A 72,089-nucleotide genomic window follows, 5' to 3' on the forward strand; every position below is an offset into this window, starting at 1 on the left:
CTGAAGTTTGATTCACATTGTACCCTTGAGTCTGTATCCTGCCCAAACCTTGCACTGTACACAGTCTTTTGGAAAAGGGACTTAGTCTTGAGTTTTGTGACTTTGGGAGAAGAAAAAAACCACAGAAAGATGTGCGATATGTAAGTGGTGACTTAGGCTTGTCGTTAGAAATGAGGCTGTATTGCAATTCAGTTCAGCAAGTACCATAGGATTTGAGGGCTGAAAAGAACCTTAGAGGTAATCTGGCTCAACCCTTTCATTTCACAGATGAGCAAACTCAGGTCTCAAGAATGCTAACATTTCCGTGTACCTCAAGAGCATCTGGAAAGTTTGGGTGGATTTAAGCCCTTATCCAAGGTCACGCTGCTGGTTAATAGGAGCACTAAACCTAAAATCTCGTTCTTTGATATTTAGGTCAGGAATCTTTCTATAGCAGTAGTATAACTTTAACTGGGATCCTCAGGCCCCCCAGGATTTTGTGGATACACTCTCAGGAGTCTGCTAGGTTGCTATAAGAAAATGTTATTTGTTTGAATTCCAATAATAATCTGAAGACTTAATATAAGCATATTCTGAGTCATTTGAATAGCATCCTTATAATTGAATGAAGAAAAATGCCATCTAGTGCCAGTGCTTGTGTTTATGTTTGTGTTTATGATCACGTTCATGCCAAGCAGTACGACTTAAAGTATTTGGAACTAATGAGAGGAAAACGGGGTGGTTTCGATGTAGAAATGATGTCTTCTCACCGGGTAAAGGCCACATGATGTCTCAGCACATTCCAAGAAAGAAGGTTCCTGAGAAATTTCATGAGTTGAAAAGTGAGGGGAGGAAGAAAAAGGGATAAGAGAACTGAATCACCCCACAACATGGAGTAGTCTAAACGAGAGAGAGAGAGAGAGAGAGAGAGAGAGAGAGAGAGAGAGAGAGAGAGAGAGAGAGAGAGAGGGCATGAGTACCATGTTCACACTTTAAAAGTTGACTTAATTTTACGGAAAAAAGGGGAAAAGTTCAACTCTTACATAGAATTGATGGTGGAATTTGAGTTTAACTGGTTTGGTAGGTTTTTTTGTTTTTTTTCTAAACAGTTTTATTTACATATAATTGCTAGTATGAGTTGAATTGTGTCTCCACAAATTCATATATTGAAGTTCTAACTTCCAGGACCTCAGAATGTGACTTTATTTGGAAATAAGGTCATTGCAGATGTAATTAGTGAAGATTAGTCATGCTGGAGTAGGGTGGGCCCCTAATCCAAAATGACTGAGTCCTTATAAAATGGGAAAATTTGGACATACATGCACATGGGCAGAGCACTAAGTGAAAACAAAGGCAGAGGTCTGGGTAATGCTTCTACAAGCCAAGGAACACCAATGTTTGTCAGCAAACCACCAGAAGGTAGCGGAAAGTCACAAAACAGATTCCCCCTCGCAGTCCTAAGAACCTACACTGTGATCATGAACGTCTAGCTTTCAGAACTATGGAAAAATAAATTTCTGTTGTTTAAAGCACTCGGTTTGTGGTACCAATACTTTGTTATAGCAGCCCCAGCAAACTGATACAATTGCCATAGAATAAATTGCACATGTTTATAGTATCCAATTTTGACCTCTGTATACACCCATGAAACCATCATCACAATCAAGATAATGAAAAAATTCATCACCCTCAGCGGGTTCTTTGTGCTTTCTTGTATTCTGTTCCTTCCTACCCTCTGTGCTCTCCTCCTTGCTGCCCATCCCTAGGTTCAGTAAACTCACCTGCTTTCTCTAGATTAATTTGTACTTTCTAGAATTTCTTTCAGTCAGCATATGAGGTCCTTCCGTGTTGTTGTGTGTTTTAATAGTTTGTTATTTGCTGCTGAGTAGAACTCCATTGTGGATATACCACAATATGTTTATTCATTCACCTGTTGATGGGCATTTAAATTGTTTCCAGTTTTTGCCTATTACATATAAACTACACTGAGTAATTGTGTTCAGGTCTTTATCTGGATGTATGCTTTTATTTCTCCTGGGTAAATACCCAAGCATGAAATGACTACATCATACGGTAGGTGGGTTGGTTTTTTTTTTTTTTTTTGCTTTTTAAAAAGTGCCAAACTGTTTTCCAAAGTGGTGGTACCATTTTTTATTCCCAGCAGCAGTGTGTAAGAGTGACAATAAGCCTGCACATTAACGACTCTTGAAGGTGAATGTTTTCAGGGAGGCAGGGAATTTTAGATGCTCTCAGAAACCACCCTGCCTATTGCCTTACACCGGACTTGACTCACACACTTAGATTTACTGGCCTGTTTGGTTTGGCCAGCTGCTCCTTTTCCCTTCACCCTCATTCCTGGGCAGAAAAAAAGTTACCAGCAGATTCTGGGACAAATAACTAAATGCCCTCTGGGGCAGTTTCTTTTGAAATCTGAAAGGAGTTTGGGATTGGAAGACAGGAAGCAATTTTCTCTGGAATTTTCCTTATCATAGTTAAGATTTTGTTTTACTAAGAAGAAGGAGGAGGAGGAGAAGGAGAAGAAGAAAAATATAGCAGCTAACTCTTATTAAGCATATATTATGTGCTAGGCGTGGTGCAATTTTTGCATGGATTCCACGAAGTTCTTACAACAATCCCATGAGATGGGTAGGTATGATTATCACTCTTGTTTTTTTCAGATAGGGTAATTGAGATCTTAACGAGGGTAGATAATATGCCCCAGATATCAGAACTCATGCTCTTAGCTATGCTATAGTATATAATCTCAGATTCCATCTGTGATACAGTACTATAATCTGAAAGACCTGCACCATGTTGGTCATATTGACATAGATACACATTTTGGGAAAAATTTTTTTAATTAAAAAAAAAAAGATTGATGTAGCATTCTAGGAACTGTCCCCAAATATCTTAATACTTTTGGAAAGGAGAAATCTGAGGAATACTAATCACATTTTATTAGAATAATGGAGACATTCACAAAATAATAAGATTTGATAGTCTACAGCAGGACATTTGAAAACTTTTGAAATGTAAAAGGAAACAATATTTTAATTTGTAAAACTGGAGCTTTTTAAAAAGTGTGCAGGAAGGGCCAGCCAAAGGCCACCTAGGTGATTCTTTTCTTTTTTTTTAAATGTAGATTTTATTTATTTATTTATTTTTGGCTGCGTTGGGTCTTCGTTGCTGTGCGTGGGCTTTCTCTAGTTGCGGCGAGCGGGGGCTGCTCTTCGTTGCAGTGCGCCGGCTTCTCATTGCGGTGGCTTTTCTTGTTGCAGAGCATGGGCTCTAGGCGCGTGGGCTTCCATAGTTGTGGCTCAAGGGCTTCAGTAGTTGTGGCTCCCGGGCTCTAGAGCACAGGCTCAGTAGTTGTGGCGTACGGGCTTAGTTGCTCCGTGGCATGTGGGATCATCCTGGACCAGGGCTCAAACCCGCATCCCCTGCATTGGCAGGCGGATTCTTAACCACTGTGCCACCAGGGAAGTCCCACCTAGGTGATTCTTAAGGACTGGGCAATTGAATGGGATCTGGTTTGCCAAGGTCACTTTCTGGAACATCACTTGGTGAGCCTATCATGAGAATTGGATTCTAAACTCAGCTTTACCACTAATAGTTTCACTTCTCTGAACCCCAAGTTCTTTGTATGTAAGAGTACTGATAGAATCAGAACTGATAGGCAGCTGATAGAATCTGTAGTTGTCACATTTTCTTCCTCCCAGAATTCTTTGGTTAAATAAAATCATAAGGAAACACTACATCAAGACATAAAAGCAAATTTGTCTGGGTTTTTGGTTGCCACCACCAAATCTACTGTAGGTAGTTCAGGTAGGAAGAGCTTAATAAAAGATACAAGTAAGCCTACAGGGTCTCTGGAAGGCTGGACAGCTGGGCATGCCTATTGCCCATCCAGGAACAAAGCAGCTAGAGAATTTTCCACCATGCCCCTATTCTGGTGGAAGCCAAATTGTCACTTGCCCATCACTTGATACCTACCACACTATAGACTGGAATCCAGAAACTCTACACAGCTCTGCTTAATGGTGCTGCCATTGTCCTTGCCAGAAGATCTGAACCCCCAGCCTATGGCTGCCTTTTCACGTAGCCCACTTGTACCTGTGTGTTGCTTGACTGAACCTAGGCACTGTGCAGGACAGGAGGCCAGCTAGAAAGGGGTTGCAATACGTGCTGGGTGGGTCAGCTCACAACACATGCCATCGGTGCGCATTGAAGGTGAGCAGGAGCCCCTCTTTGACCGTTACCTGTCACTGTTCCTTGATGCTGATGGGACCCTGTTGGCTGGTCACTCGCTAATCAGGCTCCCAGGGCTCTGTAGACCAAAGGTAGAAAACCACCAAACTAGATTATTTCTAAGATTCTCTCTAGTGTTAAAATTTCTTGATTCTATGCATTTCTAAGGTTAAATTAGAGAAGTTTAAAGAATTATTTCCTGTACGATTCAGCCAATTCCAATATATTCTCTATAATTAGAGTAGTTAAGGATATTATACTCAAGGAGTATGGCTTCACCTACATTTACATTTTGCTTGATTCCCTCAGTTAGGTATATTGGTACAAGAACATCCAATTCACACAAAAGGAGAGAAAAGGGAGGGCAAGGGAAAGGAAGGAGGGACATTTGAAAAAGACATTGCACGGGATTTTTTTTTTTCAGAAGGGCATATTTAGGGCCTTTCGAGGGAAGCATTTTTAAGTTTGCAAATACTTGCAGATGCAGGTATAGGAAAACTGCTTACAGTGTTTGGCACAGGTTCAGATCTACAAGTTCCCAGCGCAAAGTTTCAAAAATCAGAAGAAAGAACAAGCAAATTTAATCTACCTTAAATATACAAAGATCCGTTTACAGTATCTTTTACTCCCTAACATCTGTCAGTTACCAGAAAATAACTATTCTGGTTATTATCTGGACACCCCAAAGACAACAGAAATCAGTGAGGTACCACATTATTACACATGGCATATCCATCAACTGTATGATAACCTGGAACGTACTATGTCCTTGTGCCTAAGAGCTTGGCTTCTGGATTCAGTCCCTTTAGAAGCTTTAATCAACTTATCCATAGGATGGGAATAATAATAGTAACGGTGTCATGTTGCAAGTATTAAATGGGCTAATTATTAGCACATTGCCTGAGACATGAGAAATGTTTTCTAGAACAGTCTTTGGAGCACCTACCTTGACCTTTGCTCCTTTGGAAGCCCAGTTGGTGTTGGCAGTCGAGCAGTGATTTGGGGAGGCTGCTGCCCAGGAGAGGAAATGTGGCTCCACCAATTGATCTAGCAGAGAGAGATGTGATATTCATAAATGGTTAATTGACCCCCAAGTCCTCTACCATCATCAAGTTGTAGACACAGAGCTCTCCCTTGCTTGGAACCTTCTTTATTTCTTTAAGATTTCCATTAGTGTTTATTTACAGACTGATTTCATCTATATACGATTCAGTAAACACTGATGAACATTGACTAGAGGCAAAACACCATGGTCCATGAACTGGGAGGCTAGACAAACATGGACACAAATTCAGCAAATATATTTTGAGTTTCTATGATGTTTAGGGGCTATCTTTGGCTCTGAGCTTTAGCTAGGCCCTAGGGGATCAGATGTAGGCTGTGGTGGGCACATGGGAGAATGATGCTGAAGAAGCAGATGTTAGGATTGACTCTGCCCCTACATATGTGGGAAAACCACAGGTAGGGTGACCAACTGTCCCAGTTTGCCTGCAACTGAGGGGTTTGCTGGTGCACAAAATTTTTCTTTTTCAAACAGAGACTGAGTGATTTCCCAAGATGCAATATTTTGGTGCCCAAAACCAGAAAGGTCAGTCTAGACCAGAGTGAGCTGGTCATACTAACAGGTTTTATATCCACTATTAGGCAGCCTCTCTACCTTGGAGGACTTTAACTCCCTGCATCTAAAATGAGAAACTCTGTGCTGGGAGGTAGCTGTGATGTTGTCCAAAGTGGTCTGGAGTGGGGTTTAAGAGGGCAGATGTGACTCTGGCCCTAGCTCTTGGTATTGTGATAACCCTTGACAAATTAATTACCTCTCCAAACCTCAGCTCCCTCATCTAGAGAAGCAGGTATTGTATAGATACCTACCCTCTGTGTGTTTGAATAGGTTAAATGAGATAGTACACATGCCTAGCACAGAGAAGAAATGCAGTATTTAAAAAATTTTCTGTCTTCAATTAAGAAAACATACTACCCTGGCTTAAAAATAAGAAATTTCATATACATGTGCTGGTCTGCATTAAGCTTCGTCATTTGTGCTTCATGTATTGCCCTGGAAATTCTCTTTAAATGTTATCATTGGTTGAACTCCAAGTGCAGGTGTGAACTTTTTATGTCTTGGGTATCTTTTAAAAGCTTCTAGAACTTAGCATGGTCAAATTTTGGGAACACAAAGTGCTGCGGTTACTTTGTCAGGCCCCGGAGATAACATATGCAGCAAATATTTATTTTTTATATGTTTTTTAAAATGCAGGTCTACCATGATGAATGTTATTTTTATATAGATCATAGGAGCCAGCTCAGATCATATCCTTTTGAAACCTCCCCCCTTACCTAAGTTATTGCCTCTTAATCCCTTTATCTGCGTGATTTCCTTGCCATGTGCAAATTTAAGGGAAAGGAAAGGTGACAGAGACAGGACAGATATATACATTTTGCCATGTAAAGTAGGCAGAAATCTTTCTGTGCCATGAGTCTGAGAAAACACAGTTGAAATGTCAAAAAAAGAAACAACAGGCCCAAAACGGAGTTGCCTGTGCTAAGTCCCAAGTCAGCAAACCAAGACTTCATACCCAACCTAATTGCAGTTTCAGCCTCTCCCAGGAATGTGACCTTTAATCAGTCAATCTGGAATTATCTGGTCAGTATTAATGAGGTAATCTGCCTGAAAGCCCCCTGGCTTTCCCCAAAGGAAGGTGACCTTGCCTGAAACAATCCTTTCTTCACTAGAATAGCTTCCTTGCCCTGCCTCCTTCTGCCTATAAAAGTTTTCATTTTGTACAGCTCCTTAGAGCTCCTTTCTATCTGCTAAGATGGGATGCTGCCCGATTCATGAATCATGAAATTCAGCAAATTAGATCTTCAAATTTATTCCGTTGAATTTTGTTTTTTAACAGACTTGGTGACAGTGGTGGAGTCGAAGGAGACTTCCAGCGGCTTCAGGGACAATGAGAAACAGAGGCATAGTAACCGCAAACTCTTCTGAGTTCTGTCTTTCTCACCGTTTCTGAGGGCTGTGGGTAAGTTCTTCTTGGTTCTGAGCTCTGTTCTCTTTGTGTCAAGCTCCTGATCTAATTGGCTTTGCAGTACAGGGCAGGTCAGCATGAGTGAGCAGATGGTCCCATCCAGAACCCAACACCCTAGCCTTTGGTTCAGTCCACAGTTTTCCATTTGATTGGAAAACCTCAGCCTTTGGTTCTGTCCCTAGATTCCACATTGGGAACTGCTGGCAGTTTAGTCTGGAGTTCCTCATTTGTCTGGAGTCAGCCTGCCGTTCCCTTTCTTTGGGATCTGCTGGTTCAGTTCTTTCCCCAGCCCCCAGTTCCATGGGAAGTGCTGTTGGTGTACACAGGGCCTTCTATTGGCCATTCCACAGTAACATCTCAGTGATAATGCGCACATGAAGTAGAGGCTATTGCTAACGGGCATCTCAGAAGCCAGAAAGCCACAGAAATGTACACGAGTCAAGCAAGTAAAAGGTGTTCGAGTGCGCGCCCCTAACACACCCACGTTAGGTTAAGCTGGTCATGGAATGGGTTAGGTTGACATTGACCTGCCAATCTCGAGAAAATTTCTGTGCAATGAGGTACACTGCAAAACATTACAGTTTCCCAACCCAGAGGCACATCCCTTTTAGGTATTAGTTTGGCTCCAAGAGACCCAAAGTTTTAGCTAAAATAAATAAATAAATTAACGATAATAAAATGGAATGCTTAAATTCCAAAGAGTTGGGCATGCCATCTCTGGCACAGGTGCTTATTTTATGTCTAAGAACTATGGTTCCGGAAGCTATAAATATCTACAAAAATGGCAAAATCTTACTAAAGGCAATCTAGTATTACCATGGCCATTATGGGGAATGTTCCAATTAGACAAGATTGTTTATTTAAGAAGTACAGTTGAAAGCAAGCATTCCTGAATTAAACAACCAGAATGGGACACCTATTTTAGTTGGTGTGCAGAAACATCCAAAAGGCTTCAAGATTCCAAAATAGCCTCAATGAAAAATTTGTTGCAAAAGACTAATGGAAAATTAAAGACCCAAGAGGTGCCTAAAACTGATGCTGAAAACTCGGCCTCTGTGCCCTGTGCTAAATCAAATCTCAGAGACAGAGTTTTGGGAAAAGTAGAAGAGAAGAGCTTTAATGCTTTGCCAGGCAAAGGGGGACACAGCGGGCTCCTGCCCTCGAAAACTGAGGGTCCCAACCTGGGAGGATTTGGTGGGAAGTTTTTATAGCAATGGCTCAAGGGTGGGGTTGCTGATAAGATTAGGGTGTGTGCAGGGCCTGCACTCCTTTAGCCTGGTCTCAGGTAATCTCTTGATGAGCTTCTCTAGTTCCTTTAATATGGCCTCAGGTGATCTTCTCTGGAATTAAGAATGCTGACATCTTCCATTCTTGGGAGTTTTAGTTCTATAAAGAGCTTAAAGATATTGTTATGTGTATCCCTTGAGAACCAGGACCCTGCCCCAAGGCTGCACTATTGTTTCTTGACTGCTCCTCCCTTGTCTCTGCATCCCCTCCCTTCCCTGATTCAACTGTTTGAATCTGCCCTTTGGAACTCAGGGAAGGTCATGGAGGCTGGAGTCTGTTCCCTACAAACAAGAAACAGGGGACACAGAAAGGCTTCTATGCCCAGGAGCCCCACAGGGTCCTGCTCAGTTTCAAAACAAAAACAATAAAACTGACATAACTCCTACTGTTCCCCTCTATCCTTTACCAGGGTGCTTATATTCTACTAATCCTCCACCTAAACTGCCTTTCAACTGCAAAGAGACTATTAAACAGTTGCCTTTTAAAATAACACCACCTGAGGTTTCAGGAGATCCTCTTTAGGTATATTTCACTCCTCTTTTACACACCGAACTAAAGGCAGTAGTTAAAGAATTTTCTAAACCTAGGGAGGATTCCCAAAAGTTTTCTGAAGAGTTTAGAGTTTTTATCAGGGTGTATGACCCTGGGTTGTCAGATCTTTGTCAGCTTGTGCACATGTTGGTAGGACCTGATGAAGCCAAAAAATGGATGTGCGAAGCATAATGACATAACCCTGAGGAGGAGATCTTCAGTGTTCAACATGGTCCCCTCATGGACCAAAAAATAAAGCTCAAGAAATAGCAACCAATCTTTTAAAAGCCATTCCTAAAGCCTTCCCTACCCACATTGGTTGGTCTATTATTCAAACATGTAAACATAAGAAAGATGAATCTGTTGCAGATTTTAAAGTCTGTCTGGAAGATCTTTTCCTAAGACATTCCAGGTTTCATTCAATAAACGAGGTCACTCAATGTGCTCTAGGTGCCCTGTTTGTAAAGAAATTATCTCCTGAGTTGGGGCTTCCCTGGTGGCACAGTGGTTGAGAGTCCGCCTGCCGATGCAGGGGACATGGGTTCATGCCCCGGTCCGGGAGGATCCCACATGCCATGGAGCGGCTGGGCCCGTGAACCATGGTGGCTGAGCCTGCATGTCTGGAGCCTGTGCTCCGCAACGGGAGAGGCCACAACAGCGAGAGGCCCGCGTACCGCAAAAAAAAAGAGAGAGAAATTCTCTCCTGAGATAGATGGACTAATAAAAGGGCAGAAAATAGGACGGAAGGCTGCTGGTTTGACTGAATTCATGACCATTGCTGAGCACTTAGCAAATATTTTGGAACAAGACCGCAAGCAAAAATCTGCTAAGCTATTGGCCTTACAGCTACAACAGCTCTAAGTCCTGGCACCCAAAACAACACCTGGGCCTTCTACATCACACCCGCATAAGCAACATCAAAATGCTGGCCCAGGGACTGATGTCTCTCTTGTAATCAGCTGGGGCGCTGGGAAGAAAAGTTCTCAAAGGCTCTATGAAAAGTCTTCAGCATCATCTCAAATGCTCCCATTTGTCCCCCTAAAGGAGGGCCCCCATGTGGGCCCCTTCAAGAGCTGATGGGCCTCTGAGGGACGCTCTGGTAAACGCTACCAGTAATACTTTTAAACAGCCAAGGGAAAACTGAAATTAAAATTAAAAAAAAATCTTGCCAAGTTCTGGTGGATATCATAGCTATACTCTGTACTTTGAACGCTATTCATAGCAAGCATGTTGTATCCTGGAAAAACTGGCAGAAGTCAGTAAAGGGTGAGAATTCTTACCAGAGTCTGCTCTCCTGAATCTCTGTCTGTAATACCAGGTAGACAGAGGAAAAGAAAATATCTTTTGCATCCTTTTGGGGGACACCTCTTGAAGGGGAATTACTCAATATTGACAAAATTATTTAATTATTTACTGTTTGTCCAGGCTAAAAAGTAACAAGATATTTGAAAGGATTTTTTTGTTTTGTTTTAAGTAGCTCTGTCATCAGAAGTTGGCCAAATGTGAAGCTGATATTCAGAGCCTGATAGACAAAAAAATTTTTTAAAGCCTTCTCCCCTAAGCTAAAAGAAAACTATGTACCCAGATGGAAAGAAAAACCTTCTGAAGCTTTTGTGAAAAGATTTACTGAAACATTTCAAAGGCAAACAACTTGTAGGTGTAAAAATTCTGGTCCTAGAGAACAAAAGTCCTTATTGGAGGATCCTGCATTCTTTCTCTGTGCCTTTGAGATGTAAATGTTCTACCTGGTCTTTGCCTAGAACTCTTATCTTCTTATCTAGGCCATCTCCTTGAAATGAAAACTTCAGGGAGGTAATTCTTATCAGAAGGAAAAAAGTAAAGGGAGAAAGGTTATTTTGAAACTTAGGCAAATGGAAAGTCTTAAGTGTCTTCTTCACTACTATTAATAAAAAGCTTTAGGGAATTCCCTGGCGGTCCAGTGGTTAGGACTCAGCACTTTTACTGCCAAGGCCTGGGCTGGGGAACTAAGATCCCACAAGCCATGTGATGCGGCCCAAAAAAAAAAATTAAAAAAGATCATGCTTTCTCAGTCTTTCTTCCTAGCTGAGTTTTCTGCAGTCCTCTGTTAAATACAGATGTTCTTAAGGTTCTATCTTTGACCCTCTTTTTAAATATTAAAAAAAAAAAAAAAAAAAGCTTTAGCTACCTGAGCAGGTAACTTTAAATTTTTCCAGCTGCCAGAAACGTAATTTGGATCCAACCATGTTTATAACTAGTGAATTTTGTATTATTGTGTCTGATTCATGGCTAAAATTTTTAAATAGAAGTTAAAAGGTGTCTGTTTGTGTCTGTCTATATGTTTATGTGTATCTGTGTATATGTGTTGTAGATATATGGTGTTTTCTACCTCTGGATGATATTACTATAAATGATTTGTAGAAGAGCTCTATTTGATTGGCTTGAAGAGAATTAAGTGCTTATATAAATTAAAGATTCCTAAAGCTCTTGGAAATATAAAAACATAACTCAAATTCAAGTTCTCATAATATAGGATTAATCTTTAGTAAATAAAAGCTAGTTTAAGGTTTTTGGTTTAATTAAAACAGGCATATCTTTAGAGTTATCAGCATTAAATATAATCCTTTCATTCTATCTGGGTTTACTAATTAAGTTCATGTTATCTCCTACAAAATTTGTTGGCCAGAAAAATAACTTAGGATGATGATTACCTTTGTATAATGTCTAATGAAGTTTTTGCAGGTAATCGAAACATGATTATTAAGAACAAGCGGTTTAAAGATGTAATAGATGTAAATGGAATAAGAGTTTCTAGGTGAACTTTTCGCCAAAGTCTTTTGGTTACTTGTAACCTTGAGGTTTTGCTAGGTTAATTTAAATGATGAGTTAAGTCAAATTTACTGAATATTTAGATTATCTCCAAATAAAAAACTGAAACATTACTAAAAACAGGTTTATACATTTTTGGCTTCCTTTAGCAGAGGAACTAAAGATATTTTGGTCTAATGGTAAACATGTTTTGTGTCACATTGGAAATGTACTATGAGGAAAATATACTTTTAAGAATTATGAAATGTATTCATAAATTTGTCAGTAACAGACTGTTCACAACTGTTTAATGCTATTAGGAAGAAAAAGGGCAACATCTCTGTATGCATGCAAAGTAGGATTGTGTTTTTGGTAAGAGAAGGAATGAGAAACAGAGATGCATTTTTTTGAGGGAAAAGAAAGTAATTTTGTCCTGATGTGAGACTGGGTATTTCAGAGTAGGAAAGAGGAAAAACAGAACAGAATCTGAATGTTAAAAAGAAAGTTGTAGAAGGTTTATGGAAAAGGAGTCTTTAGAAAGAAACTTTAATGTGTGGACAAGCTGGCTAAGACTGCAAAGGATCCAATTACATTTTTAAAAAAGTGAATGCCTAGATGGCTGATGTATAACAGATCAATGCCTTTTAGGTTACCTAACTGTGCCCCTACCTCTTCACAGACAGACTGAGACATCTCACTAGTCCACTCCCTTGAATTTACATCGTTGAGTTAGGAAGAACCTACCAGGATGCTTTCATAAATCAGGATTTGCTTTGGCAGGCCTCTAATTCTCTGGTTAGGAGTAAATGTAAATGAGGCTATGATCAGGAACCTCTCCTTAACTCTTGAAAGTACTGCGGAATCCATTGCTAAAACAATAGCTACCCCCCAAAATCCTAAGAATCTCTGGCCAAAGTCATTCTTGGTAATAGGACAGCCCTTGACTGTCTTTTAGGTGAGTAAGGAGGTGTCTGTGCTGTGGCCAACACCACCTGCTGTACCTGGATCAACACTTCTGGGGAAGTTGAAACTCAGTTACGTTAGATCACTGAGCAAGCCACTTGCCTTAAAAAGGTGACTCCTTCAACAGGGTCTTTCTCTGACTTACTTGATTTTGATTGGCTTGGGCCTTGGGGATCGTTGCTCTGAAGTACACCCCAGATATTGGAAATTATCCTGCTTATAATAATCATAGTAGTTCCCCTGGTACACTGTAGTCTCTCAAAATCTTTAAATGAATGTTTGCAGGTATTAATCACCAAGAAAATGATCTTAAGACTGGAACATCAAAAAAGGAACAAAGAGAATGATGAATTAAAAAAAAAAAAAGAATGAACCTAAAGTTATGACTTGTGAATACCTCAGAGATTTACCAAAAATGTCATGACCTATGAGTACCACATGGTATATTAGCAAAAATTGGGAGAACACAGAGTGGTAGCTGAGAGTGGTGCTAATATCTTCAATTTGGATCACATCTGTCAGTGAAGCTGTGAGCTTGATCAAAAGGGGGGAAATTGGTAAAAAAAAAAAAAAAGGAACAGCAGGCCCAAAATGGAGTCACTTGTGCTAAGACCCACGTCAGCAAGCCAAGACTTCATACCTAACCTAATTGCAGTTTTGGCCTCTCCCAGGAATGTGATCTTTAACCAGTCAACCTGGAATTACCTGGTCAGTACTAGTGAGATAATGTGCCTGATAAGACGTCTGCCTTTCCCAAAAGGAGGGTGACCTTGCCTAAAACAATCTGGTTTTTGCTAGAATAGATTCCTTGCCCTGCTTCCTTCTGCCTATAAAAGTTTTCCACTTTGTGCAGCTTCTTGGAGCTCCTTTCTATCTGTTAAGATGGGATGCTGCCTGATTCATGAATCATGAAATTAAGCAAATTAGATCTTCAGATTTACTCAGTTGAATTTGGTTTTTTTGACAAAGCTAACAGTGTGGGTTCTGGAGTTCATAAGCAGCAACAAGCCAGCACATACAACCCCACATTAGACAAATGGAGATAAACTTCTTTGTAATTTCTAATTCCGTGTTAACCTAATAGTTTAGTCATTCTTATCATTTAGGAAACCCTAAAGAGCTTTCTCTTAAAGTACCAGCTAGGAGAGAAAACGTCACCCATCAGCAGCTAGCTTGACTCTTCCTATATTAATTCCCCATTTCTCTTTATCCAGCCTCCCTCCATCTCTTTCGCATTAGGCAGTTTCTGCCACTGCTTTTATGCCCGAAGTTCGGCGTATTGACATATGGTGTTGTGCAACGGCTGTGTTGGTCTTCACGTTAGGTGTCTTCTCCTGATGATTAATCAGATGTTTCAGATGCACTTACGACTAAAGGCACCATAGATTCTGAGAGATGGCTCAACACCAGGTTTTTGGGATTATTCCCTAAAGCAAGCTGGAGAAATCTAAAATTGTATAACTAGAACCATCCTCTTCTGATGCTTGAAGGATGTTCCTGAGTTTGTGTCCATAGATTATAAGAGGTCATTCCCAGTGTTTTATTTTTATAATAAGATCTGAGAAGGGGGAAGAGTTCAATAGAATGTTTATAATTGCTAACAGATGTTTATAATTGCTTAATGTGACCTCAGGCTGCATGAAAAGAAGTATTGTGTTTAAAGCAAGGGAGGAGAAGTTGTAGCAGCTGTCTTCAGCTTAAATTATTCATTTACTCAACTAAAAAGAGTGACACCTACTCTGTGAAAGACACTGGGCTGTGAAAGATACAAATATAACAAGTAGCATACTGAGACAGATATAAACGGTATTAAATGAGAGTTCTGTGAGGGGGCTGCTGCTTTTCTGATTAGGCTCATGGGGCTGTCAGAACTTTTACTACAGCAAACCTGTAGAGCAAAGGTGTCTCCAGGAGGCTGGCTGCTAAGTGAGTAAGATGACCTGGTGGGCCTGCGTCAAACTGGCGAGCACATGCCCTGTTTAAAGTGGGCAGCTGCCATTCAATAATGTTAGATTGTCATCTTGTGAGAATATGGGTCTGGTTTTGCCAAGAGAAACTGGTGATCCACAATTTTATGTGAAACATTTCATTTAAAAATATTGTCAAGATGGTAGCTGATTCAAGCGATTAAGAGCTCCATAGAACTCTTACATGCCCTTGGGCTACATTCTACTCTTGGGCTTCTGATTTGTACATTCTGCTCTCATCATCAGAGTCCCCCCAGTCGAGGTATATTTGCCAATAGTTAGAGGGGTTCTTTAACTTGAGACTTCAAGTAAATACCTAATTGGATACTGCAGTAAGAATGACTCAGTTTACTTAATGTAATCAGTAGGTGAAGACAAATGAGTGACATATGCATGTTTTATATAATTTTGGTGGGGAAGTCGGTTCTTCACTCACAGTGGAAAGTTTTAGTATATTCAACAGCCTGTGACCTGAGAGCATTTCACATTTCCACTGGGACAGGTGAGAGGAATAAAAACTCCTGGACTCCATTTGCTAATTTGAGGATGATGAAAGCTATTTCTCTGAGGTTTCTCAGTGTGGATTTATGATGACCTCAGGCCAGATTCTCTGTTGATGCTTTGAGCCTCTGTCCAGAGCATCATATACATTTCAAAGGAGCTTGCCTTCTCTGTGTCCTGGTGAAAGAAATGCAGGTGCTCAATTAATGGGTCACTGGCTCTTGAGTAACTTCTGGAGTTGCCTGGATGGAACCTCTACTCCTCATGGACTATAAACAAATTCCATCTCTTTACCTGCTGCCTGTATCATGACAAAGATAGAGCCAGGGTTTGAACCCGGCTGTGTCTTAGTCTCATAGCAACTCCACTGCCAGCTATGAAATATCCACGTGGCCTGTTTAGGTCTCAGAAAAATTACTGTTATATTTACTTTTACCCATAGTTAATTTGAGTTTGGATATTTTTAGCAAATACATTTAAACTGGGAAATTAACACTTGAGAGGCAAAGAGTTAATACAAACCCAGTTTTCTATTAACTTTAAAATTGAACAGGAGGACGGTTGATATCTGTGTGTTTAGGCAGATTAACTGACATGACTAAGTAGAAATCCTCCTCTTTCTTCTGGAGATATGGAAGGGAAGCCCCTGCTGTTACTTTATGAAGATCTAAATTGAGGCTCGAATAAAGAGTCCATCCAGGTTCCTGGGCTCCTGGAATTTTTAGGAAGTTATTTAGATATGATCTCATCAAAATGGCTATGTTGAAATGTGTGTGACCCCAATAAAAGCTAGTACTCTCTGTAGTCCAGTGCTCGTCAGTGCTGCCTTAGAAGAAAAACACAGTCCATAAATCAAAAGTACTTTAGACATTTTGAATCTTTTCTGAAACCTCTTGAATAATGTCAAGGCAGATACAGTCTGAAACTCCCATCTTTTTTCATTAAAATTATCTTTTCCTAATTTTCTCAAATATCTCTCAGAGCAGTAGCTAAACTTGAAATTTTCTTTCCCTCCCCACTGTCAGCACTCCAAACTTTTTCTTTTAGTTTAAGCAGGTTCTTGTTTTTAATATCTTATCCTTTTCATTCTACCACTTGCCATGTTTTTTTGTTGTTGTCGTTTATTTTATCTAGCCGTTAACCATCTCTGTCTAGCCATTGCCCAGAGTCTCCATCACAAAATCCCAGGAACCAAGCTATTAAAGACACAATTCTTACTAGATGACTACTGAGGAAGGTAAGGCTGGGAATATTCACCCATTAATAATTTTTGCTCTGCTCTGTCACATATAAAAAATACTATATGTGGGCTTCCCTGGTGGCACAGTTGTTGAGAGTCCGCCTGCCGATGCAGGGGACACGGGTTCGTGCCCCGGTCCGGGAAGATCCCACATGCCACGGAGCGGCTGGGCCCGTGAGCCATGGCCGCTGAGCCTGCGCGTCCGGAGCCTGTGCTCCGCAACGGGAGAGGCCCCAACAGTGAGAGGCCCGCGTACCACAAAAAAACCCAAAAAACAAAAAAACCTTATATGTAATTACTAAGGATTATACATAACAGATATGCTTGGACATACTTTATCCCAGAGCCCCCTTTTGCTCCCTCACTGTGGACCAGACTGAAGAACAGCATGAGAATCAGGAATGGTGAGAGATTCAAGTATGTGGTGGGAGATGAGGTCGGGTTCATGGGTGGACTGAGCATCAGCCCTTGGTTGAAACTCAGCATAATAAATATGACAGTTTTTTGGGTGGTTTTCTCAAAATTACATTTGGTGACTTCTGTTTTGAGCAGCATCACAATAACCCTGTGCCAGAATAACTGCGGCAGAATGTTTACTCTGGCTTTGAGTAATATAATATTACGGATATTCTTGCCTCTCTCTTTTCTACCTGTATCGCTTTTTCCAAATTTCTAGATACCAGATCAAGTGTTAGGTTGAAATCATGGCATGTCAGGCTTGGAAAGATAAAGGTTATGGAGCTTGGTGGTTCCCAAATCTTATACCTGTCTCCTTTGTCAAATTGCACATTCTGTATTCCACCGCTCAGAGGTTCTGATTTATTAGTTTGCCGTGGAGCTCTAAAATATGTATTTAAAAAAAAATGTCTCCTGAAGTGTTTTTGTTAACCATTCTGGTTTGGGAAATCCTGATCAGATTCACCTCCTTCCACCCCGCCTGATGCCTGGATTCCCTCTAACAGCATACCTCTTGATAGTCAGCCTGGGGATGACGTTGATGATGGTGAAGGAAGCCCATAGGTACCAAGTGCTTTCTAACTGCTAGGCACTGGACTAAGGCTTTATCTCATTTGTCCCAGACACTACATATAACAATCTCAGGAGCTAGGTAAGATTATTATACACACATTTTACCCCACGTCTTTGAATTGGCTATGATCTCACTTTCTTCTAGGTTTTTACTCATGTACTGTTGCCCTTGCAAGGCACTCCCTGCCTAATTATACTTGTCTCCTTTGAGCTTCTTTACTATCTTTACTTTCTTCTATTCGTCTATATTTTATTGGGAAAACAGGACAGTTTAACAAATTAAAGGTATGGATTCTGGAGCCAGCTCCACCATGCTCTGATAGTGTCGTTCTGGGTTAAGCTAACCTTCCTTTGCTTTCTTAAGATGGAGATTTAAAATACATCTCTTCACAGAGTCCATGTGAGGGTTAGTATATTAATGCATGTTAAACATTCGTAATAGACCCAGGAATGGAATAAATGCTCTATAAATATCACCCATTTTTATCTGATTATACCAAATTTTAATTGTCCATTTACTTGTCTTTCTCACCTACTAGGCAGTAAACATCTTGAAGGAAGAGAGTATATCTTGTTCAATCCTGTATCTCAAGTGTCTACTGCAAGACCTAGTAGATAATAAATGTTCAAAAATTGGTAATTTTAAATGTAATTCTAATCTGTAAGAAGGTTCAGAATAAAACATTATAAAGACTTCCAGCCTACACAGTGATTTCTCTGAACATTTACAACCCTTCTAAATCATACCACTCCACTGCCAATTAATAATAATTTTTTTATTGTTATCAAACCACATGGCCCTATAAGTTTGCTCACTGCTTTGTCTATCAGACAAACCTGGGCTTGAATATCCTTGCTTGCTTCTCTTGTTCTCTTGATTTGGCATTGGGCAAGTCATTGTACTGCTTAGATCTTCATTTCTCTCATCTATAAACCTGAGGTGAAATATCTTCCCTGCAGTGCAGTTGTAGGGTTAACAGTGTTGTGTGATGGACACGTTATATAGTGCCTGTGATGGAAAAGATGCTCAGGAAGAGGTAGGTAGGCTTATTGTTGCATGGAGGAGGTTCAACACGAATGCTTGTTGATATGGTCTTGGCCTACGTTCAGTATTCTTCATTCATGTAGCCTGAAACCTTTTGGAGTCAGATTTCTTTAAGTACTGTGATGGTTGAATTATGTCCCCACCAAAAGATATCCTGACCCCCAGAACCTCAGAATGTAATCCTTTTGGAAACAGGGTCATTTTAGATATAATTAGTTGAGGTGGGGTCAAAGTAGAGTACGATGAGTCCTTAATCCAATATGATTGATGCCTTATAAGAAGACGAGAAAGAGACCCAGGGAAAAGAATGCCAGGTGATGATGGAGGCAGAGGTGGGAGTGATGCACCTGCAAACAGAGGAACTCCAAGGATTGACTCTCACCACCACAAGCTAGGAGGAGGTAAGAAAGGATTCTACCCAGAGTCTCAGAGAGAGCACAACCCTGCTGACACCTTGACTTTGGACTTCTAGCCCATAGAACTGTGAGAGAATACTTTTAAGCTCTTTAAAGCCACCCAGTTTGTGGTACTTTGTTATAGCAGCTGTAGGAAACTGATACAAGTACTATGCTGAACTTAATGACCATGACTTCCTAAAGCTACTCTGGGAAAAAGGGAGCAGTTGTGATACTTGCTCATAAGAAGGAGCAAATTGAGGTTTTCCAACCTAAAAATGATTATGACTATAGAATGATAGGCTTCTGGAAAATGAGGGAGAAACAAATCCTTAATATATCACTCTCCTTAAAGTGTTTAAAAAAATATTTTTTTCCCTTGAACTTCCAAACTTTTGTTAATAAGTTTGGGTCCCTAAAGGACCAGAAAGCTTTCAGTTGTACTTGTTCAGAACGGTAAGAAAATCCTTTTTGCATTTACTATTTATGAGCTGTGGCTTCATATTGTCTTGTGGTCAGGTGATGCTTGCTTTTAAGAACCCTCACATGAGACCAGATTCATTATTTTTTAATGTAAAGAGGATGATGGCAAACTGTACAGTGTTATATACAACCAGGCTGTCACTCTTGCCCTAGAATTTGTATTAACATTGTTCATTTAGAAACTAGTAAACCACGTGCCATATTTATAAACATCATATTTGACATAAAAGTAATATTTGTTGGAAATTGAATTTAAGTGTTTAATTGCAGTACATGAATCATGGGACAATCTTCAATTCTGAACAATTCCATGGTACTAAAACTTGGGAGCACATTTTTTCCATGTAAAGTACACATCTAATAAGAAAATCCCTTCACTTTGCTCTCATATTTCTCTTTCAGCAGGGGGGCAGCTGCCATTTCAGTTACTAAGTTCATTCGACTTCTAAGTACAAGGAAAATGAAATCAAAATACTCAGATCAGTTGGGGTAAAAAATCAAATACTAATGTTATGGTTAACCCAAAGTGTTCTAGAAGAAAATTTAATTTGTACTTATTTCTAAAAAGCTTTTCTTCTGGGGAGAAAAAGTTTTGCATTGCCAGTCTGAAGTAATGTAACTGGGAATCCAATCCTGTCTTGGAGAAGCTGCTTTTCTCTGTCCTTTGTATATATTCAATTCTCATGTATCTGTCCTGGCCTCAGCTTTAACAAATGTCATAAGCTATGGGAAGATGACATTTCTCTCTTTTGAAGGAAGCAGTTTCACATTTCCTGGGGTGAATTTTTGGCCCAGGTTACTACTGTACAGTTGGGATTTTTTAGTATTTTTTACAGATTAGCATTTTTTCCCCAGAATTTTCCTAAAATATCAGGATTTTCATAGAATTATTTTTCTTCTCTTGAAGTCCATCTTCCATTGCTCCTGCTCTTAGCTATATCTGTCGCCTAAAACACCTAATAAAGCATTTTCATTCATTTTTTCATTCAACTACGGCCCACCAGTGGAGTTGAGAAACTAAGGCTTGCTGCCTGTGTTTGTGCTACTCAAGAGCTAAGAGTGTTTTTTATCTTTTTTAATGGTTGAAAAAAAATAGCAGCAGAAGAATGATATTTTGTGACACAGGAAAATTACACACAATTCAAATTTCAGTGTCCAAATACATTTTTATTGGGACACAGCCTTGCTCATCTGTTTACATATTATCTATGGTGTCTTGGCTTAGAAAAGCCCCATGGTCATTCTAGTACCTCAGTGTTTTGCTTCCTTCTCACAGTTCCAAATCTGCCAGCACTGCCCATAGACCACATGTCCCTGTCATGCCCCACAGCCTTGCATGTATTTTTCTCTGCCCTTCCTACTCACTTCCGTGGGACACTCCAGTAGGGCTCTGCATGGCTAGATCCCAAATTTCTTCCTTTTAAGATGGCTCTGCACCATAATCTAGCCCCACGCACCCCTACTTCCAGTTCATCTGCCAGTATGGTATCTGTCTTAGCTCAGGTTGCTTTAACAAAATACCATAGTCTGGGTGGCTTAAATACAAATATTTATTTCTCACAGTTCTAGAGACTGGGAAGTTCAACATCAAGGTACCAACAAATTTAGTGTTAGTTGAGAGCCCACTTCCTGGTTCACTGATGACTACCTTCTCTCTCTGTTCTTGGTGGAAAGAGGTGAGAGAGCTCTCTGGGCTTTCTTTTATAAAGGTATTCATCCCATTCATAAGGCTCCACCCTCGTGATCTAATTACTCCCAAAGGCCCCTACCTACTAATACCATCATAACAGGGTTTAGGATTTCAACAGCCAAATTTTGGGGAAACACAATTATTCAGTCCATAACAGAATCCCATGTACTCTTTTGTCTGGAAGGGGAGTTCAGACAGAGGAAAGACAAAAGTCATGAATTCTTTTAAAGATTCTTAAGCTGGGTCTCGCTCTTGTTGCATTTATTTAGTTTTTGTTTTTTAAACTTAAATATTAGGAATCTACTTTCATACTTGTTAAATTTCTCCTGATTGGTTTTAGCCCAGCATTGCTGTCTGTGAAGCTGGTTTTGAAACTTCATTTTTTTGGCCACTATACTGCTGTGTTTCCCAGATTTGTGTTGTTCTCAAGTTTTTTATTGTAGATGCATGTTCTACATTTTAATCACATGTATTGAGTAAGATATTTGAGGATTGGACCCCAAACAGAACTTTGTGGCACTCTTCTGGAAACTCCTTTCCGATTCAGTATTGATCTCTTAAGCAGCACTCATTGGTTCAAATAATTTCCAATCCCCCTTATAACTGTGATTATGGAAGACTCTGTGAAGTACTTTGCTAAAATGGATATGAACTGTATCTAAACCCTTCCCCTGATCCAGTAGCTTAGAGCTTCTCATCATGCTATCTATAAGTGTGTCGGGGTCAAAGGAGAAATTTTTGCAGTCAGAGAAACCTGAGTTCAAAAACTATGTCTGTCCCTTCACCTAGGAAAATGCTTTTCTAACCCTCAGTGTGGTGGTAAGGATTCAAGAATTGGAGGGTGAACTACTAAAACAATTAGAACACAGCATTACATGTAGGAACTTCCCCTTAAGTGGTAGCTTTAATTATTATCACTAATAAGATTATCAAGAAAGGAATGAGATTATTTTAGGATAACTTGTTCTCAGTAAATTCACAATAGTACCTAGTGAAGAAGAAATTTGTTTCTAAATGTCCATGTATCATTTTTTGATCACTGATTCTTGTAGTTTGCATAGATGTGATGTTATGTATACTGTTCTAGGGTTTCTACGGTCTACTCTTGGCTGAAATTTGTCATCCTGTACAGCTGATTTCAATTCTTTGTCAAATCTCCTATTTATTTAAATTCTTAAATATTACGATAGTCTTTTCATTTCCAGACACCCTAGTATATAATTTGCTTGAACATGTGGATATGAACACATGGAAGCAGGCACGTATTTCTGTATCATCTTTCCTCTGCAAGGCTTCTCTTCAGCTGAGAAACTTGATTTGGGGTTAAAAGCTCAGGATCAGGGATAAAAACATCTAGATACTGGTGCATAATCTGTTCCTTAACTAGCTGTATGACCTATGATATGCTGTTGGACCTCTCTTGGCATTATTCTCTGTAAATAATGGTTTCTATCAGATGCTTTCCATGAGTTCCTTCTTGTTCTAGAATACCATGATCATAAGCAATATGTTAAGCATATACAAGAAATCCCCAGAGGAGTTTGCAGGGAGGGAAGATGATGGAATCACTCAGTAACTACACAAGTTTCATGAGATGACAGCAAAAATAAAGGCAGCTCATAAATTCTGCAGAAATTCAGAGGAGGGAAGGAATGGTGGGTGTAAGGCTTTTGGGGGTAGACTTCATGGATGGAGACTAAACAAAAGGGAGAAAAGAGATTGTCAATGGTTGATGTCAGAAATGCTTTTTATTTTTGTTTTATTTTGCTGATGTTTTAATCTTCTCCAAGGTCAATGTCAGTGCAAGATATTTATTTCCTTACCATTCTTTGGGATATTACCTTGATCCTTAATCAATAGTCCTAACTTAATCAGTAGTCCTAACTTCTACTTTCAAAACTGGACAAGATATTGCCATTTATTCCCAAGCACACCATTTTGAGGCGGTATATCATCTTATTTGGAGGGAAATAACATTCAACAACATGAAGATAGGTAGAGAAATTTTGGAATTGTCTTCTGGCCTCAGCAGCATTTGAATGCAAACAATTCAGATAGTTGCTACGAAGTGGTTGCTTCATAATGTTGAATAAAGGATGAGAAAAACATTAAGGGAATAATAGATGACATCAATTTAGCTTGCTCTTTTGAGGGATATAGTGAAATGTGGTAGTTAGGAATATAGGCTCTGGAGTCTGACTCTGGATCCACCATTAATGGTTGGATGAGGCTGGAGAAGTTACTTAACCTTTTGAACCTCAATTTCTTCATTCATAAAATGGGCATAATAATAAAACGTATAGAGATTTTTTTTAGGGTGAAATATATCATCACATAAATATCTTAAACTAGTAGTTAATAGATTAGAGTAAATGCCCACTGTCATTTATTATTATTCTAAGTGTTTTTGTATTCTCCCATAAATGCACACACTTATTATCACAAGGAATATGGAACAAAGACAGGACATGAAATGGAAAGGAGAAATGCGAAAAATTGAGTCTTTCTAAAGGCGTAAATTATAACAATTGAGGCCTTGGCTCCTATAAATTCTCCTTAAGAAATGGCTTCTCTGACAGTCATTTCCAACATGCTTCTTTACGCTTGAATTCAAAGTTGTTGCAAAATTAAAGAATAAGATCTTAGAATTTTGAGTGATCTCTTTGGACCCTAGATGGCATTGTGTCATATGACTCTATTCTGTGATTTTATCGTTTAAGATTATTTATTATCATTGAAATGTCATTAATTAAACATGGCAAGAATGCAACAAAATCAAGATATAAGCATTATTTTGCCTAACTTCTGAATTCATTTTAATAATTAACTGTGTAAAGAATTTAGTTATGCAGTAAAATATTTTTTTTAATTGTGGAAGGTTGATAAAATGAATAATAAAAGATAAATACAGTCCTTTAGGAATTTTTGGCAGAAAAAAAATTCCTAACTCTCAAACGAATATAATAGATGCTCCTCTTTCAGAATTTCTGTGACTCTTTTTTTCTTGGGTTAACTCAGCTGTGTGTATGAACACCTGGAGAATATACCAGGGTGGGTGAGACATTACATGTGGGAGTGAAGAAGGCATCAAAAGGCATTAAAAATTTGGAGGCACTGGGTAGGAAATTCATGTGCTACTGCAGGGGATCCACTCTCTAATGATTATAAAGCATTTTATACATTCTTAATTCTGTAGCAGAATTAGGAACTATTTCTTCAACTCTGTACGTCTTTTCTTGTCTTTTTTCTTTTTTATGGAAACATAATTGACATAAAATATTCCATTAGTTTCAGGTGTACAACATAATGATTTAACATTTGTATACATTGTGAAATGATAACCACGATAAGTGTAGTTATCATCTGTCACTTATATGGTGACAGAATTTTCTTTTTTGTCTTATGGTGAGAGCAACTTTCAAATTTTCAATACAATGTTATTGACTATAGTCACCATGCTGTACATTACATCCCCATGACTTATTTATTTTACAACTGAAAGTTTGTACCTATAGATCCCCTTTGCCCATTTTACCCACCCCTCAACCCTCCTCCCCTCTGGCAACCACCAGTCTGTTCTCTGTATCTATGAGTTTTGTTTTGTTTATTCATTTGTTTTGTTTTTTAGATTCCACATATAATTGAAAACATATGGTATTTGTCTTTATCTGTCTGAGTTATTTCACTTAGCGTAATACCCTCAAGGTCCATTCATGATGTTGCATGTGGCAAGATTTCATTCTTTTTTATAGATGAGTAGTATTCAGTTGTATATATGTACCACATCTTTATCCATTCATCCATTGATGGACACTTAGGTTGTTTCCATATCTTGGCTGTTGTAAATAATGCTGCAGTGAACATAGGGGTGTGTATATCATTTCAAATTAGTGTTTTTGTTTTCTTTGGAACTATACACGGAGTAGAATTGCTGGGTCATATGTTGTTCTATTTTTAATTTTTTGAGGAAGCTCCATACTGTTTCCATAGTGGCTGTGCCAATTTACATTCCCATCAACAGTGCACAAGCTTTCCCTTTGCTCCACCTCATCAACAGTTGTTATTTCTCGTCTTTTTGTTGATAACCACTCTAACAGGTGTGAGGTGATGTGCCATTTTGGTTTTGATTTTCATTTCCCTGATGATTAGTGATGTTGAGCATCTTTTCACGTGCCTGTTGGCCATCTTTATGTCTTATTTGGAAAAATGTCTCTTCAGGTTCACTGCTCATTTTTAAAAATTGGATTGTTTGTTTCTTTGTTATTGAGCTGTATGAGTTCTTTACGTATTTTGGTTATTAACTGTGTATTGGATATATGATTTGCAAATATCTTCTCCCATTTAGCACGTTCTCTTTTTATTTTGTTGATAGTTTCCTTCACCATGCAGATTTTTAAATTTGATGTAGTACCATTTTTTAATTTTTTTTTTTTTTTTTGCGTTACGTGGGCCTCTCACTGTTGTGGCCTCACTCGTTGCAAGCACAGGTTCTGGACGCGCAGGCTCAGCAGCCATGGCTTATGGGCCTAGCTGCTCCGTGGCATGTGGAATCTTCCCGGACCGGGACATGAACCCGTGTCCCCTGCATCAGCAGGCGGACTCTCAACCACTGCGCCACCAGGGAAGCCCCCAATTTTTAATTTTTGCTTTTTGTTGCCATTGCTTTTGGAGTCAGATCCAAAAAAAATGTTACCAAGTGTGATGTCATGGAGCTTACTGCCTATATTTTTTCTAGGAGTTTTATGGTTTCTGGTCTTATATTCAAGTCTTTAATCCATTTTAAGTTAATTTTTGTGTATGGTGTAATATAGTGGGCCGGCTTCATTCTTTTGCATACAGCAGTCCAGTTTTCCCAACACATTTTATTGAAGAGACTGTCCTTTACCCATTGTATATTCTTGCCTCCCTTGTCGTAAGTTAATTGGCCATATATGTATGGGTTTATTTCTGGACTCCTTATTCTGTTCCATTGATCTATGTGTCTGTTTTTTTGCTAATACCATACTGTTTTCATTACTGTAGCTTTGTAATATACAGTAGACCCTTGAACAAAGCCAGTTTGAACTGCATGGATCCACTTATGTGTGGATTTTTCACAATAGGTACATACTACAGTACTACACAATCCAAGATTGGTTGAATCCCTAGATGCAGAAATCCAGAAAGAAAGAGCCTACAGTAAAGTTATACATGGATTTTTGACTGGACAGAGGGTTGGCTCCCCTAACCCCATGTTGTTGAAGGGTCAACTATAGTTTTAAATCTGGGAGCGTGATGCCTCCATCTTTGTTCTTCTTTCTCAAGACTGCTTTGGCTATTTGGGATCTTTTGTGGTCCCATACAAATTTTAGAATTGTTTGTTCTATCTGTGAAAATGTCACTGGAATTTTGATAAGGATTCTGTTGAGTCTGTATATTGCTTTGAGTAATATGGACCTTTTTACAATATTAATTCTTTCAATCCATGAGCAAATCCATTTATTTGTATCTTCCTCAATTTCTCTCATCAATGTCTTATAGTTTTCAGTGTACAGGTCTTTTACGTCCTTGGTTAAGTTTATTCCTAGGTATTTTATTCTTTCTGATGCAATTGTAAATGGGATTGTTTTCTTAACTTCTCTTTCTTATAGTATTTGGTATATAGAAACAAAACAGATTTTTCCATATTGATTTTTACCCTGCAACTTTACTGAATCTGTTTATTAGTTCTAACAATTCTTTTGTTGGAGTCTTTAGGGTCTTATATATATGAAATCATGTCACCCACAAAGGTGACAGTTTTACTATTTCCTTTCCAATTTGGATGCCTTTTATTTACTTTTCCTGCCTAATTGCTCTGGCTAGGACTTGCAATATTATGTTGAATAGAAGTGGTGAAAATGGGCATCCTTTTCTTGTTCCTGATCTTAAGGAAAAAGCTTTCAACTTTTCACTATTGAGTATGATGTTAGCTGTGGGCTTGTCATATATGGCCTCTATTATTTTGAGATACAGCCCCACTATGCTCATTTTGTTGAGAGTTTTTATCATATAAGTGGTTGTGGAATTTTGTCAAATGCTTTTTCTACACATATTGAAATGGTCATATAATTTTTACCCTTCATTTTTTAATGTGTTTAATCATTTTGACTGGTTTGCAGCTGTTGAACCACTCTGGCATCCCTGGAATAAATCCCACTTGATCATGGTATATGATCTTCTTAATGTATTGAATTTGATTTGCTAATATTTTGTTGAGGATTTTTGCATCTATGTTCATCAGGGATATTGGCCTACAGTTTTCTCTCTTTCTTTCTTTCTTTCTTTTTTTTGTGGTGTCCTTGTCTGGTTTTGGTATCAGGGTAATGATGGCCTCATAAAATGAGTTTGGGAACATTCCTTCTTCAATCTTTAGGAAGAGTTTGAGAAGGATAGGTATTAAATCTTCTTTGAATATGTAGTATAATTCACCAGTGATGTCATCTGGTTTTAGACTTTTGTTTGTTGGGAGTTTTTGATTCAGCCTTCCTACAAGTAATTAGGCTATTCTGATTTTCAGTTTTGCTTGATTCTTGCTTGATTCAGTCTTGAAAGACTGTGTTTCTAGGAATTTATCCATTTCTTCTAGGTCATCCAATTTAATAGCATGTAATTGTTTATAGTAGTCTCTCATGAGCCTTTGTTTTTCTGTGGTTTCAAGTGTAACATCTCTTCTTTCATTTCTGATTTTTATTTGAGCCCTCTTTTTGTTCTTAGCAAGTCTAAGTTTTATTTATCTTCAAAGCACTGGCTCTTAGTTTTATTAATCTTCTCTGTTGTCTTTTTAGTGTCTGTTTCATTTATTTCTGCTCTAATATTTGTTATTTCCTTCCTTCTAGTAGCTTTGGACTTCTTTTTCTAGTTCCTTTAGGTGTGAAGTTAGGTTATTTATTTGAGCCTTTTCTAGTTTCTTGAGGTAGGCATTTATTATTGTGAACTTCACTCTTAGAACTGCTTTTATTGCATCTCATAGATTTTGATATGTTGTATTTCCATTTTCATTTGTATCAAGGTATTTTTGATTTCTCCTTTGATTTGTTCATTGACACATTGGTGTTCAGTAGTATGCTCTTTAATATCCACATATTAGTGATTTTTCCAGTTTTCTTCCTGTAATTGATTTCTAGTTTCATGCCATTGTTGTCAGAAAAGATGCTTGATATGATTTCAATCTTCTTAAATTTATTGAGACTTGTTTTGTGGCCTAGCAGATGATCTATCCCAGAGAATCTCCATATTCACTTGAGAAGAATGTTTATTCTGCTGCTTTTACATGGTATGTTCTGTATATATCTGTTAAGTCAATCTGATATAATGTTTCACTTAAGGCCAGTGTTTCCTCATTGATTTTCTGTCTGGATGATCTATCCATTGATGAAAGTAGGGAATAAAATTTCCCTTCTATTATTGCATTGCTGCCATTTTATCCCTTTAGGTGTTTTAATATTTGCTTTATATATTTAGGTGCTCCTGTGTTGGGTGCATAAATATTTACAAATATTATATCTTGTTATATTCATTCATTTATCATTATGTAATGCCCATCTTCATCTTTTATTAGAGTCTTTGTTTTAAAGTCTATTTTGTCTGATATATGTATAACTACCCCAGCTTTCTTTTGGCTTAGGTTGGTATGAAATATCTTTTTCCATCCCTTCACTTTTGGTCTGTGTGTGTCGTTACATCTGAGGTGAGTCTCTTATAGGCAGCATATACATGGGTTTTGTTTTTATCCATTTAGTCACTCTATGCCTTTTGATTGGTGACTTTAATGCATTTATATTTAAAGTAGTTATTTATAAGTATGTACTTATTGCCATTTTTATCATTGTTTTCTGGCTGTTTGTAGTCCTTCTCTCTTTCTTTCTTCTTCTCTTGCTTTCTTCTCTTGTGATTTGATGAATTTCTGTACTGTTATGCTTAGATTCCTTTCTCATTATCTTTTGTGTATCTATTATAGGTTTTTGCTTTGTAGTTACCATGAGGTGTATGTTAAATATTTTAAATTGATAGCAAGTTAAGTTTGAAAGCATTCTAAAACTCTGAATTTTTACTCCTGCCACCCCATGTTTTGTGTTTTTGATGTTATATTACATTTTACAGTTTTTTTATCTTGTGTATCCCTTAACTAATTCTTGTAGTTGTAGTTATTTTAATTACTTTTGTCTTTTACCTTCATCTTAGCCATATAAATGATTAACCCACTATCTTTAGTATATATTTACCTTTACAATGAGATTTTTACTTTCATATGTTTTCCTATTACTGATCAGTGACCTTTCTTTACAGCTTAAAGAAGTCCTTTAACATTTCTTGTAAGGCTGGTTTTGTGCTGATGAACTTCTTTAGATTTTGTTTGCCTGGAAAAATATTTTTCTCTCCTTCAGTTCTGAATGGTAACATTGCCAGGTAGAGTATACTTGGTTAGAAGGTTTTTCCTTTCAGCACTTTGAGTATATCATGTTATTCCCTTTTGGCCTGCAAAGTTTCTGGTGAAAAATCTGATAGTCTTATGGGGGTTCCCTGGTATATAACAAGGGTTTGTTTTTATCTTGCTGCTTCTTTCTTTATCTCTAATTTTGAAATTTTAATTATAATGCATCTTACTGTGAATCTTTTTGGTGTTCATCTTGTTTGGCACTATCTGGAGTTCAGGAATCTGGATGTCTGTTCTCTGCCCCAGGTTACCAGGTTAGGATAGTTTTCAGCCATTATTTCTTCAAATAAGTCTTCCCCATGCCACACCCCCACCCCACCCTGCCATCCCTCTCTGGATCTCTTTAGTGCATATATTATTCTGCTTGGTGTTGTCCCATAAGTCCCTTAAGCTACTTATTTTCTTTCTTTCTTTTTCCTTTTTGCTGCTCTGTTGGGGTAAGTTCCCGTGCCCTCTCTTTCAGATCACTAATTCTTTCTTCTGCTTTATCTGGTCTGCTGTTGAATCCCTCTAGTATATTTTTCAGTTTGGTAATTGTATTCTTTAGCTCTGTGCATCTTTATATCCATTAGTTTGAACTCTTTATCACGTAAATTACCTATCTCTTTTTTACTTAGTTTTTTTTGCGGTACGCGGGCCTCTCACTGTTGTGGCCTCTCCCGTTGCGGAGCTCAGGCTCTGGCTGCGCAGGCTCAGCGGCCATGGCTCACGGGCCCAGCCGCTCGGCGGCATGTGAGATCTTCCCAGACCGGGGCACGAACCCGTGTCTCCTGCATCGGCAGGCGGACTCTCAACCACTGCGCCACCAGGGAAACCCTTTATTTAGGTTTTATTCTGGGGTTTTATCTTGTTCTTTTGTTTGGCATGTATTCCCATGTCTCCTCATTTTGGTTGTCTCTTGAACTGTCTCTCCAATTATTCAGACCTGTGGTACCCAGAAACACAATCCTCCCGTGCACAAGAGCCTGGCACTCAAGGGGTGTCCCCTACGTAGGCTGTGAATGCCCACTAATTTTGTTGGGGCTGGGGGAATGGTGCAGGGGGCAGGGCATTCACTTGCCCATACTAGCAGGTTAGAGTAAGAATGTAAAAGTGGCACCCACCAGCTCTAGTGCTAGCAAGGTAAAGGGAGAATGTAAAAATGGTGCCTGCCAGAGCCTCTATCCCTGGAAGGAGTTCCAACAGGCTTCTGCTCCTCTGGAAGATGCTTTAAGGTTGGCAAATGAATCTCTTTCACATATGGTGTAGGCTCTTTGCAAATGGGTGCTTTTGAGCTGGGTTTTGGGCTGTGTCTGTGCACAAGCCCTTTAAGAGCAGAATCTGCATTCCCTATAGCCCTTTGGTTCTTTTGAATGTAGGTCCTGTTGGTTTCCAAAGCCAGTTTTTTAGGGGGCTTGTCTTTCCAGTGCATGTCCCAAGCATTGGGGTGCCTGATGTGAGGCACAAACATGTTGCACCTCAGAGAGATGCTTAGTATTTCTGAGATCCCTCCTGCTTGCATGTTGCAGTGCAGTGGGTGAGCTTTTAGGTGAAACTGTGTCTCTGCCTTCCCTAGCTATCTCAATGTGTCACTTTTATTTTTTGTTGTTCAGCTAGTTCTCAGGTTCTTTTCAGAGGGAAATTTTTCATGTGTAGCTGTGGACTTATTGGGTCTGTAGGAGGAGGTGAGTTCAGGATCTTCCCATGACACCATCTTGAACTGCCTCCTCCTATGTGTGTTTTCTTTTCAAAGCCTCTGACAATCAATTCTCTGTTTCCCTATTTTTCTCCCTTTTTCCATACATACTTTTATTGGAAACAAAATAGGTCCTAATGGGAGGCAGCAAAAAGGCCTAAAGGGGTGAACATAGTCCAGTACACATTTAAGGTAAGAACAGAAACCTCCTGATCAATGAGAGGTCTTAGGCAGTGAAAGTCTCCTTGCTTGATATATTTACAAGGAGAGCAAGTAAAGCACTAGAAAATACCTGCCAAGCAAGACTGCCATTTTTGGCAGGAATATGGGTTAGATTCTTCTGTAGAGTTTCTCCATCTTGAAGTTCTTATATTTTATAATACAAGACATTAGTTCATCATACCATGCGCTGAGAAAACTTTTGCTTATGTACAATGGCTAGATTTGAGTGACTGAAAATGCAGCCAACAAACAGCTGCAAGACAATTGCTTGTGCACAAAACCTCATAACCTTGGCTGTACACACAGTGAGCCCCTTGCAAATGCAAGGCTTAGTTTTCTTCCAGGTGGGATATTAGCTGTGAATCTATTGAAATATGGATACACTCATCGCTTTCCTCAAAGAGTTGGGTTACACTGTAGAGAAGACACATGCAAGATTTGTCACCTGAACAATTCTTTGTCATTCACTCTCTACCATCTCCATTTCCTTTGCATGTAAAATACAAGTTGACCCTTCTCTGCAAAACTTATTTTTTTTTCTACTTGAGGAAAGGAATAATTATTGGAAGTGATTCAATGCATGCTTATACACCATCCTCCCACAAAAGGATTGAAACCACTGAGTATCATGGAAAACACATTTTTTAAACCCTTTCAAATGTTTTGACTTGTAACACTATGTTTTCACCTCCTGCTTGATTATCCATTATCGTGTTGACGGGGAAAATGCGTTCTCTTTTGTGATCTTCGCTCTTAAAATGCGTATGAAAAGTAAAGACCACCTATTGCCATGTAGAAGTATAGTTTTTCTCTAAATCCACCTGACATTTCAAGGCTTCACATCTGCTACTTCGTGATAACATTTTCCTTTGTAGATCATGTGGTTTCTAAAATGGTGTCATGTATGTCAAAATCTAGCCAGGAGGGCTTCCCTGGTGGCGCAGTGGCTGGGAGTTCGCCTGCCGATGCAGGGGACACAGGTTCGTGACCCGGTCTGGGAAGATCCCACATGCCGCGGAGCCATGGCCGCTGGGCCTGCGCGTCTGGAGCCTGTGCTCCGCAGCGGGAGAGGCCACAGCGGTGAGAGGCCTGCGTACTGCAGGAAAAAAAAAAAAAAATCTAGCCAGGAATGGTTTTTAAAATTACTAATCTTAAGGGTGTTTTAGGATTTCATGTCCTATAGGGGAAGGGGTTCATGGTAATTATACCACACTCTTATCTAAAATATATGAAACACATTTCTTCTCTTGTGCCCATTCTGATCAGTTGGATGTGAGTATGTGAACTACTGGGTTGAAATTGGCTATTTATGGTTGCCCAAGTAAAACAGTCCTCACTGATTTGGGTTGCCTGTTGTAGGTGACAGATTGGGCAGTGTCCTGTACTGGCCATCCCTTCTTTAGAACCTTCTTACAGGTGAGAGAAGGATGTCATTTCTGTCCCAGGTACACTTACGTTCTGGCTGAGACAGCAGGGTGGCCAAGGGTATATGGCAACAAACTTCTACCTACCCTTGCCCCTCCTCATTTAGCTTGACCAATATTCAATCCCTGTGAGTTTTCCTAACAAAGAGGAACAAGTCCTGGCCTTCCTTAAAAAGCCCAGGTGTGATTTGTGCTCATCAAGATAAACATTTATCCTCAACCCTCCTCTCTGGGCCTCAGGGGGTTCTTAATCACCAGAGAGGTTCAGGTTGCAGCAGTATTTGCTCTTGGTGCATTTTCAGAGGCTGGGGTAATTCCACAGCCTGCAAATGAAGATAAGAGGCGGGCTGCAGGCTGGGCAGCAGTTGCCGGTAGATAAGGGCATGTTATTCCATGCCAGAGGTTAATGGGAATTGTCAGTGTGGTGGTGATTTTTCCAATCCTTTGTCCCTACTATGACAGAGGACATGGCCTGAGACAAACACAGGATCCTATTTCCAAGGACACCTGTCGCTTCCTGGATCAAGCATAAGAGATACCTTTTGGGAGATCCTTATATCCCATTACACCATGTCTCTCTGTCATATTCTGTCTACATTCCTGGCCTAAGCTTTCCCCCAGCTGCCTTCATTTGCCAAATGGCTAATCTTCTCTTTGCTGCATGTTGTTTTCTTTCAAAGCTTTAAAATTGTTTCTGTATTTTTTCTTTCTCTTTTGTTTCTGAGAAGGGTATATAAATAACAAAAATATATTTCAAGTGAACACTTAAATACCTCTGTCAGCTTTAGTAGAGGGCTCTGGGTAATAATAATCCATGAAGGAATCAAAGTTAAAGTTTATTATTTTTATATTTGTTTTTAGGATGCAATCAGTCAGACACATATAAATGTACCTGCTCAATACCCAGGGCTCCTCTCTCTCCATGGCTGGTGTCTGCATGTGAGTCCAAATCTAGGGAAGTCCAGTCCCTGCAATTGTAAATGATTTAGACCCAGTGACTGAATGAATAGTGTTAGTTTTCAGTGGATTTTTAAACTTATGCTTATCTGAATAGCTGCAAATGTGTTCTATTCTTTAAAAAATAAAAATATTTAGTGGACCAGTCCATAACATGACAAGTACCATTCACCAGCCTAAAGAAAGCAATTTACTGTAATCAGGTTATTTCACCTGGAAAAAAGAAGGGGCATCTTGAGAAAACAAAAGGCCTTGTTGGCTCTGTTTTGAAGGCATTGTTGTGTTATTTGTTATCTATTATAATTAATAACATATCCCACTTATTGAGTGCTTACCATGAGCCAAGCATTGAGCTAATTTTGCATGCTTGCTCCCAGTTAATCCTTATGGAAACTTCCTGAGGTAGGTGTATATCTCTATCTGATGGATGAGGATACTGACCTAGAGTGATGGAGCAGCTCGCCTGGGGTCATACAGCTAAGAAGAGATTGAACTGGGTCTTTCTGCTTCCAATGCTCCTGTTCTTTCCTGCCTTCCAATAAAGCAACAGACTTGGTCTTCAAACTGACAGTGCCAAAGGATCTCTTTCCAGTTTCTGAATTTCTCAGGCCTCCTCATTTTTTCCACACTTGACTAAGGTGTTGAATGTAAGTGTCCATAACTAAAATGAACCTTTGTTGAGAGAGTAGTAACTGGAGTCCATGTCTCCTGGCTCCTAACCCAGAGCTCTTTCACAGTTCCACCACTTCCTTTCTTGAGGCTAGTGACCGGAAGTAAAGCAACGGCAAACCATTTTTATAAGCCCTTCCCTCACTGAACCCCACTTCTCCCTCCACTCCACAGCCCCTACTCTTTTGTTGCTCTACTCATTTTCAGAGACCGTGTCCCTCCTTGACATTTTATTAAATGTTTATTTGCTCTCTGTTTATCATGTGTCCCCATAATAGAACACCTGCCCTAGGAGAAGAGGGACTTTGCTTCATTCTCTGATGTCCTCAGGACATAGAAGACTATCTGGCCCTAGTAAGCCCTAAATATATATCTGTGGGTTAAATAAAATGAGGACACAGGCTTAGCTAGATGATGGTATTTCCTTGAACTCACTGGTGTTTGAAATTGATCAAAACCCCCTCTCCTTCATGTGCTATATATGAAGAGCTGTGGACACTTTTTTATATACTCTAGAAGCAGTGTTTTTTTGTTTTATAAAAATGATTTAATACATCATTAATATAGTAATGTTTCATATTCAGGACACATCTATCCACAAGCTCTGCCCTTTTGAAAACTTAAGCCAATTTGAAATTAAATACACTTCAGAAATATTGCTCTTATTTATCATGCCACATCATAGCACTCGAAAACATTTGATGTTTCTTTCTCCTTCACTCTCTCAATATACAACCCCCCTAAACAAACCCCAAACAAACAAAAACTGTTCTACTGCACTGCTTCAGCTTTGTGTAAAGCCTTTCAAATGTTCATTAAATTTAGGAAGAATGTGTACATGCTATCTCATGTTAATAGGTCCAGATTTTCCAACTCAGAAAGATGTAGAGAAAACTTAAGCTAACATGTTGCATTTTGGGAGAGAAAGGAAAACAAGTCCCAGGGTTCCACAACACATTTCTGGCTTTGGTTGTTCCCCATGCATTGTAGAGTGTTCAAGGATTGGAATTCAGGCTACATTACAAACTTTCCTAGGAATTAATATTTACAAAGGTGTGAGTGTCAAAGTGTTAAGAAAGGCCATGGGAGCTGGGAGATGGAGGAAAACCTGGGAAGAAAATATTTTTACACTTCTAATGTTAATCTAAGGAATGATCTTTCTTGCACTTGGATAAGTGGGAAAAGCTTTCTCCTTATTTCATATGCAACTGCATAAGCAGTGATCTTCCTTGCATATGGAAGTAACTCAATCTCAAAGAGTTTTCTCAGCCAAGGTTATCAGCTTTTCTTGCTTTTCCTTCAGCACTACTAAAGGCTCCTTTGCTTTCTCTTTTCTCACCTCCCCACAGTGAGCTTTTGCCACATAATTTCTTCTGAAAGATCCAAATTTCCATTGACTCTTTTTACTTTAAAGTGTTTACTTAACAGTGAATGATCAATGTTGAGCTAAATAGGGAAGAAATCATCTGTATAGTTACATTTCTGTATATCTCTCAGCAAATGTTCTCCTATTTTAAATGCTAACATGGCAAACTCTGTTGGATAAGCATTCTGGGGTGTCCATGTGTTCATTATTTTGCAACACAAAGTGCAGATACTCAATCCTTGAAAATTGCTTTCTGAGATTGAATGCTGTACCGTACCTCCTAACTCACATTTGGCCTTAATAAAAGGTATTACAGGAGGAATATGTTTGCTCTTACTGGATCAACTCTTTATTATAAAAAGTGGGTTAAGATCCAGTGACATTTATTCTTTTGGGAAAAGCTGCTCTGGCGTGTGTGTATGTGAGTGTGAGTGTGAGTGTGTGTGTGTGTGTGTGAGTGTGTGTGTTTCGTATGCAGCTATTTACCACGTAGATTAACTTTTTAAAAAATGTAAGTCTCCTTTTTAAAAACGTCAAGGGTTAAGGGTGTGGCAACTCTAGAAGGGCAGATCTGGATTTGGGTTTTGACTTTAGTTTTCCAGCTTTGGGCAAGTATTTAATTCTTCTGTGACTCAGCTTGATTCCTCATCTACACAATGGAGATAAGAGTATCAATCTTAAAATGGAATTAAGGGTTAAATAGTTGATCTGTGTAAAGCACTCGCCACAAGCTGAGCACATGATACATCCTTAGTTTATATTAACTACTGTTATCATTTATTCATTTGGCAAGTGAACATACAATGAAGCAGACCAGGGTTTGGAAAGGGATGGTCAATGGCCCATGGGCCTTAATTAAGTAATGTATTGTCCTCAGGGAAATTTGCTTTGATTCCCTAAATTAGGGTAGGCAATCCCTGGTATAAACTTTTATAACATCCTTTACAACATTTAGCACAGTTTTATTTGCATGATTATCCATTTAGGGTCCAATAGGTGATGGAAGGGATCCTACGTATTTTGTTTACCGCTATCTACCCTATGTATATTCCATAGCCTAGAGCAAAGTGGGCACTCAAAACCGCTTGGTGAATGAATGATGAATTCAGGAAAGAGTTATAAGGTTCTCACGTACCTGGCAGAGCTCCTTTGTAAATGAATGAATGAGTGAATGAATGGATAGATGAATGGATGGAAGAACTCTTCTAGTTTCATTCGACTACTTTGGCCGCTCTTTCTTGGGGTCCTTTGCTTGCTTTTTCTCATTTGCTCAGTGTCTAATTGTGTGTGTGTGTGTGTGTGTGTGTGTGTGTGTGTAATCTGCATATCCAATTCCATGTTAGGGGAACTTATTGCTTGGTTAAATCACCATTCGAGAATCTGCAGCTTAGAACTGGGAAACGTGGTCCTTGAGGTCTTGAAATAAGTTCCATCTCTACATTGTGCCTGGTAATATCAAAATTCCCCTTTGATGATGGATTCTACATGCCTGTGGAGACTTGAAGGTCTTTGTGCAGTTGGTTGCAGTACATCAAGTCTGCTATGAAAATAGCACCTTGTATGCACCCAGGGGCAAATTGGACATGAGTGCCCCTTCCAGGTGTAGCCCTCACTATGTTCCTATTGATTTTTATCACATGAGAGCCCATCATTGCCAGATCTGCCATTTTTTTCAAGAGAAGCTAGAAATCTACACTTCTCTGAGACGTTCTTTTATTTAAAAATATTATCAACTAATTCTTTCATTTTTATTAAAAAATTATGTGGTCCAAATCAATAGTTCTAATGACTTTTAATTCAGCCCATGAGGAGGCTGTTTGGACAGTTGTGTCTGTACAAATCAAAATAATTTACTGTTAGGTAAAAAAAAAAATTCCCTAGATAATATGAGAAAAGCTACTCCAAAAAATGTCTACAAAGAGTTGGTGGTGCAGTAGATACAAACACAGCCTTTAGATTCATACAGATCTTGGTTTGCAGTGTGACCTTGGACAAATTAACCTCTCTGAGATTGTTTCTATTGCTAAGTTTTTTTTATTTCCTGGGGGCTGATTTAACAGAGAGGAACATAAAGTTCTATCTTTATTTTGTAAAATGCTCAATTTATTAAATGTACATACCTAATGGACAAAACTTGACCCATCAACTTGATCATTTAAAATTTATTACACATGCAATTAATTAAACTCTCATAGGAAGTGCAAATTACAATTAAAATTTTAGTGTGACTGAAACTTTTGGACACTATAAATACCTTAAACGGTAGACAATTATAATGATAATGGTTACTAAACTTATTTCTGTAATTACACTTAAACTATTCAAAATCATCAATCTTCTGATGTATTTCCTTGTTATTTCTCTATATATTCTTATATACCTTTGCAGGGTTACAACAGTACTTGTTTTAAGTTAATTTAGAAATTATAGTAGAGTCTATATTGACTTGTTTCCAAGATTACAAGGTCTTTACTGGTTCCCCCCGAGAAAATCCAAAACAAAACAACCCAAATACAAGCTGATTTTTGCTCTGTGAGTGAGGCTGATTTCTTGTCCCAAATTAGCCACTGATTGTTTGGCATGGTCCTTTATAAAACTATACTTTATTTGTTATATTAATGGCATGGTTTTAGTCCTGTGTCTTCCCCAGAGGTTTAGATATTTGCAACTTGTGTCTTTTCCCCAGAGTGAGGTGTTCTTTAAGTTTTGCATGGCCAACACCGTATCATCGATTATCCTGCCAATAATAATACATTGCCCCGTCCCATATGTGTTATTAGCAACTTATCTAAGCCTCATTAGTATTTTATTATAATTAGAAGGGCCATCTAACTCTCTGAGGACATTTGGCTAACCAATTCTCTGTTCAGAATTCTCTGTTGAACCCTCTATTTGGTCATCGAGTGTGACCATTGACTGAACCTCATTCTACCTGGTTATTACCTGCGGCCATAATCCATCTTTCCTATTTAGGGGTTTAGTTCCAAAATTCCTTGGCTGACTCATAATTCCTATGTCTACCCTTGTCTACATATATAGCAAGTACATATCTATACCTATGAGCAGATGTACAGAAGAATAAATAGAAGAAACAACACACCTAAATATAGTTTCTCTTTTAATTATTATAACCAATTAAAAAGCAAATATATATATTTATAGCCACTCTTATTTTTGTATTAGAACTACCCTGTAGTTCGCTTTGTGTTAACTTTCCCCATTTGTTATCAGGATGGAATCAGCCTTTCACAGACTGAAATTTGTTCCATTTAGCCGAAATTAGTTTTCTCTTTTTGATGCTCAGATTGCCTTAACTTGGTTGGTAAGAGTCTCTTTAAGCTGGCCATTTGTCCTGATGGCCTCAAGAGCACCAACTTTCTTTAGCGAATTTGGATGTTCCAGGCTCTCCTGATATTATTACTGAGTTCCAAGGCAGGGGATCAGTTACCCTCTGAGAATCCCAGGTTCCTTATTAGGAGAAACTTACTAGAAACTAACATCTGGGCCCTAGAGATCCACATAAAGAGATGATGGGATCTAAGGGCTGCTGACACTGTTGTGTCATTTTTAGAGAAAAAACAAACAGAGTTCATATTATTTTTTCCAATTTAGCTATTATGTCTATCAATCTTCCCTAAAATATTATTTTCTAAGTAATTCTCCATATTAAATAAAATCTATCTCCTCAACCATACTGTAATTGTATAATCTCTGTTAACATTCCTTATATACTCCTACATTTCACCGATCTATAGTCAGTTTAGGAGTTCTTTCTCTCCTGAAATAATAAGATATATTTTTTGATCTCTTCCTCCTGTACCCGACAGAGTTTCTAAATCCCTTGGAATTTCCTAGGTGATAGGAGCATCTTTTACTGTAGTGAGGTGACTCTTGGTGGTCTCCTGTTGAGGACTGGTCACCAGAAGGACTAAGCCATGATTAGAAGCATGGAACTTTCAGTTTCACTTCCCATTCTACAGAGAGGTGAGAGGGGCTAGAAATAAATGGAGTTAATAACTGATTATACCTATGTGATGAAGTCTCCATAAAAATCCCCGAAGTATGGGGTCTGGAGAGCTTCGAGATTGGTGAACACATTCACGTATAGGGATGGTGGTGGTGTGTCCCAATTCCACAGAGACAGAAGCTCTGCACTCGGGATCCTTCCAGACCTTGTTCCGTGTACTTCTTCATCTGGCTGTTCATTTGTGTCCTTTAAAATATCCTTTGTAATAAGTCAGCAGTAGTCAATAAACTTCTCCTGGATTCTGTGAACCACTCTGGCAGATGACTGAACTCGAGGGTAGGGGTTGTGGAAGCCTCTCATTTGTAGCCAAGTGGGACAGAATGTGAGTAACCTGGGGCCCCACTACTTAAGATTGGCCGTCTTGTGGGAATGAGCCCATAACCTGTGGGATCTGCCTTAAGTCCAGGCAGTTAATGTCAGAATTGCTTGGTATGGAAAGCCCACACACCTCCTCTGTAGAAGGAGTCTAATAACATGGAGCTCTCAAGGTTATTGTGAGGAGTAAAGAAGTTCCCTCACAGTGCATAACACAGAGCTCACATTTGGCATGTGGAAGCTGTCATGATTAAGCATGCATAACCCAGAGGCACACTTACCCATGATGCAAGATACTGCTTGCTTAGAAAGTAGAATTCATGTGTAAGCTGTAGAAGCTCTATTTAAAATGTACAAGTGATACACAGAAAAAAAATTACTTTTCAAAAATAAATGCCTTCTATCTCTTTTGTATTGCCAATCCTCTATGTGAGATTCTGTAGCTTTTTAAAATATTTTTGCATTAACATTGAAATTATCCATCTGGGTGCTTTCTGCATCTGCTTGGGTATTAACAGTTTGTTCTGATCTGTTTCCATTTATGGAGGAGCTGTTACATCATAAAGGATTGGATGGCTTGGCCTGAGACCATTAGGAAAAAGCAGATCTAAAGGTTAGGTGACTCAGATGTATTTAGAGCAACCACAGCCATAACCACAGGCAATTCTTTTTGTAGTTGTTTTTTAAATTCAAAAATTATCCTGGATGGCGCTATAAAAGGTGAATCGCCACCCCACTTCTCTTGCATTACCGATAAAGCTGATTTTGAAAGAGGCCTCCCTTATTTTATTCATTAATCAGAAATCCATCAGTCTTTCCATAAATACCCACTAAATACCTACTATGTGATCAAAGCTATTTGAAACACATAGAGGCATATTTTTCAAGGGTCCTAGGTTTATCATGCTGTTATTAGAAACAGCACTAGTCTTAGAGTCAAAAGTCCTCATTTTAAACTCAGCTGTATCTTATTAACTGTGCAACCTCAGATGAATTGGCTCCCTTTTCTGGGCCTCTGGGTCCGCCTCTGTACACAGGTGAAGAAAATACTAAGCTAATTGGATTATAGTGAGGCTTACATGTAATGAGGTAGGTTTGTCAAAATGCTTTATATACTGTAAATGTACACTCAAATGTGTTACTGATGAAAAGCAGACTATAAGGCACATTGCTCTTATGACTTAGACAGACATACCTAATAAAATTGCTATCTGCAAAGTAATAAATTATCACTGTCAAAAAGGTATCATATTCATAAGTTGCCCTACCAGTTCTGAGGGGAAAGAGAGCATACTTTAGATGTTGAGGTGATCAGGCAATGCTATCTATAGGAGATAAGACTTAAATTAGGCTTTGAAGAATAGCTAATATGGGAAGAAAACAAAGGAGCCCCCAAACATTTCAGGACACAGTGAATAGACCCATCTGGCTGTAACTGAAGGTTCCTGAGAGGGGCAGAGATGTATAAATTCGGAAAAGTAAGATGGAGCTAAGTTTTGGAGAGTCTTGAATGCCTGGGTAAGGATTTCAGACTATGTGGTCAGCATTAGGGAAGCTTTAATGGTCCACGTAACGATCTTAAACTATAAGCCTCCTGCAAGAGATTTTGTCTGTTCTACCATTCACACATGGGTAACAGCTTTATTTGATGACAGAATAAGATTTACCTTGATGCTTTCTTCAGTAATTTTCAAATGATTCTTTCTGTGGCCCCTAAAGATGATTCTGGGAAATATTTTTCTTTTCCTTGTTACAAAGACAAAATTTCTGGTTGAAATTCGAGGCCCACGTGCTGTTTCTCTAAGCTCATATCTTCATTTCCTCTTTCTTTTTTTTAGACAAATATGTTGATCTGTTTCTCAAACCCGTTTGTTGACATCCGCATGCTGCCCCACGTGCTGTCCTGTGTCTGGTAGCATTCCACTGCTCCATGAGTGTAGAGACCTCTCTGTGTTAACTGCTCTGTCCCCAGCCCCTGCCCCAGTACTAGGCACATACGAAACTCTCAGGAGAAGTTTGTTGAACAGACGAGGAAGGAGGGAAGGATAAAAATGAAGAAAATGAAGGACAGCAAGCCTACCTAGAAAATGACAGGCAGCATCATTTGAGCACAGCAAATCGAAACCTCATGCATTCGACCATTTGTAAGCTCAGTTCTTTGTGATTGGGGTGCGAAAGACTGAAATCAATAAGAAAGATTTATCTCGCAAAATAACAGAATGTTTTGAGAAACACTTTGTAATAGAAGGCCAATAGGGAATTTCTAATGGACCGTATATTCCCGGCCATTTTTCCGAGCCATCGACTTGGTATGATGCGATTTAAAAGGGCTTGGGGAGCTTAAAGCAGATTTAAAGGAACTCTGAGTGGTGACATGAAAAATAGGAGCGTCAGGTAATAGTGGCTGCATTGGTTGGTTGCGTTGCAGCTACATATCGACAAAACAAAGTCACAAGACTATTCTGTTCTCTACTGCCTTCCAACTTTTTTCTTCCATCAAAGAAGAGGCCTTAAATGTCTAAAATGTGGTGATATTTTTAGAAGAAAATGAGTACACAAGCACAAGTAGTAAATAACACTAATCTATTATTTAGAGACATTAATAAGTTCTCCTGTGTATATATGGCTTTGAATAGGGAAAAAACAGGGCGGGGGGCAGAAAATAGCATTGAGGACTAAATTGCAATGACCTTTGAAATGCCTTCAGTGTATTACCACTCTCCTGTGGGACTAAGTTTATTTGGGGGCAGGTGTTTCATTTAGCCATAAAAAGGGGGAAGTCACCACTTTTTATTTTACCACTAATATCTTCTAGAACTGTAACATCTATTATGGTAGCCAAAGTCATGTGTGGCTATTTAAATTTAATTGAAATGAATTAAAATTACATAAAATTTAAAATTCAGTGCCTCAGTCACATTACCACATTTCAAGAGCTCAAGAGACACACGTGGCTAGTGACAACAATGCTGCACAGAGAAAATACAGAACTTTCCATTGTCTCAGAGCATTCTATTGCACAGTGCTGCTTTAGAACCAGCTTCATCTGTTTTCTTGAAAACAACCAGGCTGTGGACATAACCATCAACAGCCTGGATCTCACAGTGTCTCTAAGTCTTTCAATTCAGATGTTTTTTTTTAAGCTGTTTTTATTTTTAACATATGTCTAAACAGTGGAGATTGTACTGAGCCTTTGGAGAAAGTTTAAGATGGTTTGGTAGGGAGCAGCAAAGGAGAAGCTTCTATTAATCATGCTTAAGAATTTGTTCCTTGTTTCCTGAGAAGTTGAAAAATAAGGTTAACTAATTACATGTGTCTTTAAACTCCCAGTATAACATTTTCCAAAATGCACTGTTAAGGGTACTCCAGAGGAAGATCCTGAGACAAAGCAGGGCTCCCTGTCAACTAAGTGTGGGAAATGCTTCAGGCCATTTTCCACACAGCAGTCAAAATGAGCTTGTAAAATTGATAAGGATATTTCAGTTCCTCCTTAAACAAAACAAAAATGATCTTCAAATGCTTTCTTTTGCCTTTTAATATCGAAACTCCCTACTAGGGTGTCCAAGGTCATGCACGTAGAGCCCACTTACCATTGCAACTTCGTCTCCTGTCATTCTTCCCTACACAGTGGCTTTTTTAGTCCTCTAAATAACCATATTCTTTGCAGACTTATGTTTTTGCACATGCTGTTCCTCTCCCCCGGAATGCTTTTCGCTTCCCTTGTCCTCTGACAAGCTTCTGCTAATAACTTAGTTCTGAACATCCCTTATTTGGGGAGGACTCATGTGACCACCTCCCCAGTTTCCAGTGCTTCTTTGTCTCACAGGGCTCTGTGTTCTCCCTTGGCCATCCCCTTTACAATTCAGCCTTACATATTGGTTTACTAACTTGTTTATTTTCTGTTGCCTCCATTAAACTGTAAGTTCTGCAAGTGTAGATACTATGGCTGTTTTATTCATCACTGGTTAACACCCAGTCTGCTGAAGCCAGTTTGAACTGGCTGGAAAGGGCTGACTGTATGCATTTGGTTCCTACTCTGAGTTCAGTGATGTCACATTGATAGCTTGAAATCAGCCATGTGGGAATCTATACATTAAAGAAATTGGAAAACACTTCAAGTTGGGGTGTTTGGTTTCTTTTTCCTTAGAGAGCTGGCTTTTAAACATCTGCCATCACACCTGTTAGCATGTTGCCTGGCATATGTTAAATTCTTAATGTTTGTTAAACAAATGACTTATTGTCTCTTGGACAATCGAAATACCCACCAATAGGTTAATGCTCTGAGAAGTTCTGCAAATTGAATTCATACATAACCTGATATTCCGAAACATATCAGGGCAAGAGACACCTTTTCAACTAACTTTTTTGGATATCACTCAGAAGTAGTGTGGAACACATTTTGGAAAATGCTGCCCTAAAACATTAGGGAAGAGGAAATACACAGGCCCTAATCTGGCTTTCCCATTGTATAAAGACTCCTAACACAGAAGATTCCATAGCATCTCTTCTAAGGAAACTGAATCTCATAATCACCGGGCATTACTTCTGTGCCTACCACACAGAGCACAGTGTAGGCAGAAGCAGTAATCTTATTCAGTAGGGAGCTCTTAGAGGTGACTACTTATCCAATCTATAAACATGAATTAGCTACTTATTGTGTGTAGAAATTGTATAGAAGCTAAGTAGCACTCAAAAGAAGTAACAACAAGAAACAAACAACAAAAAAAGAAGTAACAAAAATGTTTCCTGCCACTGAGAAATGACAGTCTCACTGAGAAGGCAGAGTCATTGTCTGAAAAGATGTTGAGTGGCCATGCATTTGACCACATAACCATTTTAAAGGCCATAACTGAGGCTGGAATGGAGAGGTAGCATGGTCTAGGTGAAAGTAGAAAGGTGGGAAATTGTACCACTTGATTGGTTGTTTCTGCAAGAGCACAGGGCTCACATCAAGAATTAATCGGAGACACATTTAAAAAGGAAAATCAAAATTTGAGGACCTTGTATGGCAAGCTGAAGGGTTTGGATTTGACTAATGGAAGAAAGAGCTATGAACATTTGGGGATATAAGGGTAAAATTCATAATAGGGGAGTCTGCATCAGAAAGATTCTTTGTGGGCTATTAAAGTACAGCCAAATCATCAATCCAGCCTACAAAGACTTTACAGGGTCTGGCCCTGCCTATGTCAGTAGCATCACTCCATGATGATTCTCCTGCGACCATCACTCTGTATTCCAGATACCCTGGCATTGGTTCAGATCCCTGAAGCATGCTATGCGTCCTTCTCCTCCAGGACTTTTTCTCTGTTTGGAGTGCTTTTCCCCACCCCTACACCTTCATCTTACTAACTTCTACTTTTCCTTTTGGTCTCAGCTTGACCATCACTTCTCTAGGGAAGCCTTTCCTTACCACTTCCCTGCCTATATCCACATTAGATTACTTGGTTTTAATCACTAATACAATTGCATTTAAAAAATTTCAGGACAGTTATATCGGTTTGTAATTACACGTGTATTAATATGATCAGCTATAATCTGTTATTCCCACTACACCTTATGTTTCCTAAGAATAGAGACTTATGTCTGCTATGTATCCCCAGAGCCTGGCCCAGAGCCTGACACCATAATTGGCACTTAATACATATTGGTTGAATGAATGAATAAGTGAACGAATGAAATAAAGGCAATTGATAAAAATCACAAATACCATAAAACAGGGTAGGAGAGCTGATACTTTGGATAGTAGATACAGTTTTCAGAGTTACCTTTACAGATTAATACAACAGGCCTAAATGTAACAGGATGAAATTTCTTAAGATGGAAAATACGACGAAGTGAGGAGGCACAGTACAGCAGATGGGAAAGGAGCGAGTTTTAATTAACTGTAGATTTAATGTGGTGTCAGAGTAGTGTGGTGGAAAAGCTGATGCAGCCTCCAACGGCAGTAATTGGAAAGTACACACGCCACACGAGAGAAAATTGTTTCCCTCTCCACTACATTCATCTGATTACTCATGGAAGATTGTGCCCAAGTCTGAAGAAAAAACATTTAAAAAAAGGAGCATGTCCAGAGGATGGCCAGAATAATGTGAGAGACTCAAAGCGATGTTGTGAGAACAAACTTCAAGTGTTAGCAGTGCTTGTCTAGGAGAGAGAAAAGTCTGTGAGGGGTCATATTGGTTGTCTGTGTCTATGATTGTCATGAATATTTTAAGAAAATAAATTGCAAAAGTGGATGAAAAAATAATAAAACAATTCTGTTTTTTTCCTTTAAACAATAGAAAAAATACTGAGATTTTTTATTAAAAAATACATTTGGAAATATACATGGAAAGGAACGAGGACTATTTTGAGAGATGCAGAAACATCAGGCATTAGGAAGAACTGTTTAATAATAATTAGAGACATCCTGTAATGAAATGGTCTGCCTTACGAAAATGGCGAGTTACTTTTTATAGGAAGCAAGCAAAGTCAATCTGGCAGCCTTGTGGGTTTGTCTTTGAGGGGAATTCATGCATATGTTAAGAGTTTGGCTGGGTTGCCTCAGAAATTCAATGAGGAAATAAAGACGGCAATTGATCTCAGATAGCTACACTTTAAAATTGGAGATTAAAAATGAAATGTTGAATTTGGAGACAACCAAGATGTCCTTCAATGGATGAATGAATAAATAAACTGTGGTACATCCAGATGATGGAATACTATTCAGCACTAAAAAGGAATGAGCTATCAAGTCATGAAAAGACATGGAGTAAACTTAGATGCCTATTGCTAAGTGAAAGAAGTCAATGTGAAAAGGCTACATATTGTATGATTCCAACCATATGACATCCTGGAAAAGGCGAAACTATAAGAAGTGAAAAGATCATTAGTTGTCTGAGGGATGAAGGGTGGGAGGGATGAATAGGCAGAGCACAGAAGATTTTTAGTGCAGTGAAAATATTCTGTATGACACTATAATGGTGGATGGTCAAAACCCATAGGATGTATGACACCAAGAGCGAATTCAAATGTAAATTTTGGGTGATAATCATGTGTCAGTGTAGGTTCATTGATTGTAACACATGTGGCACTCTGGTGGGGAATCAGTGAGGAAGGCTATGCATGTGGCAGGGTTTGGAGTACCTGTGAACTCTGTACTTCCCGCTCAGTTTTGATGTGAACCTAAAACTGCTCTAAAAAATAAAGTCTTAAAAAAAATAAGTTGTTACACCAACTCATAGAATTGTGGATCTGGCATCTTTTGTTTTTCAATGTAAGACTTAAAACTTTTATTTTCAAACTTTAACCACGTCTCCATTTTTACCAAAACAGTTTGTTGTAGTTTTACTGAAAGTGTAGGAATACTTTTCTTGAGTACTCGTACCAAAATCACTTAAAACTTTATCCTGAAGTGTCAGTTATACAAAAATCTAAACTTAGTCACAAAAATGTTTTAGATTTATCTGACAGTATATGCAAAATCTATTGTCCTGAAAATATAGTACTTTGCTATTCAGACAATGAAAAGGGGGGATAAATAGGAGAGTCTAAGCCTTCAACATGTTTTTCTCCCTTCTTTAATAAACTGAAATTGAAAATCAAATCCACAAGGAAAATGTTAGGACTTTGAGCAATGAAGACAAACGTTTGCTTCTCCCTGGTTACCAATATAATTCCGATTTGAGAACAGTGATTTGGAAACTCCAAAAGGATATTTGCTTTTGATTTTCATTGATTCTGAAATCCCTATTATCCTAAGTAACCTGTGGTCTGCATGTAGCAAATGGGACTGTTGGGTTCCAGAGGTGTGCCTTGACACGAGAGCAGTGCGTGTAGTCTGGCACATGGACAAAACACTGCTTTGATTTTTATCAACTAAAGGATTTAAAAACTTAAGATATACTTTTTTTTCCCTTAGAAACAGTAGTGAGAATTCTGAGGTCTTTACTCTCAGATGTGAATTCAAGTCTTCCCTAGGTCAGCATTTTCATTTTCTATGCTTGTTTGATGTTGAGCAGGTGTCTGTTCATATAGGAAAGGAAAAATGGTATCAAGAAGTCCCTCCCTCAGAGGCAGCATCTTGACTCAAACTCTAGAGAGCACCCCACACCCCACAGCCAAAGGAAGATTGCTCAGGTGTTCACACTGGCCTACAGAGAAATGATGCCTGAATTTCCTAACATTTGGTAAGAAAACGGGATCATAAGTGAACGTTTTTATTAAATAGAACTGGGAAGTGAAATGTCCCAAGAATGGAAAGTCTTGAGTTGAGAGCGCCTGAAGGCACTGAGCTGAGGCTTGGGGATCAGGCCTGCTGGATGCCAAGTAAATCAACCCAGGACACCCGGCACCTGTACGCAGCTTGGTCCTTTGGAGCTGACGGAGTAGGTATTCCTCCTGGGCCCTTTCAGCACAGTACCTTTTGGTCAAATATTTCTGCCTCTCAGACGCCTATGAAGGACTCATGTTTGGTTTTTTTTCGGGGGGGGCGGTTCGCGGGCCTCTCACTGTTGTGGCCTCTCCCGCTGCGGAGCACAGGCTCCGGACGCGCAGGCTCAGTGGCCATGGCTCACGGGCCTAGCCGCTCCGCGGCATGTGGGATCTTCCTGGACCGGGGCCCGAACCCGCGTCCCCTGCATCGGCAGGCGGACTCTCAACCACTGCGTCCAGGGAAGCCCCTGTTGTGATTTTTAATGGTTGCTTCCATTGAGGAGGTGAAATGTTCCTTGCTTTTTCTTTTTAGCCATCTTCTTTCCTGTTTCTCCCTGCATACTCCATGGAATACAAGTAAACTATGGATTAAAGAATTCTTAGGTTCCATGGAAGTGTCATTGGGAGGTTCCCTAGGATGGATGAAATGGGCCAGGCAAAGCCAGGGAAGGCAAACACAGGTGGCCCTACTCATGAACAAACTCTCCACGACCCAGCTCTTCAGCTTCATCTCTCCCATTTCTCTCTTTATATGTATGTTCTGTGGTTCCAACACACCAAGTTTTTCTCACATGAGCTTGTGTTTTGGACTTGTCCCCAAATCTTGACCCCATCACTGGCTTGCTAGCTCTGCTTTCTTTCCTTCAATAAACCGTCCCTGGCTCCCTCTCAGCTGGTTTGGCACTGCCATAATATTCTGTGCAGAATTCTCCTTGCATTTCCCACAGTTTTTTAGAATGACCTGTTGAAACACGTCTCTCATTCCAGACACTGAGCTCCTTCAGTGTAGAAACTGTGTGTGATTCATGTTTTCATCCCTAGTGCTTAGAATTGCCTGGAATATAGTTGATGATAAGGAAATCATTCATTCTGAATGAATGAATGAAATACTTCTTTTCCTGCTATGTCTTTCCAAGAGCTTGGGTCCCTTCTGGAATGTAATCATTTATACATATCTTTATTGAGTATGTGTTAAACTCTGGGGTTAGTGGAGGCATCAGACACTGATGCTTTCTTTCGCCTTCTATTATACCCATAAACTCTCTTCATGAAACAGGTGAAATACCTCCTCTAAGGTCCACTTAAACATTACTTAAAATAAATGGTTGGGTGGATTTTAGGGCTTAGACTGGTAAAGCTCTACCATTACTGATTAATTCCCAATTGAGTGCACTGAGAAGGCATCTACATTTCTTTATAGAGTACACAGCATTGATTTCCAAACTTGCCTGCTGGAGACCTAGGCGTCTTCAGAGGGCTCAGGGGTAGGCCCAGAGAACAAGGAGGAAAGACCCAGACAGGGAAGTTTAGTCCCCCTCCATCTAGTACTCCATTTTCAGTTTCATTTTTTTTTACAATCGTTTTCCCATAAAACTTCCTTTGAAGAATGAATTTGCTAACTAAAAAAATTTGCACGCCATTGATATTGTTTGTGAGAAGTGAGGTCAAAGAAAGAAAATCATGTGCCTATATTCTTTTTATTTTTTATTATTGTGGTAAAAAACACATAACAAAAAAATTTACCATCTTTATCATTTTTAAGTGCACAATACAGTGGTGTTTATTATATGTATGTTGTTGTGTAAAGATTTCTGGAACTTTTTCATCTTGCAAAGCTATATTCTTTTAAATACAGTAACATTGGAATAGTATAACATTTTGCTATTAATTGCTCATTTCATCCTGTTTTTAAATCAATTTCCCTCCCTTTGGCCAATTTACCCTGCTAGCATTATAAAAGATACTTATTTCCCCTCTCCTATTTTTTGCATAAAGAGGACACTACTAAGCTATGACCCTTTGTTCTTAAGTACCATGTCTTGGCTTTATTTATGTAATGAAAGCTTCTAAGGACTGGGATGTAATATTGATCATCTAGTTCAACCCCCTCTTATTTGACAGATGAGAAAATAGGTTCAAAGAAGCTAAGTGACTTGCTCACAATCACAGAACTAGATAATAGCAGCACTTAGACTAGTTTTCTTATCACCTGACCAATGTCATCTACCTACTTAATTAGCTTCATTTCAAAATCAAATGTTAGTGGATTATCTGCAGTCTTTTACCCTGAATCCCTTGCTATGTGCACACCCCAATTGTTTTTACAAGGATTGTTGGTAGGGAGGAAGGAGAGTATTAATGATGGGATCTGTCTATTGCTACCAGCTATATGCCAGATAGTAATTAGGGGCTTTACTTAGGCCTTCTAACTTTTTTATAACTTTTGAAAAATTATTTTTAATACTTATTTTAAAGATTGTAGTAAAATACACATAGCATAAAAATTACCATCTTAACCATTTTTTTAGTGTACCATTCAGTGGCATTAAGTATATTCACATTTTTGTGTAGTCATCATCACCATCCATCTCCAGAACTCTTTTTATCTTGAACAACTGGAACTGTGTTCCTATTAAACAATAACTCCCCAACCCCCTCTCACCCAGCCCCTGGCAACCACCATTCTACTTCCTATCTTTATGAATTTGATTATTCATGTAGTATAATATAAGTGGAATCATACAGTATTTGTCTTTTTGTGACTGGCTTATCTCACTTAACACAACCTCCTCAAGTTTTATCCATGCTGTAGCACGTGTCAGAATGTCCTTCTTTTTTTTAAAATTATTTATTTATTATTTATTTTTGGCTGTGTTGGGTCTTCGTTTCTGTGCGAGAGCTTTCTCTAATTGCGGCAAGCAGGGGCCACTCTTCATCGCGGTGTGCGGGCCTCTCACTATCACGGCCTCTCTTGTTGGGGGCACAGGCTCCAGACACGTAGGCTCAGTAGTTGTGGCTCATGGGCCCAGTTGCTCTGCAGCATGTGGGATCCTCCCTGACCAGGGCTGGAACCCGTGTCCCCTGCATTGGCAGGCAGATTCTCAACCACTGCGCCACCAGGAAAGCCCTGTCCTTCTTTTTAAAGGCTGAATAATATTCCATTATACATATATACCACATTTTGTTTACCTTTTATCCGTCAATGGTTAGGCTATCTTACTTTTGAAGGAGTATTATTATCCTCATTTCATGGATGACGAAACCAAGAATGAAAAATGTTCAATAACTTCCCCTTGGTCCCAGAGCCATAAGCAGTAGCATTACAAGCTAAGCCCAGATATACTTGAATCTAAAAGTCATGCTCTTTTCAGGATTGTGAGGTCATCTCCCAATATCTGCAATATATTTTACCTGTATCAGCATTGTTAGGGGGATGGAAGTCCTTAATTTTACATTTTAGAGCCTTTATTTCTCATATGTTAGCGATAATCTAGAAGATTTACTAACGTTTTTAAAATTGATTAGGGTTTTAACCTTTCAGGTTTATTTACTTGCTGGGAGTAAGGTATTTATTCAAAGTGATTTTATCATAGTATGAATAGATGGCAATATTCAAATAAAAAGTAGATTTTTTCAAACACACAGTTCTTTCGTAAAATACAAGATGTAAAAATCAACTCATATCGTTATGAAAAATCATTATGCCCTTAAGAGTTGGAGGAAAATATTATCAGCATGGGCTTCTCCTCTGTAAAGCAAAGCAAAACAAACTGAGCTTTACGGATTTATATCCCCACGTTCACGATAATAATAGCTAGCATTTCCTGCCTTCCTGCTATATGCCAGGCATTATGCTAAACACTTTACATACATTATCTTATTTCATCCTCTCAGCAGCCCTGTGAGGTCAGTACTCCTTGTATCCTCATTCTGTAAAGGGGAAGTGAGGGTAGGAGGGAGGTTTGGTAACTGTTATGGGTTGAAATATGTCCCCTTCCACCTCCACCAAAGATATGTTAAGGTCCTAAATGATTAGTGGCTCAAAATGTGACCTTATTTGGAAATAGGGTCTTTGCAGAGGTAATCAAGTTAAAATGAGGTCATTAGGGAGGGCCCTAATCCAATATGACTAGTGTCCCTATAAAAAGGTGAAATTTGGACACAGATATCAACAAACACAAAACAAAGATGCCCACATGACTGGAGTGATGCATCTATAAACCACAGAATCCCAAGGATTACCAGCAAACACCAGCAGCTAGGAGAGGGCAGAAAGGATTCTCACCTAGAGCAGCAGGGGGATCATGGCCCTGAAGACACCTTGATTTCAGACTTCTAGGCTCTAGGACTGCAGACACTAAATTTCTATTTAAGCCACACAGTTTTGGTACTTTGTTAAAGCAGCTCTGGAAACTCATACAGTAACTTTTCTGGGTCGAACCAACAGCAAGTTATGGAGCTGGTATTTGGACATAGGGCCTACTAAGAGCTTAATAAATATTATCTGCTATTACTAGTTATAACATTAGCAATAATATTTAATGTTATTATTAATACTAAAACTTGGCGCTGTTGTTTCCCTTCTCCTAAGACTATACTGTTATCCATCCACTATGCTACAACTGGGGCTTGCTTGTCACAGATTCAGAAACCCATCAATCTCACTCAAAACTGAATATGAAATCAGTTATCTATACGCGAGCAGCTGGCCAAGTTCAGATACCAGTTAGTCCCCACTTGAAGGAAATGTGCCCTTAACAGTCTATGTGAGACACATGTGAAACTCTGTGAGAGAAAATTCATGAAAAGATCACTAACTATAGGCCCTGTACGAAATACCCACCCAAACCTGAAACCCTACACCCTGAGCAAGTGAAGACAACAGATTGTTAAAGTCCTGTGTTTTGATGAGGATTTATCTGGAGAGGATTATTATAGCTCTCAACTCTGCACTAATGTCTAGCAACTGAACGTGCATCCACGGAAACACAATTCAACTTCTTAATTTTCCAGCCCTCCAGATAATTGGTTCCATAGAGACACAAAGACTCACGCTCTCAACATATGCGTCAGAGATGCTGCTTACCCGTAATCAGAGGATCAGCTTCCTCTGAAGTTCAAAAATGTGTGTGTGGAGGGCGTTTGGGGTAGGCAGAGAATCATTTCTGGGTTCTTTATCATAATTAAGGTGGATTATGATTTTCTTTTAGGGTGAAACAAATTTAGCAGAACCAGACCCAAATTTTTCATCCTCTCTGTGCTCTGTATCTCAGCTGAAGTCTCATGTGGTTTGCCGTGCTAAAGAATACACTGGAATTTAGTGGAAAACAAAGCATGCAGTTTCTCTAGTTTCATAAATTATCCTCACCCTCATCTCTGGGGGAATTATGAATAGCTAAGTGGAGGCAGAGCTGGTTTTGTGGATAAAGTCATAGGCTGGACATTTGGAGATATGGTTTCTAATTTAGGTTCTGCTTCTGGCTTGCTTTGACCCTCTGGGAAGTCACATTGTTCCCATGACTTTGCTTGGGTTACTTGTGAATTCCAGAAAAACATAGTCCAGAGTTGCGGCACAGAGTTGCTGGGAGGCTTATTCTGATTGACTGGAAATAAGGCCACTGTTATGGAACCCTGCCTCTATGTAGAATTTGTTTGCGTGACACAGTGAATTAAATTCTTAGAAAAATTGGAGAGGAGTATCATGGCTAATAGCAGGCAATGATTTTTACCTCCTTTCTCACCTAGGCTTTTATCATAGCTTTGAAGTCAAAATAATCCCCAAAATTTTCATCACATTCCAGTTATGCTAAGTGACACTGGCTGTCTCCAAGGGTGAAAGAGACAGGGCCAGGAACTTATAAGCAACCAGCCACAATCAGCTCAGACATGGGCTGTGTCTTTTAGAGTTGTGAGAGCCATTCCTTTAGCCTGACCTAAACTCCAGCTGTTTTCCCCTATAGTTCAGTTACTATGAATTTTAGATTATTTTGTTTTGCTCCCTCTTTGTTATTTTGTTTTGCTCCCTCTTGTTTTGGCATTTGATAATAGTTCCATTGCTCTATTATCTTGGAATTCCACCTCTAACATTTGCTCCTTCCTTGAGAAATTTAGATCCAAAAAAGCAGATCTCACAGTAGCTGTGAACAGTAGCTCTAGATGGCAGATCTATAATATAAACAAGGTTTCCAGTCTGTGGCCCATCTTGGTCTCAGCACTAGAGAAATTCAGAGAAGGCAGAGCAAAGGATTGATTTACTTGTTCCTGTTAGAGAATAGCTAAAACAATTTCCTTCTAAATCATTGCCACTATATCCAGATTAATCTTAAAGCCTCAGTTATACCCCCTTCCCACCTCCAAAAACCTTCAGTGACTTCCCAATTATATCAGGTAGCTTTCTCTGCAAGCCATTCCAAAACTTAGTGGACTCAAACAATAAATATTTATCCTTGTAGCAATTCGGTCGGTTGTTTTTCTGGTCTGGGTTGGCTCTGTTGGGCTGGAATGTCTAGGATGGCCTCATTCATATATCTGGAGGTGAGTACACTGGTGGGTCTAGGAATCTTATCTGGCACAGCTTGTATGAAGTGCAGCTGTCTCTCATCCTTCAGTAGGTTAGCTTTGGCCTCTTCACATGTGATCTCAGGGTTCCTAAGAGCAGTAAGAGAGGGCAAACCCCAATGTCCCAGTGCTTCTTAAGACTTTGCTTGCACCACACTTGCTAATGTCCAACTGGTCAAGCCCAGAATCCAAACAGGGATATAGGAAGCTGTGATTGTTGCAGGGGATCACTGCTACAACACCATTTAATAAGGTCCACACCCCTTATCAAGGTATTAATTCATTCTGAATGCAGTCTAGCATCCCAATGCTATGCCACCCTGTACACCATGAGCACTTAGGCTCCAGCCAAACTGAAATTGCTGTTTCTAGTAGCTGCCACACTTTCTGGTCCCCATGTCATTATTCTTGCACTTGTCTCTATTAGAATGCCTTTCCTCCACTTGCCACACAGCCAAATTCATCACAGAATAAAGTTTTTAAGCCCCTACACTGTGTAAGCAGTCTGCTAGGCTGGAGATACAACCTTGCAGAAGCTCAGAGCTACTTATCCTGTATAGTTTTCTATAGTTTTCTGTAGCAAAGTACTGTAGACTGGGTGGCATAAACAACAGAAATACTTTTTCTCACAGTTTTGGAAGCTAGAAGTCTGAGTTCAAAGTGCCAGCAGGATTGGTTCCTTCTGAAGTCCATGAGGGATGAATCTGTTCCGGGCCTCTCTCCTCGGCTTGTAGATGGCTGTCTTTTCCCTGTGTCTTCACGTGGTCTTATCTTCTGTAACTGTCTGTGTTTTAATTTCCTCTCCTTCTAAGGACTTCAGTCATAATAGATTAGAGCCTATTCTTACAGCTTCATTTTAACTTAATCACCTCTTTAAAGACCCTGTCAGTAAATACAGTCACACTCTGAGGTACTAGGCATTAGGACTTCACCATATGAATTTCTTGGGGGATACAATTCAGCCCATAACATATCCTTAAATACCCCCACTCAATTGCTATCTCTTCTTTAAAACCTTGATAATAACTCCTGGATAAAAATAAATTTTATCTCCTTTTAACCTCCCTTGCTAATTTAATTGCCTCTTTTATGATTCTGATCACTTACTATCTTGTGTTATAGTTATCAATATCTGTGTCTCTTTTTCCTATTCATTCATTCAGTATGTACTGGGCACCACCCAAGTATCAGGCATTGTACCAAAGGCCAGGTAACAGAGGTTTAGCAGACACTGCCAGTGCCCTGCCCACTTCCCTGCTGGCATCCACTGTTGCAGTACGTGCTGATGGTGTCTTGTGCAACCTCCACAACTCTCTGCCCCAGGGTTTTCTACCTGGAGCCCAGAGCAGGTGGCAGTGCCCGGGAGTTAATGCCCCTGGGAGCAGCCCAAAGGTTGTTGGTGGTTAAGCACCCCTGATTCCCACCCCCACATGGGACACGGAAGTATGATTTCCCAGAGGTTTCTAATAGGATGGAGCTTCATCTGCCCATGGAGGTCCTGGCTACATAATGCACATCCTCATGATTGGCTCCATCCTCCATTCTTGCCTTATTTTCCTACTTCCCTACCCATGCTTCACGGGATCAGCTTTAAATGGACTTCTTGCTCTCAAATACCTGTCTAGGGGATGACTTTTAGGACAAGTCAGCCTAAGTCAAGTGGTGAGCAGAGAGGTTGTGGTTTCTATTCTTACAGAACTGATTTACTCACAGGGATGCAGACAAGAGAATAGGGAATCCCATTACAGTACGCTAACAGCTAACATTTATTGTGTAGTCTCAAAAGCAGTTCTAATACAAATAAATATTATTATTATTTTTTTTTTTTTTTAAACATCTTTATTGGGGTATAATTGCTTTACAATGGTGTGTTAGTGTCTGCTTTATAACAAAGTGAATCAGCTATACATATACATATGTTCCCATATTTCTTCCCTCTTGCGTCTCCCTCCCTCCTACTCTCCCCATCCCACCCTTCCAGGCTGTCACAAAGCACCAGTGTCTTTTGGTGGGAGCATTTAGTCCATTTACATTTAAGGTAATTATCGATATGTATGTTCCTATTTCCATTTTCTATATTGTTTTGGGTTCGCTACTATAGGTCGTTTCCTTCTCTTGTGTTTCGTGTCTAGAGAAGTTCCTTTAGCATACAAATAAATATTATTATTCTCATTTTACATATAAGGAAACCAAGGCTTAGAGAGGTTGAGAAGTGGCCCAGGGGCAACAGAAACTGAGAGGTACTAGGGATTTAAACCCAGATTTGTAAGATTTCAGGCACAGAACTCTGCCATTTATTTAGCTACCTCTCATTTAGTTGTTTCTTCTCCACTTGCAGATGGTTTCAGAAGGGTTTGATCTATTAAAAACAAACAAACAAACAAACAAAACAAACATGAAACCTAACAGGGATTGAGGTCATGGGCCATAAACATCGCCCAGGTGTCTAATTAATGGCTACAATCCATCACGTGGAAACCTGGCATGGAGTAGTGAGTCACAGGGGCCCAGACCTGCCCCAGGCCCTGAGACATGTTATCCCTCCAAGCCAGCTGGTTACTTACAGCAAATCCACTCCCTGTAAATGCCAGCAAGCCCTGGGAACATATGGATTTCTTCTTATAGCAGAGCTGATGGACCTGTCATCTTGGGTAGCAGCAGCTGCTAGGTTTGTCAGCTTCCAAGTGGTAAAGACCTCCTCTGGGCCCAGCCTCCCTCACGAGTTCTGTAGTATCAGGATGGGGGCAGGGCTGTTTGGCCTTCACTTACCAGGTCACTGATGACAGCATTTCATCCTGGGCAGCTAACTGCTCCATTCTCCAAGAGACCCTTTTGTCCGTTCCAGGTCACCGGGGCACTCTTTCCCACGGGAAGTCAGAGAGGCTGCTCCTTGCTTCGAGCTGGCCTGCTCGGGAAAGCGGCACCGGGTGCCTGGGGAGAGCCAGGGAGGCAGGCTCAGTGCTAATGAGCCACAGGGTTCTTCCATTTAGCAGGGATATCACAGCCAGGATACAGCACCGAGAAGGCCAGCAACCTGTTTCATTTTTCCTCTCCTGTTTCTTGGATTAAAAACGAGCAAACAATAACAAAAAAACAAAACAACGATAACTATAGTTGCTTATTCTATTCTGTGTTACCAATTGTTTTAATAGAAAACCTAGATTTGGACTTCTGTTCTACCAGTCCCTGGCCATGTGTCTCTGGGCAAGTGTCCTCCCCTCTCCCAGCCTCTGCTTCTCCTGCGGTCAGGCAGGGTAAGTACTTTATCTAAGGCCACATGGCTAATGTGGCATGGCTGGAATTCTATCCTGTGCCTCTGTTGGTATCAAAACACAGTGCTTCCTCTTAGAAAGGTGTTGGCACATAACATAGTAAAGGCTCAAAAGGTTCAGCCTCGGACACTGCACTGACACCAAGGCAGAGTTGTGAAGGAGATACAGTACGTGCTGATTGTTCTCAGTTTTACCCTTTCTGTCTTCCTAAATTTCAGGCACCCAGAATTCTTGACATCTCTGCCTATACCCACATTTCCCTTGCTTCTTAGAAAGAGTCTGGAATTTGGATTTTTCTGAAACCCTTAGACTTGGGTTCCAGTTCTGCTACTTACTGGCTGCATGACGGTGGACACGTTAATTCTACATTTTTATGTCTCAATTTCTCATTTTAAAAAAGGAAGGGGCTGGTCTGAATAATCTGCTAATTTAGTTTAAAATGATAGGTTTGGAGGCAGATGGTCGGGTTAAGGATCTCCAGGTGTGTGAACTTGGACAAGCCCTCACCTTCCCCAATTCTGAAGTTCCTCATTTTTAAAATGGGAAGAAGGGAAGCCCCTGCCTTACAGGTAGTGGTACAGAAGGGTCAGTGCAAACGAGGCATTTCTTAGGATAGTACCTGGCACATACTGTTCGTAGTAGCAGCAGTAGCAGTCATATTCCTAATGTAAAATTCTCTGGTCTAGGATCAAGCTGGTCATCTCCACCTTAGCCTTTATTTCAATCACGGTGTTTCCGTTCTCTGGAGGCAGTTGCTTTATAAAGACATGGTTAGCTGTTAAAGGGATTTCAGTCAAAAGGGAGTATTTGAGGGGCTTTCCAAGCTCCTTGGAAAGCATGCCACTTGGGCAGCTGCATACTCCGACAGTCTATACAACGTGTTTAACGTGGAACAACCAGGTAGGTGGGCTAGGAGGTCGGATTTTTTTCTTCAGAGGCTCTCCCCGGAATGGTAGAGCAAGTCTTCAGTTTGAGTGCATGTGGGTCTTACCGGAGGAAGGTGGCTGAAGATGCCAACCCAGCCCTGGTCTGACATACCACTGTTAGAATTTAAAGAGGCTTCCTTCCGCCTCTGCTCTCTCTTGGCCCTGCCGGCTGGCATTCTTATTCAAATCAGACCCCAATCAGAGGGGAGTACACATCAGTCAGACAGGCTTGCGGAGCGTGGGCTTTAATTACCCTGTGCCTTCTCATAGTTCACACCCGAAGGAAATCACTGCAGCAGAGGATCTGGACTTTATTCTCAAAGGAAGCATTCAGTGAATAGAAAGTGCAGAGCCTGTGAAATGTGATGGAAATTGGCATGCAACAAGAGATGGAGACAGGCCATAGAAACTTCGTCAGGAAACTTCTCAGGACTCCTGAGACCTTTTCCCAGGAGTCTCTTATTAAGTATTTTTGCTTGTGATCTGTAGGCTTCCACAGCAGAAGTCCTTCTAATCACAGAAGCATAGCTTCATGTGGTTCAAAAGGAGCTTAATGGGCATGAGGTCTAATCACCCATCTGACATCTGAATCCCCGCTACGCCATTTCTGCAAACAGGTCTGCTAATCTCTGCTGCAATGCCTGCAACAGTGGTATACTTATCTGGTCCAGTCCATTTTTGTTCAGGTATCTTAGAAAGTTCTTCCAGAGTGAAGTGTTCTCCCAGAAGCTTCCATCTTTTGCTTCTAGAACCTCTCTGGGCCACTCAGCACATATAATCTCAATGTTTCCCAAAATTCTGTCATTCGTGCAGCACCTTTGCAATTGTTCTGTATCTGTGCTCTATCTGTAATACTATCAACTGGATGTTTTCCTTTTAACGGATTTTTTAAACTTAAATGCTTCAATTTTGTCCTAAACAAAATATCTGTGAAACTATGGGTTTAAAGGGGAAGTATTGTTTTTACGTTATGTATAAAAATAAATATACATACCAGGTAAAACCATCTGTGTACCATCAAGGGTGGCACACCATATGTCTGCTCTCTAAATTACAATGTTTTTATCATATTTAAGTAAATGAAATAAGTTGGGGGGATGTTTATTTGTTTTTGTGGTACGCGGGCCTCTCACTGTTGTGGCCTCTCCCGTTGCGGAGCACAGGCTCCGGATGCGTAGGCTCAGCGGCCATGGCTCACGGGCCCAGCCGCTCCGCAGCATGTGGGATCTTCCCGGACCGGGGCACGAACCTGCGTCCCCTGCATCGGCAGGCGGACTCTCAACCACTGCGCCACCAGGGAAGCCCCGGGGGGATGTTCATTGAGTCGTTATTATATGCAGATACACAGTAGGTGCTTCATATATGTTATCTCAGTGAATAGGTTAATGCTCACAGTAACGCTCTGAACTCAGTGTTATTTTTATACTTGTTTTACAGATAAAAAAGTAGAAGCTCAGAGAGGGGGGAAATACTGACCTCAGGTTATACAATTAATGAATGAAGAGGTTAGGACTTGAATTCATATCTTCTGGTTTCAAATGCCAAGCTTTGTCCACTGGTCCACAGAATGACCAGGAGTTCTATTGGCCCCAGAAAAAAGGTACTTCCAGTGGCTTGGTGCCTTTGCTTTATTTTTTCAGCCAGGGTGGAAGAAGATATCCTTGTCTCCAAACAGCTCACTGCTGATGAGAACAGTTGTTCATTCTTCAGTGAGTGCTCTTAAGGGCTCTAAATAGGCAGCTAAGTTGACAGACATAAGTGTGGCAGGTGTATCCTAGCCATAATTCCTTTCTTTTGAGAAATGTCTTGGTCTGTAATCGAGCCCAAGGCACGCTAGACACAAATAACAGATAATATAAAAGTGGGGTGGAGTGGAGGAAGGGACAAGAATAGTTCCTCCCCAGCATCTCCAGTCTAATCCTTTCAGCCCTTCATGTGCTACTTTGAACGTGTGCTGTGTACCATGTGGTGGGCTAGGAAGGTGGGAATGTAAGAAAAGTTAAGGACAAGTTACAAGAAAGCTGTTGGAGCTCTTTGCTCACACCGGAATGAGGAATAACTCTGAAAACCAGCCAGATCCTCAGGCTAGGGGAATTATGTCCTCCACCCTTTAGCACCAGGAGCTTAAAGTGCTCATGTGCAGGTTCCCTAAGCAGCTCTATACTGATATTTTATAATATCTTAAAAAGAATTACATGAAAAAGGGCCTCATGAGCGAATACATTTGGGAAATGGTCCTTACTATGTTCTCTTCTTGTTGATTCTAAATGTATGTTACCCATTAAAGGCTCTGAGAAAAGATACCTGATAACTAACTCAGGGCAACTCAAGCTTATTTGATCACTGTCAGGAAAAGTTGAAAGGCTTTGAAATGGCCACAGGATTTCTGGGTGTCCTTTCAATTGAATGTGAGGCATTAACTACCTTAGCCTTTTGGATGATTTGATTTTATAGGGTCTTCGTCTCTTACTGTCTTTGATCAAACTATTTTATAGCTCTGTAAATTGTAGACAACTAACAGTAATGTAAATGATTCTTGCTCTTGAAGTGCAAATGCATTTTTTTTTCTGGTGGAGTTGCATAGATGCATCTGCTAGCAATTTTATTTCTGCATTCCTGATTGCCTATATATGTGTCTGTTCTTTGAATTCTCCTTTGACCTCATTTTTTTACATCTTACTTGTTCCCTCATTTATTATAAATTTTAAATTTATCATAACTAAAATTTTTAACCCATTTTTATTTTATATTTGTAGGAGAAGCATGATTTTCCTCTTTTCTAAAAATTACGCTTTTATACTCAGAACCTCATTTTGTTTCAAGTCTATTCTGAATTTGATCTCTTCATATACCTGTGCATCTACCCCTGTGGGCTGCCGATTCTGGCCCCTGGCTTCTCTTTCTCTTCCAGCTCAGCAGCTTTAGTCTAAATCTTGCAGTAACCTACTACTTTCTGGTCTCGAACTCCCTCTTCTGCAATGCCTGTGGGCCAAGTAGCTTAGGGAAGCACAGCATCTAACATGCTTTCTCTAATGGTCCTTCCGAGAACACACTTTTGAGAAGAAATTTTCCTGTCTTCACTTCTGGCATGACTCTCTGAGCTGCCATCCCCCAATTTTCACTTAACCAAATCCTTCTTACCTTCTCAGGCCCAACCTCTTCCTCCATGCAGCCATTCTTGGTTATTCCAGCCTGAATTACTTTCCTCCTGCCCTGAAGTGCCTTAACATTTTGTATCACTGTTATGGCCTTCTTCACATACTTCCTGATGGCGTTTATGAACATTTAAAAAATCTCAACAAATTCCAGAAGACGGCATAATTCTTTATACTTCTTGGTGGAAGAATCATGTGGTTGGTCCTGGTGCATGAATTTGTTCTCTTAGACTCAGTCAGATTATGAAAAGTAACGTTTTGTGTGTGTGTACGTGCGTGTGTGTGTCTATGTGCATAAGTGATTTTTTATGACAAGGACCCAGGGTATGGGAGGAAGCCAGGCAAAAGTGAGATCCCATGCAGCATCTTTCAGAGGCTACGTTCAGCCTGACCACGTTGGGAACTCTGGGGCATGAACTGTGCCTTAGAGTTGCCCTCACCAGGGAGTACCTGTGATTTGGATAAGGGCCACCCACTCACTCCCTGGGTATCTGTGGGGAAAGAGTGGCTCAGATAGCCTGAGGGAAGTTCTCCAAGGATAAGCTATGGGTGCTGCTTTTTAGAATCAAAATTGTATAGGAAAAGGGTGCACAAATATGTTAAACAGGGATCAGATGGGATCTCGGTGCACCACCAACATGGTCTATGACCTTGCTTCAAAAGAAAGTTTTAAAAATTGTGATACCACACACATAACATAAAGTTGACCCGCTTATCCATTCATAAGTGTACAGCTCAGCGGCCTTGAGCACAGCCGCATCGTTGGTGCATCACCACCACCCATCCACAGAACGCTTTTCATCTTGCAAAACTGAAACTCTGTGCCTATGCAACAGTAGCTCTCCATTCTTCCCTTTCCCTAGCTCTTGGCAACCACCTTTCTACTTTCTTTCTCTATGAATTTGGACTATATTAGGTACTGAATAAAAGTGGAATCATACAGTATCTTTCCTTTTGGGGAACCGTAAAGTTTTTCAACAAGTGCCAATAATCCTTTAAGAAATAGTGCCCTGAAATGTTTACGTCACAGAAATGGCCTCCCCAGCCCTCTCTTATTCTTACAGGGTACTAGAGACCCCTCTCACTCTTGCCAATAATTTCAAATAATAGATCAAGACTAGGTCCACGAGGACTTTGATTTACCTGGAGCCGTATGACCCCTACTGCTGGTGATGAAATCAAGTCACTGTGGTACTTCTTAACATACAGATTCCAAGGTTCCTCCTCAGACCTATGACTCAGAATCTCCCACAATGGAATATATGTTCTGTTTATGAAAATTCTTTTCCACGTGAATTTTGTGTAGCCAGAAAAGCATTTTCAGAATCACCAATCTCGAGCAATAGTTTTCAATCTTGTTTTTAAGCCACTGAATCCTTTCTTGAAATAACATTTCTCACCAGGCACCGTTTTCCAAGAGAAGAGCAGAGCTGTTCAATCTGATGGAGGAAAGAGGGGCTCAAGATTTGGTCACAGCTCACCTCCCTCTGCCGTGCCAGCTATTCCATCTCAGGGCCACAAGGCTTCCTAGAAAAAGCTTGAAAATTAATGATCTAAAAAATTGTGTTGAGGGCTTCCCTGGTGGCGCAGTGGTTGAGAGTCCGCCTGCTGATGCAGGGGACACGGGTTTGTGCCGTGGTCCGGGAAGATCCCACGTGCCGCGGAGTGGCTGGGCCCGTGAGCCATGGACGCTGAGCTTGCGCGTCCGGAGCCTGTGCTATGCGACGGGAGGAGAGGCCCGCGTACCGCAAAAAAAAAAAAAAAAAAAAAAAAAATTGTGTTGAAAGCTTCTTTTCTCTACTCATGTGTGATACATGAAAAGTGGGCCCTCCCCAACCAGAGTATATCCACATCAAGTCCCTGGAACCGGTGAATGTTATCTTATTTGGAAAAAAGTGTCTTTGCAGGTGTGATTAAGTTAAGGATTTTGAGATGAGGACGTTACAATAAATTCCTCCTGTTGGCCCTGAATGCCGTCACAAGTGTCCTTACAAGAGGGAGGAGAGCGAGATTTTAGACAGAAGAGGAGAAGAAACAGTCACAGGATAAGGCAATATGAAGACAGAGGCAGAGATTGGAGTGATGTTATCACAAACCCCGGAAAGCTGGGGCACACACCAAGAGGTGGAAGAGGCAAGGGACTGATCCTTGTCTAAAGCCCCCAGAGAGACCGTTGTCCTGTTAGATTTTGGACTTGTAGCCTTCAGAATTGTGAGAGAATTAATTTCTGTTATTTAAGCTAGTGGCAACTTGTTACAGCAGCCACAGGGAACTAATCCGCTGGGCAATTAAAAACCAGTTTTCAAAGGTGTAAAAAGATTTCTATAGCTACTCTACGGAAACAGTTGTTGGTTATTGTTGTTCCTTCCATGGGCAGTAGACGGGCCCAATAGTAACATGTTGGATAAGCACCTGGATAGAATCAGAAAGCTTCCTGTCTCTTTCCTCCTTAGGGGAAATGATAAATCTCTGTCATGTCAGTCAGTTCGATTTTCAAGTGTCCCTCTGTTTACTTAGGCGTTGGAGAAACTCTTGTGGGTGAAAAGATTCAAACAGTTTCAGAGTACGAGCCCTTTTCCCAGTCAACTTTTCCCCTGCGAAGACTATATTTTGTTTCTGTGCTACTAATCTATTTACCTAAGTTCTGTCTAGGGGAGAGGGAAATGTAAATGGCTTGGAAAGAGAGGACTCTGTCTGCAGTAAGAGATAATGCACCTTTTTATTTTGTGGAAATTAAGCTCTTACTGAGTCCACATATTATAAATATTCAAGCCATTAAGTGGCACTTTATGCAAATCAATAAATGAGAAGGAAACACCACTTGCAGAAAAATAAATTCACTTTTATGGGTGTAGCATGGCCACTTCTTGACTGTTGTTATTCTACAGAATAATCAGTAGGATGGCCGTGTGCTGTAAGTCTCAAAAAACAAACTCCATCGAGTATTTTAAGTCCTAATAAGTCCTTGTGTTTGTGTAGTACTTTACAGTTCGCAAAATGCTTTTATATTCAATCTCTCTCACATCAACTTTGCAAGTAGGTAAAACAGGGATTACCAGGTGGTATGGGTTGAATTATGTCTCCCCTGGCCCTTCCCCAGCCTCACCCAATTCTCATACTGAAGCCCTAACCCGCAGTACCTCAGAAGGTGACCTTATTTAGAAATAGTCACTGCAGATGTAATTAGTTAAGATGAGGTCATATTGGAGGAGGATGGGTCCCTAATCCAATATGACTGGTGTCTTTATAAAAAGGGAAAATTTTAACACAAACACACATAGAGGGAAGAGACACAGGGAGAAGATGGTCATCTACAAGCTATGGAACATCTGAGGCCCTCAGAAACTAGAGAGACAACTGGAACAGATCTTTCCCTTATGACCCTCAGAAGAAACCAATCCTGCTGATACCTTAATCTTGGACTTGTAGCCTCTAGAACTGTAAGACAAGGAATTTGCATTTTTAAGCCACCCAAGTTGTGGCACTTTGTTAGGAGCCCTAGTGAACTAATACATCAGTGGAGTTTAGGAAGTGACTTCATATCAAGAGACTATTGCCGGGATCCTATAAGAATGGATCCAGGACCAAAACCTGGATTTTCTGATTCCTAGTGCCGTGATGTGAAAATTTCAGATTCTACTGATTATAGGTGCCAGGGCAGCGTAAGAGGACAAGAACCATTCTCTGCAGCTGATGAGTATCAAGAGCAGGAGTTAAGTAGAATATCATCCTCTTCTCCAGTTGAGATGAGAGACGTGGAGGAACCTGGAGACGTAGCATAGGCTCAGACACAGTGGAGAGCTCTGAATCACAGCAAGCAGCTGGGTTGTGGGGTTTGCAGGCATGTGCTAAGAATAACACATAGCACTTGGTTCAAGGGTCAGATAGCTGTGGTTAATGACTGAAGAAGTCAAAGAACTGGTGAGATGAAGTCAAGCCCACCCTTCCAGCTGCCCAAGAATTCACCGAGGATAGGGCAGGTGAGCCATGCCGTCAAGGTGCAGGGATCTCTGTAGACCGAGGCAGCTTAGGTGATGATTCTCCCTGGGAGCTGTTCCTTGGGACTAGAGGGAACACATTTCCAGAAGCGTGGGTTCCACCAAGGATTGTATGACTCTTCCCCACTTAGTTCTTCTTTTCATAGGGAGACATGATAGGGAAATAGTAGGTTTCAAGGAGGGTTGTATGCCACCTGACATGCTCTGCTGGAGCTCTGATTGGAGCCAGGTGTGTGCTCATAATTGAAGATGACTGCATGGTTCCCAGCTACCTTGTGAGGAAGAAGTGCAGGTACAGCCCACTGTTGCTTCCTGAAAGTCAGTTGTGTGAGTAAAGAGGACAAAATGCCCAGTGAGATGGGAAGCATGTGAGGTAGGTTCTTTTGGTAGTAGAGACACTCAGGTACCTTAAGGATCCAGAGGTTTATCATACTGATTCATGGATGCGGAGAGGAGACAAGAATATTGGCCATGCGCTGGATCCTCTCAGAGGTTTGATATGGTTTGAACACTGGAGGAATCCAGCACCTTTCTGCTGTCACACTGCCCATCAGCAGAGCAGACTCCTTGATTCCGTCTCCTAACCTCTGCTCCTCCTTCTGTGATTCCTGCCAGTAGAGGCTTCAGGAAACAGAAAATCCAATATATGACAAAGATAGGCCCAGTGAAAGGTCTGAGGCAGGATAAAGAGCATCTCCCCATGGAATGGTATTGAGGGGTGCACAGCCAGACAGTTGATTCTGAACAGTAGCCAGAAGATTTTGCACCAAGAATTTGAGGAAACAAAAGTGGACAAGCTATGGCAGCTTCAGATTCAGTTCACGTTTGCTAAGAACTTAACATAGTCTACACACTGTGCTTGATGCTTTTACCTATATTATTTCATTGTAAAGCCGAAAGTAGAATTCCTCTTGAGGGGATTGTTTCTGTTTAGGGAAATGCTTGGATTGGTAGCTTTTCTGGATGTATGTGAAGTCTTCCCTGCATCTCATTTTTTTATGGGCAAAAGCAGGATATGGAAAGATCTTAAAGCTGTTTGTGATGAAGCTGGAGAATGTCCAATTTCCAAAGTTGGCCCAAGAAGGAGGGGTTATAGAATCATATACTTTATTCTTCACAGTGAGTGTATGAGAGAGATACCATTGTTATCCTCATATAAAATACAAGACAGTGCACAGTAAGGTTTAGTAACCTCCCCAAGGCCACACAGCTAACTACTGACAGAGGTGAGTTTGAATGCATTGTATTTGATGGCAAAACTTACACTTTTAACTGTTAGGCTATATCCTTAGAAACATTTGCCCTTTAGTAAGTACCTAATGCAATAAGATAAAATAAATCTTTAATATCTCCAGTTAAATTTCCACTTGGCTTAAAGAATCCAACTCCCTTTTGTATTTGTAAGTGGTTAGAGTGGTTTGTAGCAATATGACGAGCACAGTGAGCTAGCGGATGGTCATCGTGAGGGAGGCTAAAGCATCATCTCTACCTCCTTCAAGAGTGGATGCAACAGCGACAGAAACAAAAATAGCATCGCAACAGAGCTGCTTTCAGACAGGCTTATGTTTATGGCTTAGACTTGACATCGTAATAGCTTATGACAGAGAGAGAGAGGCTGAAACTTATGCTGTACTTGAGATAATGCAGTAACCTAGAATGCTTAAGTGATTTGCAGGAAAACTACCAACAAAAAGTAGGAATTAGATTCTGTTTAGAAAGCTTAAGCAAATACATCTTAAATTTGGACTGGATAGCCCATTGCTCATGTGGACTTGTTAGCTAATTTTAAGCTTCTTGACACACTTACATTCCTCAGGTCGGTGGTGGGGATGGATTGAGTGTCAAATTCGATTTGTGAAGGAGACCATGTGCTGGGCTCAGAAACTCGCAAAAATAGCTTTTAATTTGCTTCCCCTGTAAGCGGATTATATAGAGTGTGATTTTCATGTTTTGGGGATCTTACCTCTATTCCAGCCACTATTGCAAGAGCTGTCAGAGGAAGGGAACCGCTCGTGTTCTGCAAAGCCGAATAACCACGTTTCCTTTGAATTTTACAGCAGCACTTTCTCTAGATTTACTTTGCTTTAAATCCTGAAAAACCTAGCGATATTACACACCTACCTGACTCTGAAAGCAGAGGATTCCTGTGGGGTGTTTATTTCTATCATAATCACAAGATGAACTGATAGTGCCTGAGCTGGGATAGAGGAAACAAATAGACCGTTTCCAAATGCTTTTGCAACGAATATAGCTGAACTGTCTTTAAAAAACAAAACTAGTCAAAATATGTGTGATTATTCTAAAAAGTAAGTCATCTTTATAGGCGAAGCAGTCTGGAAATGTAAGCTGTAGAAAGTAGAGTGTGTGTGTGTGTGTGTGTGTGTGTGCGCGCGTGTGGTTGTTGTTTTTAGGTGTCTGTCTTCAAAGGCTGCAATCATCTGACAGCGCTTGCTTAAATTCTTCAGAGGATTTTTGACTGTAGTGTATATCAAATGAAGGAGGAGGATAAATCTAGCCAGCCATTGCACAGTTCAGGATGCAGTCTGTACACTGTGCCCAGGCTTCTTATGATGAAAAACATTAATTTCCCTTAGCTCCTAGAAGGGTTTTGGAACATAGGTGTTTATTCCTAGCCCTGTGGGAATGCATTTTTATTTATTTATTGTATTATTAAAAGCCACTTGGTCCCATTTAGCCTCAGGATACCCTAATATCATTTTAAAATATCCAGAATTAATAACCATTTAAGAATCCCTTAGAAACCTAAGTTTTTCACCGTCTTTGTATCCTTCAAAAGGAAACATAGCCAGGAAGGCAGGATGGAAAGGAAGAAAGAGAAAATGAAGAACAGATCAAACTTAACTGGCCAGTACAGTAGCTTGAATGCCAAGTCTCTCTTCCCTTACTTCAGAAGTGACCTGTGTTGTGAGGCAATGTTTTTGAAACACAGTGGCTGGTCATTAAATATTTGACTTTCTTTGGAAATGTTGGAAGAAGAAACTTACAAATTTAGCAATAATGACCATAACATTAACTATTATTTATATATAGTACTTTAGAGATTTACAAGGCAAATATCATACAGTTACACCCTAGTGCCTGTGGGATTTGTTAGATAAGACGTGACCAGAGATTGGGGTGGGATGAAAAGACAGGGAGAGGAGAAGTGTGGTCCTTCACTTATAATAACTGCTTGTTTATTCCTTGGTTTCAATCATGGTTCTTTTACTATTGGTTGTTAACTTGTAAAGTTAAGAATTTGAGAAATGAATAAAAGCTGTGAACCCATTCCTTAGAAAAGTAAATACACAAATAACCAAAACTCTATCTTTATTTTCAGGAGGTTAATGGATGCCTTGTAGGCCAGTTGTGGACCTGCCTTAGAGAATTTGGCCTCTTAGTACAAGCTTGACAAGGCAGAGCGGACAGCTAAGAGATCGTGGGCAGGGATCTTGCACTCATATCTACCACTGTATGCCTAATGCACAGCACTTTGGAAGGTATGTAGTAGGTGTTTAATAGATACATATTTAATGAATGAGGAAAATTAGACTTGGAATTTCTATAATGTGCCTTTCAACCAAGTATCTCAAAATATTAACTTGGTCATCTCTTGACTATTCAAGTTTATTTTTGGTTTGAGAACTATCAGTAGGAAATATTAATTTGGGGTCAGTTTTTTTTTTTTTCTTCTGCTGTGCTCTCTTATTTCTAACCAAATGGGTACTTATGGAAAACAATTGGTTCTAACATCTATAAGTAGCTGTGTGAATTTGAGTGAATACTGTCTTTGCTAAAGTTGAGACTCTAATTTAATAACTTCTCTCCCGGTCGCACTGGGTTGTTAGAGAAAGAAAGTGACATGATATATGTATGAATTTTCTTTAAAAAGGACCAAGTATTTTCCAAAGCATTTAACTTATGGTTGATGTGCTTCCAGGGATAAGGGTCCCTTCGGTTGACCATAGTGAGAGAGATGTACTATATGCTATTAGGTACTTAGTGACCGAGGTTTGGTCTGCCACAAAAGCGATGTTTTAGGGCAATATTTTGTAATGAGATTTTCTCAGAGGGAACAATAAAAATATTAATAAATTGGAAGGGCTATCTTCTGCCTGATATTGAACACCCCCTCACCCCCATACACACACTTCCTTCTCTTCTTATATCTTTATCCCCCACTATGTCATCATCATCATCCCAAACAGATTAGTCCAGATTTCCTCACCAGGAAAGTGATGTTGACCACTGTCTTTCCCAAGATACTCTAAAGACTTTTTGCATCATCCGTATTGCTGATTTGGAAGTTTAAGCTTCTCCCTGCCTTCAAGGATGCCATGTAAATAATTACAACTCTTGTTATTAAAGTCACAACATGCTCCTGTAAATCACCACACCCATGAACACTCCCCTTCTCTCTTCCTTGTTCTGTCATGTGATTAAAGACCTTTGTCCCGTTGTTAAGTCAGATTTGGGTTTAAATTCAAGTTCTTCTATTTACCAGCTATATGTTCATAAGTTTTAAACCTCCTGATCCTCAGTGCTTTTGTTTGTGAGAGGGGGCAAATATAACAGGATGCTGTACAGGGTTACTGTATGAAAATGTATCTACAGCCCTTAGTGTTGTAACTGATCATAGGAAAGAGCCTTATAGCTGTTAGTTGCCGCTGCTCTCGTCATTGATGTTGGTGATGTTTGTTTGTTGAAGAAGCTGTCCTGAGAGAGCTAGTCTGGCTCTGAGTTGAGAGCGAGCCCTGTGGCCTAATGCAAGGGGGTTTCCTCTTGGGGACTCTTGCTGGGGCTGCAATCAAGAGGGAGGGAGGCTTCGCCATCTGCCAGCGCTCACAGTCTGATACTCAGGTTGATCCAGGGCTTTCTTTCTCCCTGGGTCGGGATCGACAGAAGCTTCATTGGGGGGCTGAATATCTCAATATTCAAGGAGCTGTTGAAATAAACTGTTTCTTAAAGTGGAACTTACAAAGAGCTCCAGAGCTCTCTGCCTAACCTCTGATAGCAGATCCCAGGGCTGCAGCTCTACAACATGCCACCTTTTGGTCCATTCCGATTCTGCTGGCCCCAGGGTGTCTCTTTGCTGAGAGCCTAGTGCTTCTCTGTTAGACAAAGTGGTGCATCAGAAACTCTTAACCAATCTCCTTCTACCCATTCGATCAACCAGAGCTTTCTATCCCTTATAAAACATATTACCTAAGGCCTGAAGAATGCGGGTTGCTCCCACCTAGTGGGCTGCTCTGTTTCATCCTGGTTCTTCTGTTCCCATCAGTGCAGTTGCATACTTGCCAAGAGTCAGCTGTGTTGCTGCCCATATCTGTTTATGCCAGTTCCGTTTGTTACGTAATTACATATTTCAATTAAATGTTTCACAACTGGTTTAATGTAAGTGCAGAAAGAGAGTTGTCCACTCAGTGAATGTTTTGGAAACAGTAAGGTTGAGTTGCTAAAATGCTGTTGAATAAGATGTGGATGAGACAACTCTAAAAACTTGGGGGGTGGAGGGAATCATAAAAACCAGAAGAGTCTGCGCTCAGATGGTTTCACAAAGGTCTTTGCTTTCTCAGTCTGCTTTCTAGAAAGTAAACCTGGAAATGCTAGCAGATGATGTTTGAGTTGTTTATGCAAGAGAGATGGTGTGAACTCTGATCACTGTACTGTACTGTCTTAAAGTCAACCACGACAACAAAACTTGTC

Source organism: Neophocaena asiaeorientalis, unplaced genomic scaffold (assembly GCF_003031525.2).
Source record: "Neophocaena asiaeorientalis asiaeorientalis breed wild unplaced genomic scaffold, Neophocaena_asiaeorientalis_V1.1 scaffold130, whole genome shotgun sequence".
Taxonomy (NCBI): Eukaryota; Metazoa; Chordata; class Mammalia; order Artiodactyla; family Phocoenidae; genus Neophocaena; species Neophocaena asiaeorientalis.